Source organism: Macadamia integrifolia, unplaced genomic scaffold (assembly GCF_013358625.1).
Source record: "Macadamia integrifolia cultivar HAES 741 unplaced genomic scaffold, SCU_Mint_v3 scaffold404, whole genome shotgun sequence".
NCBI lineage: Eukaryota > Viridiplantae > Streptophyta > Magnoliopsida > Proteales > Proteaceae > Macadamia > Macadamia integrifolia.
Genome location: NW_024870075.1, coordinates 87,700 through 159,788, shown reverse-complemented (window position 1 = coordinate 159,788; position 72,089 = coordinate 87,700). Strand labels below are relative to the sequence as shown.

The 72,089-nt window shown below is 38.0% G+C and overlaps 2 protein-coding genes and 1 long non-coding RNA gene across 24 annotated transcripts; all 3 read left to right on the top strand.

Annotated features, from left to right (window-relative positions):
* The first annotated feature begins 2,456 nt into the window (after positions 1-2,456).
* On the top strand, positions 2,457-14,263 carry LOC122068511. Of its 2 annotated transcripts, none has more exons than XR_006137134.1 (2): positions 2,457-3,258; positions 13,446-14,263. It is a non-coding gene; the product is annotated as an uncharacterized LOC122068511 (long non-coding RNA). The 2 variants fall into 2 exon arrangements; XR_006137135.1 differs by having other exon boundaries at positions 13,420-14,263.
* A 6,239-nt stretch (positions 14,264-20,502) lies between these two features.
* LOC122068523 (putative disease resistance protein RGA3) lies at positions 20,503-47,272 on the top strand. Of its 18 annotated transcripts, XM_042632400.1 has the most exons (9): positions 20,503-24,535; positions 24,638-24,691; positions 24,790-24,944; positions 25,033-25,081; positions 25,228-25,415; positions 41,161-41,326; positions 43,547-43,622; positions 43,713-43,838; positions 43,950-44,201. In XM_042632400.1, exon 1 carries the CDS (start codon positions 20,759-20,761, stop codon positions 24,383-24,385), a length of 3,627 nt encoding a protein of 1,208 aa, XP_042488334.1. In that variant the 5' UTR covers positions 20,503-20,758; the 3' UTR covers positions 24,386-24,535; positions 24,638-24,691; positions 24,790-24,944; positions 25,033-25,081; positions 25,228-25,415; positions 41,161-41,326; positions 43,547-43,622; positions 43,713-43,838; positions 43,950-44,201. The 18 variants fall into 18 exon arrangements, with proteins under 18 accessions (XP_042488334.1, XP_042488338.1, XP_042488336.1 ...); XM_042632404.1 differs by lacking the exon at positions 41,161-41,326 and having other exon boundaries at positions 43,713-44,201; XM_042632402.1 differs by having other exon boundaries at positions 43,547-44,201.
* A 3,345-nt stretch (positions 47,273-50,617) lies between these two features.
* Positions 50,618-57,639, top strand: LOC122068517 (putative disease resistance protein RGA3). 4 transcript variants are annotated; one of them, XM_042632393.1, is made up of 3 exons: positions 50,618-54,012; positions 54,124-54,287; positions 55,787-57,639. In XM_042632393.1, exon 1 carries the CDS (start codon positions 50,788-50,790, stop codon positions 53,932-53,934), a length of 3,147 nt encoding a protein of 1,048 aa, XP_042488327.1. In that variant the 5' UTR covers positions 50,618-50,787; the 3' UTR covers positions 53,935-54,012; positions 54,124-54,287; positions 55,787-57,639. The 4 variants fall into 4 exon arrangements, with proteins under 4 accessions (XP_042488327.1, XP_042488329.1, XP_042488328.1 ...); XM_042632395.1 differs by lacking the exon at positions 55,787-57,639 and adding an exon at positions 55,168-55,559 and having other exon boundaries at positions 54,132-54,287; XM_042632394.1 differs by lacking the exon at positions 55,787-57,639 and adding an exon at positions 55,168-55,559 and having other exon boundaries at positions 54,129-54,287.
* The last annotated feature ends 14,450 nt before the right edge of the window (positions 57,640-72,089 follow it).

Sequence of the window (72,089 nt, the reverse complement as noted above, 5' to 3'; positions counted from 1 at the left end):
TAATTTCACATACTCCTCTGTCTAGGATCCACACGACTAAGCAATGTTCCTTTTCCCAATTTAAAATCCATATCAGTTATAGGGCAAGCGTTCTTCATCCGGGGATTAATAAGTTAAAAGATCGTTGCATCTACTAATACTTTTGTTTTGTTTTTTTGGTTTTTTTTTTTTTTTTTTTTTTTTTTTTTTTTTTTTTTTTTTTTTTTTTTTTTTTTTTTTTTTTTTTTTTTTTTTTTAAAGAATCTACTAATACATTTTGTTGGTTTATTCATCTTTGATAATTTAGAGATATAATGAAATTTCTACATCCATTCAAATCTAGATCTCTATTCCCTTCGTCTCTCTTTCTACACCCATTCCTTCGTCTCTCAACTCAGTCCATCTCAGATTGGATTGCTATTATTCTTGCTTTAAGATGCTCAAAGAAGGATAAAATCTGGTTTAGTTCGCTGATGACTGGGGTCTAATGGCACATCTGATTAGCCTATTTGGATATCACTTTTAGAAACCATTGAAATACTGCTATGGGAGTTGCCAAAAATGCTATTCATTTTACTAGAAAATATTGCTCAAGCACAGTTCCAATTAATCTCTCAAGAATTCCAGTTTATTGTGCATGGAAGTTCCCACCTTCTGATATCTTGAAATTTAATGTGGATGGGTGTGCCCTTGGATAACCGGGTCCAATTGCTATTGGCGGAGTTTTTAGAGATTCTCAAGGCACATTCTTATGTGGATTCTCTTCATTTATTGGTCAAAATTATGCTTATATTACTGAAGCACTTGCATTGAGGAAAGTTCTCTCATTTTCTATTGAACCTGGTTGGAATCAGGTTATTATAGGAAGTGATAATTTGAACATTATCAATATTTCAAATGGAGCCTTATCTGCTTGGCCCGGGAAGATCTCTAATATTATTGAAAATTACTGGTGTCTAGCCTCCACTTTTCCTTATATTACTTTTCAGCATTGTTCCAAAGAATATAGTAAGGTTGCTAATCATTTTCCTTCCCATGGTATTAACAATCACATGTCTATATTGTGTAGGACATTAATCCGTCCATTTTGTTTCTCAACTGCTATCTGCGGAGTCCATTCTATAAACGTTGCTTATTTTGGTAATATATGTCAAGTTTTTCTTTGATTTAAAAGAAAAAAAAGTCTCCCTACCCATTGCTCCTATTTCTATTTTTAGACATGAAAAAAGGGCAAGGAACTCTCTTACGTGGCCAACGCGTAAAAAGGAGAGATGGACTTTCTATTTCTTTTCCTTCAGACGGCTTTGTTCTCTCTCCCACAAGAAGACTACGACGTACTGGGAAGCTTCCTGCCATGACGTGGGTAAACTCCATGAATCTCATTGACGGCCAATAATATTCCACGTGGAGAGTTTTCTATACTTTGATGATCTAGCGTCGTAGGATGATAGAAAGCGACCCTATTAATACATATACTCACCAAACAAACAAACCTGCGCCATGATACACAAGAGGGCGCGAATAGGATTTGCACATTTGAAATATCTCTCTCTTGCTCTTCCTACCTCTCTCCCTACCGGTCACCAAAAAAGAAAAAACCTCTCTCTTTCTCTCTCTATCCCTTTAGCTCTACCTCTCTCTACCGGTTACCAAAAAATCCTCTACCATTTTTACCCCTCTTTCTCTCTGTCTCCCTTTCTCTCTCTACTCTAGTCTCTATATACTTATTCGCTGCATGAAGCCATGAATTGCAAATCCGAATTGCAGAACTTATTGGCAAACCTTCCCTTTACATTTCTACACAATGGCACGAGCAACCCAGACCGCAAAAATTGTACCAGTGAGAAGGATCAGCACCACCACCGCTGGCGTTGGAGCTGGAGCGGCGCCTCCACGAGTAGCTCGCTTGCCACCAAAGAGGGGTAGAGTTCTAAAGGGGATCCTGAAGAAGGCGATCTCAGCTCTCTGTTTCTCAATACGGAAGTGATCTGTTCGTTCTTCTTCCGTTCTTATCTCTCCTGACTACGATTGATTTCATTAGAGTTGAGTTGCAATGTAACATCCCCACGTCTCTCTCTTTTTCTCTTTCCCTTTGTATTCATTGTTATCTGTGTTCTTGTTTGTTACTAGTCTTGTACTCTGTTTATAAAAGACTCAACGGGCAGATTCCTTTCTAAATGTAATTATTTACGGCAACATTTGATTAAATAAAGACATATTTGATGTGGGTATTGGTTCTTAAACTTGGATATCTTAGTTTATAATCACTAGTACCTTTCCGTCGGTTAATTTGATGCATGATCTGTAACATCTGAGTGACTAATCTATGGCTTTGCAACTCTATGCAGTGCAACACCCATATCCCCAAGACTATTAAGCACAACCCGCACAACCCGCACAACCCACACACCCAACACAGACACTCACACACGACTTTAGCCCAATCAATTGCCGCCAGAAAGAGACGTAGAGTTCTTATGGACATCCTGAACGTGGCGGCGATCCCTTCGATCAAACCCACTGGGTCCTGCCCGTTACCGTTCTACTGCAACGATTTCGTCATCTCGTGGTCGCCGGAGTAGCTACCGATCCATCCATGGTCTCAATGAGCAAGATCACGCTCTTCCTATTAGCCTTGCTCGTCTGCCGGAAGGTTCGCCGGATGAATTGGGTGGCCGAAATCAGGGTATATTTGCTGTATTCGACTCCAATTTCGTTCGAAAAACTGTGTTATTCTGGCTGTTCCGGTGGCTTTGTTGATTACTTGGTATTCCAAGGCATTGACGCTCTGCAGGGCTGGCATTACCTCTGCTACTATTAGAACTCCTCACTACCAGAGGAAGAAGACAGCTCAAGTTTTCATCTTTACGTTGACTTGTCAAAAGTGTTCAAAGGTAGATTCTTTTACAGAGGACACGTGTCGCACCATATTTAGTCTAACATGGTATCTCCCAAACAGGTAACCCTCACCGGTAACGAGTGTATATTTTTCCATTCTTGTGCTTTTTAGTAATAAGTGTTAGGGTTTTCGAGTCTCCGTTCGCTTTCTTTGTTGGGTTTTGGATTTCCTCTAATCAGTTGCCAGGGGAATACAAGGTTTTCACTCTGTTCTGTTGAGAATAATCGAACTATTTAAGAGCTCTGCTTTCCTTGAATCTCTCCTCAGTCGTCACAACTGGCGGATTCTTTTACGGAACTAGGAATTAATCTATTGAAGAAACTGGGGAAGCAATTCAATCGCAAGGTTGAGGAGATTATGTTTATTCTGGTCAATCACAGGTACAGATTTGTTTCTTTGTTTTGTATAATTGTTTTTCTTAAAAGTAATTCTCTGTGAGGACTGGCTCACCTGTTTTTCTGAATTCGAAATTCAGAAATTTGAATAGAATGATACCATCTTTCACTTTGGTAGTAACAATTTGCATAGTATGAATTAGTGCTGTAGAAGTACTTTTTGATATGATTTCACTGTGACGACATTTTCTTATCTTATCTTAATCTTGTCATTCTAATGTTTTATTTTGCATTTGGTGAAGTTGTCTTGTTGGAAGTTGGGTTTTGCATGTTGGAGTGTAACAATCCTAGGAGGACATGACTTGGAATTGTAGATTGATTAGCTTGTTGGGTTTTGCATGTTGGAGTGTTACAATCCTAGGAGGAGATGACATGGAATTGTAGCTTGATTGGCCTGTTTCAAATAGGGACAAAGATAAGCAGAAAAGAAACATGTTAATATGTTTTCTACCATCTGATTTTCTGAAGTGTTCATGTAGAGGAGTATTCTCTTAAAAGGGGTGTCCTTGGTCCAATGGTAAGGTACGAATGTTAAGACTTGGTGGTCAAGTGGTCGAAACAGCCTCTTGACATTCTTAGGGTAAGGCTGCGTAGTTCTCACCCCCCGGACCTCATACATGCGGGAGCCTCGTGGATGGTACGCCCCCTGTCGAATGTATATAACAAATCTCTCTACCAAGTCCCAACCCCTATTGAAGAACTACATGGTTCTATTGGTATATGAAAATTTGACGATTAATTATTGTGTAGTAATAGAAATTGGAAACTTATTTATTTGTGTGAATTGAAAGTTCAACTCTTAAAGTTTTTTCAGTTTCACAAAAATGTGGAATTTGAAGTAATCATTGTAGCACTGAGATGATTTGCGAACAATGGAGGGTGAGTTGAAATGTTTGAACACATATATTGCTTTTGGACCAGGCAATGTCGTTGTATGTGAATGATGGAGAACAAGTTCAAGTTTTAGGTATTTAAATTCACAGTTTTAGATAGGTCTGCCACCTTGTGTTTAATTTGAAATTTGAGTTAGATCTGGCCTGTGTTTGACATCCTGGTAGGCATCTGTTCTTTTAAGCATACTCATTTGCATTAGCCCATAATAGGATAAGATATTGAATACAATTAAGTCAAGATATAAAAAAGAATGGTCAAAATGCTTAAGTTGAGGCCTCTGTGTACGATGGGAGACAAGGATCTTATATGCAAATGGATATTTCTCTTTAAAAGAGATTCTGCATGATTTTGTAGCTGTCCTGCAGATGGCTTCTTTTTCATATATCAGAAAAAAATGACAAAATGAAGGCCTACATCATAGGCTCTTTAAGAACCTTTCTCTCTCTCTCTCTCTCTCTATATATATATATATATATATTGTTTCAAGTTTTGTACAATGTTTAACCTAGTTTGTTTACTTTCTAGCTTAGGTTTATGTTTAAAAACTCTAGTTCAATAGTTTTTTTTCCCAATCAAAATTCCATAGGGTTGCACTTATGACTTATGAGATGTAACAGGATTAGAGTTTCTTCATAAAAAATTAGGTTTCCTCATAAAAAATTAGGTTTCTAATCTTCAGTCTATAAAAAAGTTGTAAGTAGCCCTTTGGATCCAAAAAATTTATTATTGAAGCAGTGAAGCTCCATTTTCTGTTAGCCATGCAGAGTGACTGCAGTTGTACTCATATGTATGCTTGGATTGATTTCTAGCACCTAAGGTGGACTCCCAGTCAATTCTCTCTCTCAGTTTCCGGCCCTTCCTATCTGAGAATTCAGAAACAACTTATGTCTTCAAGGGCAATTTATGTATCAGATCGGAGTTCAGGTTTATCTCTAAATTTGATTCTTTTCAGTTTTATCTCTGTTAGAGACTATCGTGAGAGAGAAGGAGTCTTGCGGGCTGCGTAGACTTCTCCCTTCCTCCTCTGGTTAGTTCCCTAAATTAAGTAGGAAGTTTAGTCCTAGTTAGACTAAGACTGCTGTTAGCAGTAATTAGTTCTCCTATTCTAATTAGGAGTGTTAAGAGTCCAGCTAGGATTAGTTGGACTAATTAGATTTACATTATGTTTTTATATTCCTAGTCATATTAGGATAGCTGTCCTATTCATATTGTAATAGTTTAGTAGTCTATTTAATCAGGAGAAGAGATCAGTCCCTATCATGCGATAGAGACAATCTTCCGCTAAATCTCTCTCTCTCTCTCTCTCTCTCTCGTTCTCTCTCTCCTTTCTTTTGTCTAAACTAACATGGTATCAGAGCTGGTCTGATCTCTAAACAAGTAAACATCAGTCCTATTTTCTAGCCTACAGTTTAGAAACAAATAAAAAAAAAAGGAGAAAAAGGGCCTACGGTTTCTGGTTCTTCTTAAAGAACCTATGGTTCTTTGAAGAGGGGATTTGTCCCCTGTTTTCTGGTTTGTGTATGGACTGATTACTGAAATCAGTCGTATGTGTGAAGGAATTGACTCAAATCATTAAGAGTAATCTCTGGTTTGGGTTTCTTGGATTGAAAAATAGTTTTTTTGGTTGATTTCTCTCTCCTGGAACTGAAATCAAGAACTGAAGAATCTTACGATCCAGCCGTCGGAATCAACTCATCTTTGGAGGTTTTACTGCCCACAATAGGACCTACCTTCGACCAGAAGAAGAGCTCCATCCGAGCAGTTTCCAGCCAGCCGCAGGTCTCTCTCCTTCTCTGTTGGGTCGTTTTTGGTGGATTTTTGCCACGGTTTTAGGTACTGTTTTGAGTATTGTTTGCTGGATATTTCTGTGAGTTTTATTCTTCAATCTACTATTGGTATATTGGGGTTTTCAGATCTGAGTCAATTCCCTTTTGGTTGTCATCTTTATTGAAGATTGTCTACTATTTTATTGATCTTGTGTGGTCTAACAAAGAAGGTTAGATCGATTGTCTGGTTGACTTTTGTTTGAGATCTACTTTTGTGTGCTAATGGTTGACATAGAAGGGAAGAAAATTGTCACTGAGGTGATGTCCTCACCATCACATAAAATTGCAGAAAAGAAACTTGTGGGAGCTACCAATTTTCACCAATAGAAGAAAATTGTGCAGCTTGTTTTGACTGGTCGAGATCAGCAAGATCATCTAACAAAGGAAAGACCTACTAATGATACTACGTCGGATACACTTGATGCACGTATTTTTGGACAGCTACTGAACTCAATGGATAACTCCATCGTTGATGTTGTTACTCACATTGATACTGTGAAGGAACTATGAGACTATCTGAATGTTCTGTATTCTGGACAGAACAACCTTTTTCGTATTTATGAACTGTCTTAGGAATTTTATTGGACTGATAGGAAGGGTCAGCCTCTAACTCAGTACTTTGCTAATTTTAAGAGGATGTATGAAGAACTAAATTATCTATTCCCTATTAGCAGTGATGCAAAGAAATGCAGAACCAGCGAGAGCAATTGGCAGTTATGGGATTTTTGGGAGGTCTTGGAGCAGAGTATGAATCTATTTGCTCTTAGATTCTTAGAGGTGACAAGGTGGCATCTCTTGCAGAGATACCTTTTCCTGAGTCTTACGGTTATCTCGAGAGAATTCTCAGGATTCCACTCCAGTGGAAAATTTGGCACTTGTAGCACAGGATAATAATCGAGGAACTTCACGTGGTACAGGTAATGGTGGTAATGAGGGACAATTTACTGGGAACTCCTCAGATAGTTCAGGAGCAGCATGTACATGTCATCATTGTGGTAAACCAAGACACATCCAACAATTATGTTGGAAACTTCATGGCAAACCTCCTCAAAAGCAATTTGCCAATTCAGCTACAGTTGATGAACCTTCTCAGCCTGGACACTCTGAGGGGAAGATGGTCAGAATGACCAATGAAGAATTTGCACGGTATCATCAGTTTCAGAATCAAGCACCCTCACCTTCCACGGCTACTCTAGTTCAGACAGGTAATGCCATTTCGTGTCTCTCCTCTTCTTCTCGCCCTTGGATAATCGATTCAGGTGCATCAGATCACATGTCTAGCATTTCAGGTATATTTTTTTCTTTTAAGAAGTCCTCTGCTACTATCACATTGGCTAATGGCTCCATTGCCAAAGTCAATGGTTTTGGCACTGTTTATCTTAATTCCTCCTTATCATTATCATCTGTTCTTTGTTTTCCTGAGTTACCATTCAATCTATTGCCTTTAATCAAGTTTACCTAAGCTTACAATTGTTCTATAACCTTTTTCTCTGACTCATGTGTTTTTTAGGATCTGACGATGAAGAAGATGCTTGGTAGAGGTTGTAGGGTTAGGGGACTATACCATTTTGAAGACAATGCACCTTCCGTAGCCTGTTCTAGTACTCTGACTCCTCATCAGGTTCATAGCCGGTTGGGCCATCCATCTTTACAAATTCTACAGTAACTTGATCCCAGTTTGAACTCTCTTTCTAGTTTAGAATGTGAGTCATGTCAATTTGGAAAACTACGTCGTGTCAGTTATTCCCCTCGGGTTAATAAACGGTCTGCGTCTCCTTTTTCTTTAGTTCATTCAGATGCATGGGGCCCTTGCCCTGTTACATCCAAGTTAGGTTTTAAGTATTTTGTTACTTTTGTTGATGACTACTCCAGGACAACCTGATTTTATTTGATGAAAAATCGTTCTGAGTTATTTACCATCTTTTGTGATTTTGTTGCTGAAATACAAAATGAATTTGGCATGACTATCAAAATTCTACGAAGTGATAATGTAAAAGAGTACTTCTGGTCCATTTTCTGAGTTTATGGCTATGTGTGGTATGATACACCAATCTTCTTGTTCAGACACTCCTTAACAAAATGGAGTGGCTGAAAGAAAGAACCGTCATTTGATAGAGGTTGATAGGTCAGTTATGTTTGAAATGAAGGTATCCAAATATTTTTGGGCTGCTGCTGTTCTCACTACGTGTTATCTTATTAATCATATGCCTTCCTCTGTTTTGTGTGGTGGTATTCCTCATTCCTTGTTATTTCCTTCTAACCCACTTTTTGTTCTTCCCCCCTCGTGTTTTTGGTTGTGTTTGCTTTATTCGTGATCTTCGTCTAGGTTTGTCAAAATTGGATCCTCGAGCCATTAAGTCTCTTTTTGGGTTACTCTCATACTCAAAAAAGATACCGCTGTTATTCCCCCGGTTCTTCACAAATATTTTGTCACTGCTGATGTCTCCTTTTTTGAATCCACCCCCATATCCGAATGAGTCATTTGTTGTGTCTGAATTGGATGATGATCTTCCCCTTTATGTTATCCATCACTCTAATCCGCAGGTTGCCACGGAGATAGAGGTACCACCACCACCACCTCCTCCTCCTCTACAGGTGTATACACGTCGTGCTCGGGAAGTAGCAGCCCCCCTCTCCCAGCGGCACCTACCTTGTCATCTTTGTCTACGAATCCTACACCAGGTATTTCTCTTTTTGACCTAAACCTTCCTATTGCAGAACGTAAGGGTGTTCGGAGTTGTACCCAACATCCTATTGTTGGTTTTGTGTCTTATTCTAGTCTTTCGTCTACCTTTCATTCATGTCTTTCCATTATTTCTTGTCATCCTGTTCCTAAGACTCTTGCATAGGCATTATCTAGTCCTGGGTGGAAGACTGCTATGACGAAGGAATTGCTTGCCTTAGAAGAAAACCAGACTTGGGATCTTGTATTGTTGCCTCCTGGCAAGAAGGCTATTGGTTATCGCTGGGTGTACGCAGTTAAAGTGAACCCTGATGGATCTCTTGCTCGTTTGAAAGCTCGGCTGGTAGCAAAAGGGTATGCCCAGGTTTATGGCATTGATTACTTGGATGCCTTCTCCCCTGTTGCCAAAATGGCTTCTGTTCGTGTTTTGATTTCTTTTGCAGCTTCCTCTCATTGGCCATTATTTCAGCTTGATGTGAAGAATGCTTTTCTTCATGGTGACTTGCATGAAGAAATATTTATGGAGCATCCTCCTGGGTTTGTTACTCAGGGGGAGTGTGGAAAGGTGTGCAAGCTCAAAAAGTCCTTGTATGGGCTGAAACAGTCTCCTCAGGCATGGTTTGGTAGGTTCACTGATGTGATTTATGCATTTGGACTGTCAAGATGTGACGGTGATCATTCTGTTTTGATGGAGAACCTCAGGAAAGAAAGGGGAAATCGGAGTAGAGAGGGGGAAGGGGAGAATCACACACTTCACTAGTGCACAAACTCAACATTATAATTCAATAATCAAATCACTCTCCTTTGTCCACCGATTACAGTCAATATATAGGAAAGTAAAGACATGAAATTGGAAACTCTACTAACATAGTATTTAGCCTAAACTAGGAAATAACCATAAAAGGAAAGTAGTGCAATGGAAATAAATCCTAAGTCCTACATTCAAATCTGGAAAATAAAATGCATGAAATAAACTACTAAATAACTACTAATTTTATTTCCAAACCTTCTTGGACCAAAACCCTGGGCTGGACTGGTTCTTCTTGGCTCTTGACTTCTAAAGCCGATCTTGCTGGTCCAACCAGGTAACGGCAGCCATATTTGCATCATGTGTTCTATCGGAAGACTGATGGAAAAAGGATATTTCTGGTTGTATATGTTGATGACATTGTCATTACTGGAGATGATGTTGAAGGGATCCAAAGTTTGAAAGCACATTTGTAGCAGCACTTTCAAATTAAGGACCTAGGACGATTAAAGTACTTCCTAGGAATTGAAGTTGCTCAGTCAAGAAAAGGAATTTCCTTGTCTCAGAGAAAGTACGCTTTGGACTTACTTTCATAAATAGATATGTTAGGATCCAAGCCTGTTGACACTTCAATAGGTCCAAATGTGAAACTTATGCCTGAAGAAGGTCATGTGTTAGATGATCCTGAGAAATACAAGAGGTTGGTAGGAAAGCTGAATTATTTGACTGTGACTCGACCTGACATTGCTTTCCCTGTCAGTGTTGTGAGTCAAGTTCTTTCGTCTCCACGTACTGCACATTGGGATGCCGTTGTTCATATTTTGAGGTACCTTAAGAAAGCTCCAAGACGTGGTCTGGTCTACTCAGATCATGCACATAATCGTATTGAAGGTTTTTGTGATGCTGATTGGCTGGTTCTCCTATTGATAGAAGGTCGACTACAGGATACTGTACTTTTATTGGTGGAAACCTTGTGTCTTGGAAGAGCAAGAAACAAGCGGTTGTGGCAAGGTTTAGTGCTGAATCTAAGTATCGAGCCATGGCTCAAGTTACTTGTGAGTTGATATGGGTAAAGCAACTTCTGACAAAACTTGGTTTTGAATGTACTCACTCTATGCAGTTATGGTGTGACAACTAAGCCGCTATAAATATTGCTTCCAATCCTGTGTTCCATGAGAGGATAAAACATATTGAAGTTGATTGTCATTTTGTTCGTGAAAAGCTACAACAAGGAGTCATTTCTACAAGTCATGTTCGCATAGGAGAACCACTTGCAGATGTTTTTACTAAATCCTTTGGGGGGTAGTAGAGTGGACTATATTTGTAACAAGCTGGGCATGATTAACATCTATGCTCCAGCTTGGGGGGGAGTGTTAGAGACTATCGTGAGAGAGAAGGACGATGGGTTGCGCAGACTCCTCCCTTCCTCCTCTGGTTAGTTCCCTAAATTAACTAGGAAGTTAAGTCCTACTTAGACTAGGACTGCTGTTAGCAGTAATTAGCTCTCCTATTATATTTAGGGGTGTTAGAGTCCAGCTAGGATTAGTTGGACTAATTAGATTTACATTATGTTTTTATATTCCTTGTCATATTAGGACAGCTGTCCTATTCATATTGTAATAGTTTAGTAGTCTATTTAATAAGAAGAAGAGATCAGTCCCTATCATGCGATGGAGACTATCTTCCGCTAAATCTCTCTCTCTCTCTCTCGTTCTCTCTTTCCTTTCGTTTGTCTAAACTAACAATCTCTAAATTCAATTCTTTCAATATATATTATATTTTCTATTATCCTAGCATACAGGGCATTCTGAATCTGCTGTTTCTTTTCCAATTCTTAGTTGTTGCTTCCAAGGCTCAAAATTTTGACAGGATGGTAAATTCACACCCTGTTGAAACCAGAATATTTGATTGAAATGTATGAAATTGGGTTTTAGATGTGGTTAAAAGTCATTGAAAGGGAGGAATTCATTGAAATTTGCTATAAAGCTTCGGGGGATGATTCTTTAAGCATAACTACACATCCAGGAATGATTTTCTGCCGAACAAAACCATCCAAAGTGGTTTTGTGGTTTCAAAAACATATCTAGGCAACCTATCATGTTGGTTCTGAGTCTTTAGACCAGTAGAAACTATAAGAGGCATAGCACACAGCTTGCACCTCGAAAAATAGAATCAATTTGTGATTTTGTTGTCCATATAAATACTTTTAATTCATTATTTAATCACAAAAATAAATAATTACTTGAAATTCTGTGAAAAAGAAAATAAAAATTTTCATGTGAGAACGAGATGTAATATTCAACATCTGATTTTACAACATAATGTATTGTATTTATCATATAAATATGTTTAGTTATCTATTTTTCAATAATATATGTCAAAATACTGTCTTACTAGAGTAAGGGAAAAACCGATATGTTGCATAATTCTTTTCTATACGTTTATAGTTAATTGCATGCATGTTTGTGAGAAAAACACAATTTTCTGTATTCTCTCTATTTTTTTTCTTTTTTAAGCCAGAAGATTAAAAATAATTTTTTGGTAGAAAATTCAAATGACCTAAGTCAACTTGTAGATCTACAAGTTGACCTAAATGTATATGTGACTATTATTGTTATATATAATGACCCGGTCCTGTGTAAGCGGTATCAGAGTGACCCTAGGGACTAGTCGGGTCAAAGATCTGGACACCCTGAGTATCAAAAAAAAGAAAGAAGATATGAGCCCAATTTAATAGTTCCTAAGCCTTTTTTTTGGGGGGGGGGGGAACGGGAATGGATTTCCCAAACACTCCCAAAGTTTCCTATCAATGCAAACAGTCCTTTCCTACCAGAGCTTTTCTTATATTCTGTGAAAATGTTCCAAACTAAGGTTTCCTAGAAATTCCTCACTTTTTTATGCTGTTTTGGAGAAATGGGTTGAAGTGTGCCGAAATGGCTTGAGAAGTTATATTTTACTTGTCAGAATGTACCATTTCGATGAATTTCACACATTTTTTTTGTTTTCCATTTTGATAAAAAAATTTATTTATTTCATTTTAACACTCCAAAATATTTTGCGAATTCTTGCACATTTTGATAAAAATTATGAATATTAATTTCTTCTATTTGGGATTATCAATTCCATCTTACTTCTGTAGGTTTTTCAATTAGAACCCTGAAATCTGGCCAAAATACTTTTAGGTGAAGTAGCACCTAGCAATTGATGAACCCTCTGAACAATCTGATCATTAATGTTTAGTTTTTTCATATCTTGTTCAGAACCTCAAAACCCTAATTCTGATTTCTGAGTTTTTTTTTTTCCCCTGATAATTTTATCAGATTTCCTATTGTAATTTGATTTTCTCTTTTAACACTTCTATTCCAAATCAAAATCTGTTGTCCTATTGCATCTCTGAATGGTTTGTTGCTTTTCTGCATTAATGTGGTAACATATTAATTTGATCAGACCTAAAGCAAAAGATTCTCCATATGTATATATTATAGATCTTATCATAGTTGTCAAGGCATCACCTAGGTGCTCAGGTGTCTTGGTCACGTTGCGTCCAGGTCCCCTCCGACACCTTGAGTCGCTTAAACACCTGGACGACTATGGATCTTATATTATTTGATTTGATATTTTCTACTTTCTTATTTTCAGAGGCATTTTAGCCTTCTCTTTTTCAACCTGTCTTTTTTGCAGCAAAATTTTTTTTTTCCCAAAACCTCTAAGAAATGAAAAAATTCTTGCAAGGCGAAATTCAGTGGATTATTTTGTGAAAAAGTGAGTGCTTTCTTTCTCAATTACTTACATCATCATGGAAATTTTAGATTCCTTTTTCTACATGGCTGTTAAAATCTGAGTGTTTGTTCAATTTGGTTATGTTTAGTCCTTAATTTTCTTGTGATTGCATTCTGCAAAACATCATGTGCTGAAACAATCAAATGAATATATCACTTCATTATGCAAACTCTAGCAACTATGAGTGGGTTGATATCCATTAGGACATGTGACAGCCTATTTGGGAGAGCTTCTGGTGCAGATTTGTGAGACCCAGAAGCCAGAAGCCAGAAGCCAGAAGCCGGAAGCTGCCCGAGAGGGGGGGGGGTCTCTAGCTTCTCCATCTTCTGGCGCTAAAGATTCAAATGCCAATATCTTGTCGGACAGGTCCTTTAACTTGCATTATCTGGAGAAGCTGAATCTGAATAGTGGTGAAGCTCCTGTAAACATGCACTAAAACCTTCTCTGGATTTTGGTCCTGAAGTGGGGAGGGGAAAAGAAAGAAAATATGAATACAGAGACAGAGCTACCACCGAGCTGATTTTTTAATACAACTATCCGTTGAAGGAGTTGCGTGGGCACTGACATAATCTTATATTGTAGAGTGCTGGGTCACTTGGAGCTCTTGCAGGATTTGCTATTGCCATATTTTTTTCTTGGAAGTTGTTGAGAACTAATGGTAGGCTGCAAAGTCAGCAGTAACAAACAGGTTCAGCATCTACAAGTGGTAATGGAGCAAATGAAGATGTTTCCTCCCATGAAGTTCACCGACTAGAACAGAATGTGGAGTACGTAGACTCGATTGATGAGTTCCAGTCTCAAACAATGGTAACATGTTATTTGTTGTTTCAATTTCTGGATTTATGTGCTTTGCATGAATCATATGCTTGAGCCAAATTTCTGTTGTCCCTTTTTTAGCCGACACATGTAAAACAGTGAGGAAGAAACTAAATGGAAGCCGGAAGGTACACCTACTAATACTTGAAAAATGTATATTTCTTTCTAGGAATTGGCCCTTTTACATATTCTCATGTAACCAAACATTTTCCAATATTTCAAAGTAATAGTTTCCTGAGACGAGATTCCTGAGTTTAGTGATGTTCATAAATCACATCACAATTTTGTCTTATTTCTTCAAGCATGCATTTCTATGTTTTCATTTTTTTGTAAGGAAGTTGGGGTTTGTCAGCCTCAACCAATTGTGGAACTGACTTGGCCGAGTAGGTGAGCTGCTTAGGTTAGTGACCACTAGTCCTTATTGGAAGCCAGCCAAAAACTTTTTCTGAGTCAGATTTTGAGTATTTCCATATTTGAGGACTCTTTGAGTGCCGATATGCATTGGCCTTATCTAATCTTTGCCAATCATAATACTCATCTAGACCTTTCTAGAGGCCCTAGAGGACATGATAGAGGTTGCCATGAGTGTCAGAATTGATCACAAATCCTCCCCCAACTTAGAGCCAGAGAGTTCGCTAAGAGTTGGGATAAGGAATGCTTGCCCTGGATGTGCGTAAAACCCTAGGCTATAAGTAATAAGTCCCTATTATGTTTTGAGAGACCCCGCAATAATCTTGACACCTTAGAGAAAGTCTAAGAAGCACAAGAGAACCAGAGAGAGAGAGAGCATGGTGTGCTCCAATCCTCTTTCCTCCTTTGCAAGTGATTCTTCTATCTTATGGCTAGCTGTATTTTCGTATATTTTTATTGTGCACTAATTTCTTAGGATTTATTTGATTCATGTCATGTTTTTTTATTATTTTATTTTATATGGTTAGGCCCCAAGGAGAGTTGAACTCATGACCTCGTAATTTTGAGGCGTTGGTCTTTGCCAACTAAGCAATCCACTTCGGGTGATTCTTGTCATATTATTCATCTGTTTGCATGTTATATATATATATATATATATATTTAGCATGTGTTGAGGATTAATTTTCATGTCTTAGATGCCTATATATCATGTCAATATGCATAGCATTGTTTCTGTAAATTTCAGCATGCTCTAATTTTAGTCTAAGTTTGATTTCTTGCCTAGCTTTTAGGGTTTTGTGTACGTTTGCTTTACTCTTAATATACTAACCATGCAGTGTGCCAGACTTGAGGTGAGTCTCTTCTTTCTTTCCTTTTAGGTTAATTTATTAGGTTAATTTATTCATGATGCATATGGCTTAAGACTTGTTTAGCATACCTATGGTTCGAACTCCGATTTAATCAAGTTGACCGAGGTGCCTAACCCCTTCCTCATATTGCAACTGACACAAATCTGACCATTGGTTGGATTCGTTTGGAGTGGAGTCAATAGTTTTCTTGTATGCTAATATGTGTGGGTTCTAGATTCTGATTTAAGTGGCAATTCGTTGCATTGATTAAGACCCCCAAATGTCCCAGTTCGGCACTGGTCCATCCCACCTGGAAGGGTGAATGTTTCACTGTCCCATGGCCAATCAAACCCCTTGGAACATTATAGAAAATGACCACAATCTGGGGTCTGTCAACCATCTTTCCATCTAGCTCAATTTGGATTGTTTGGGTAACACCGTCCAACTTCAGGCTGTCAACTAGAACACAGTCCGACTTGACTTTTTGGGTATAAATAAGGTCTAAGTGTTCCATTATTGTCATATAACTAATACCCAAACTTAGGCTATTCCATTTAATGAATTTTGGGGACTTAGAAGAGTAAGTCCTAATGGGTCTAAGAGCTTTAGTGAGAAACTGTTACCCTAAAGTTCAATATGTTGAGTTGACATATGTTTACTCGAGTCTTGACGTATTAGAAAGCTTAAATTTACAATTCAGCCTTTTAACTTTATTCCAAAGACCTGGTGAGCGTAGGCTTTTTGCTGAAATGTCTTGATCTTCAAGTTGTGTTGACATTTCATGCCAATGGTGGTGTTGACCAAGCTTGAGTTCTTCTAAGTTGATGAAGCTTGACAAGAATTTTTCCCACTTGATTCAGCAGAATCCCTACATACTTTGGAGCCTAAGAGAGTTACACCTACCCTGTTATATTACCCTAAAATTATAAAAAGAAAAAAGGATTGAGTTTTCTATCACCGTTTTCACTCATGGTGAAGTAGGAATTTCTTCACTAGTGCTCATCATTGCACTTGATGGGTGCTTGGGAATGATAAAAGGATATTTCAGACCTTAAACATATAGGGAGGGTAATGATGATGGTCAAATTTTTGGTGAATTCTTCTCCATTGTTGAAGGGAATTTTCTAAGAAAAGTCATGTTAAAAGACCTTAATCGTTCTCTAAGGCTATGTTTGGTAGTCAAGAAAAGAAAAGAAAAGGAAAAAAAAAAGTACAAAAAATATAATAAAACAAATTTTAATTATGCAATAATTTTTTTTTGTGTCGATCTCTCTTTCTTCAGATTAAATTTTTTTCTTTTCTTGGCTACCTAAGGTATGTTTGGAAGGTGAGAAAAGAAAGAATAAGCAAGAAGACTTCTAAGTCCAAATGATCTCCTTCGCTTATTCTACATTTTCTCCTATTATGCATTGTTGCTGAAGGAGATTAAAGGAGCTTTAGAAGGCATAAGCAAAGAAGACTTCTAAGACCAGATATCACTGAGAAATTACCGAAACATTACCTCAACCCGGACAACTGTATCATTGGACCGGAGTTGCATTAAAAGAAAAAGAAAAAATGTAGTCAGACCGGAGTAGTGCAAATGGCATTTCAGTATGCCATATAAGAAAACCAGTCGACCCAATTCAGCCATGCCAACCAAGTCTGTACCGACCTGGATTATCTAAATATTTTGAAGAAATAAAGAAGAGTCTAACTCAAGATCTCTACTTCCTAAGGCATGATCACTTGCCAACTGATCTATCCATATAAACCATTTGAGGATCTTAAAATAAGATTTGGCATATGAACTTGAATTGGGCATCTTGAATCCTAAGGGTGCAAGTTTGGCCTTGTGAACTTGGACCAGTCTGCCCTGAGCCTGAACATGATGAAGGCAAGAGTTTTCAACCTTGAGAGGGGGGGGGGGGGGTTTGTATTTTTCAGGCTTGAGGTTAGAGTTGAAACCTCAAGCTAAGCAAAACCCAGTTTGGCCCTATTTTAGGTTATACAAAAAATTTACTAAATTGCATTGAAGATGGAATTAGGATGGTAACAGGGTTGGGTTGGATTTTAGGTTATCTCATTTTATTTTATTTTATTTTGGCTTTAAAATAGTGGATGAGTTGACCTGAGATAAGGATAATTTTAGTCAGAAAAGATCTAGGCCAATCAAGATCAGCCCGACCTTGAATGGCAAAATAAGGTCAGGGTTAGTCAGGTCAACTTGGCTTGGCTCGATTCAATCAAGGTAGGGTCTGGGCTGGGTTCAGCTCGACAAGATTTGGCCTCAGTTGAGGCTATTGCAACCATGGTTTTAGTGCATGGTCTCGGAATAGGTATCAGTCATCATCAAAACTGTTATGGTATTAGAAAGGATTGATAACGGATCTGTATCAGATCATTTGTATTGACAGAAATATCCCTCTTCACCACCCCTCAGAATTGACATTTTTACCTCTAGTCTGTACTGTTTAATTGATACAGTATCGGTGAGGTATTGGGATTAAGGATTGCCCGAACCTACACCCCTACTTAGAACCATGCTTGCAACTTACTGAATCCTGATTGTCTTTCTACCCAAAAAAATAAAAATAAAAATAAAAACCTGATTGTGTCCGTACCGTAGTAGAGTTTGTATCGAGAGTCTTTATCGCCGAAAAATAAAAATAGATTGCATTATTGTTTCATTCTTGGCTTTTTCTTTTGGCCCTTTCTTTATTTTTCATAATAGACAGAAAACGATAGGCAAGAAACTATTCCAGATGATAAGTATGTGATATCATTTTCTTTTCGTACGGAAAGGAGATTTATTTGTAGGACCATATGACATTAGAGGGAAAAGAAGTAGGACCCAAGCCCATGGCCCAAAAACTTTTGGAAATAACCCATAAAAATTTTTAACTTCTAATATATTGATAAGGTGGTGAGTAACAATGATTGGAATGTGAATTTCATGAATAATCACCACCAGTATCATTAGTGAAATAATCAGAATCTCAGTATCTACCAATACCTGGTGGTGCACCATCTCGAAAGATGGTTGTTTTTGTGTAGCAAAGTTACTATCCACCACTCCTTTTTCCCTGTAGGTAAGATGTACTAGAAACAATTTTACTGCGGATGGGATTTTTCTCCATAGAGCCCATGGACCATAGAGTGATCTCACAGTTGGGGTGATCTCGAGGCGTGTGCCCAGGTGCTCCCAGCTTGTGGAATCACTGTGGTCCATGGGCTCTATGGAGAGGATCCGGATCCTTTTACTGCTCTCCCTCTTTATTGGTGGAAGTTTTTATGGAAACTTCGTATGCATCCAAAATTTAAAATGTTCTTTGGTGCATGGAATCAGTTAGAGAGATCTTGGGAAAATGACTATATTGATAAAACATGCTAATTCTAAAGAAACTGAATTTATCTTTCACCTTTTCTTTTTCTGTGATTTTGTTGACATAATATGGGTTGCTGGCCCTCTTGGTCTATGACCCTAATGCCTTCACTTGCATTCCTTCATTCATGTGGTCAACCATCTTTTCCTCCATGCTAATTTATCCAAATCTGATTGTATTTGGCGTTATAGCATAATATCAATAACAAATTATTTTCTATGGTTGCATAGAAACAATATTCTTGCAAAAATAAATTGATCCCAACCGTGAATCTATTTTGCACAATATTAATCATTGGATTTATGATCTAAAGGTGTTTCAACATACTAACTCTAATGATGTTGTCTACTCAATTAAAAATGCTCCAGAAGACATCCTAGGAAGATACTTATCTCTTCCTTTTTTCAAACTATCACATCATAGTTTGTTGGGTTTTTGGTATTCTTTTTCAAGGAAAGTTTCGGGTTATTAGGATGGGGACTTCAACAACTGCAACTCTAGAGGAAACAGAAGCTTTTGGCATCCTACAAGGTCTAAGAATGGCAGCTACCAAGGATTGGACTATCGGTGAAGTTTGGTTCTCTTCCAGGAGCTTACTTTAACTTATTCCATAGCCTTCTAACAACACTTCATTTCTTTCTTTTGCCACATTTTAGGAAATATACTCTAATTTTGGATCGATTCCATATATGTATAAATGTAAAGACTCTAATCTTGGTATGACATGCTTATGAGAACTCATTAATAGTGCTAGGTTAGGGAATTCACATTGTCTTGATGACCATGATGTAATGACGAACTATTTTCCTTAATAGTTAAATTTCTCTTTTCTCGTATTAAAAGAAAAAAAAAATCTAATATATTTCATATAAGAGTAATAATATTTTTTATTTTTTAAGAAAGAACGTTACCTGATAGATTGTGTCTACGTCAAGATAGTAGATGCGAAAAGATAGCGCTACCCCGATGCTCTTGTGCGCCTTCCAATTGGCTAGGGGCACTGGTGTGTACGAGCGCTATCAAATAGCGTTCTCTCACCCCTTTACTTTTTGTAATAGGAATAATATTGATGATAGTTTATAGATGTTTCTTTCATAACTGAAAATTCTCTTTTGTTAGAGCAAAATTGTATTAAGGCTATGTTTAGATGTCAAGAAAAGAAAAGATAATAGTACAAAAAGTAATAATAATAATAATAATAATAATAATAAGACAAAACTCATAATTACATAATTGATTTATGTGTCTATCTCTTTCTTTCTTGAAATAATTTTTTTTTTATTGACATCTTTACATTATTGAAAAAAGAAACCTAAAAGGTAGTTTGGCCCCTACGCCCATAGAGTGGATGAGATGACTACCCCACCCTCTATGAAAGGTGAGAATCTTGCACTAATGCAAGGGCCACACTGCCCTTTTAGGAAACCCTCTCCCATTATGTTATATTTCAGTTTTTAGCTTTGAAAATGACTGCGATTGTTCTAGTCTGGATGTCCCTTCTTTACATATCAAGTTTTTATTGCAGAGAGTTGATCAAGTGGCATGTGAGAGCTTTCAAAAATCCATGACTTTGGGTGACCCTTTGTCAATAGCTAATGGCAGGAAAATACAAGGATGCATGACATGCGTTAGGGAAATGTTTAGGCCATGTTAAGGAAGAATAATAATAATAATAATAATAATAATAATAATAATAATAATAATAATAATAATAATAATAGCAAAAGACATGATAAGATAAAAATCATAATTACAAAATGATTTTTTTATGTATCAGTCAATCCCTTTAGATTCAAATATTTTTTTTTAAATTTTCTTTTCTTCGCTTCTGAACATACCCTTTAGTAATTGAAGTCGAGCCAAACAAACGAGAAACAGAGAATGGGAAACACGAGAGCGGCTAAAGCAGAGGTCGAATAGTCCAATACCCATTTCTTGTATATAGTAACAGAGGTCATACACCATGGATTCCATACGTAGCTGACCTTTGTTTTTTTATTTTGGCTGAGGTCTGGAGTGCCCTTTTATACAGAAACCATTTGATTTATTTCTTCCATCATTTGCTCCTTAGTGTCTTCCTCAGTTGTAGAGAGTTGAAAGAATCCCACGAATACATGGCAAGCAGACTCAGTGGAGAAGACATTGTTGTGTCTCCCACTGTGCAGGCGATTCTTAACAAATTAGAGCAACCTTTGTTAATTGATTTTGGATCGATGTGGAGCATTGAGAGAGAGCTATTGGAGCTCCACCGCACCGCAGAGAGAATCAAAGCAGTTCTTGAAGTGGTAGAGAACAAGCAAAGAAATGACGGGCTTTTAAAACTCAGCCTCAAAGAACTTAGAGATGAAGCTTACTACACTGATGATATGCTGGATGAGTTTCTTTATGAAACTCTCAAACTACAAGGTGAGAGAATTCGTGGCAAGAAGAGGAAGCAGGTACCCGCCTTTCTTTCCTTTTCTTTGAATGATAATCAATTGTTACGTCAACGTGATATCGCTCGTATCACAGCTGAAATCAGTGAGAAATTAGGTTTAATTGAAAAGAATCTCGAAAAACACTATTTTCAAGGTCCAGCTGAACGAAGGCACCATGAGATGCTAACTAGATTACAATCTTTTCCCTCAAGAGAAACAAAAGCAGTAGTTGGTTCAATAGTTGATGAGAATCATGTGTTTGGAAGACAAGAAGATGTGCAGATTGTTAAAAAAATGTTGATATCTGATCAAAATTATGGGACACATTGTGTTTCTGTGGTTGCCATTGTTGCTATGGGGGGAATAGGAAAGACTACACTTGCTCAGCTTGTGTACAATGACCTAGAAATAACAAATTTCTTTGAAGTAAGAGCATGGGTTTGTGTGTCTGATCCACTTGAAATTGAAAGGGTTACCAGAGGAATTCTAAATTCAGCTACTAGGAAATGGTCCTCCCATCTTGAAAACCTAGAGCCACTCCAGCGTGAACTTGAAAATACACTAAGAGGAAAGAAAACCCTAATTGTGATGGACGATTTATGGAATGAAAATTTCCGTGATTGGGATAAATTGCGTGTTCCCTTTAAAGTTGCAGGTGAGGGAAGCAAAGTATTAGTGACCACTCGAAGCACTAAAGTTTCGTCTGTCATGAACGCGACTGCAACCCATTTTTTGAGAGGTTTGAGTGATGAAGATTGCTGGTCCTTGTTCAAAGATCGTGCTTTTTCTGATTTAGACACCATTCCATATCCCAACTTAGAAGCAATTGGTAGAAACATTGTGAAAAAGTGTAATGGGTTGCCTTTGGCAATAAATACACTTGGAGGGCTTCTTCAAGGTAAATTAGATGAGAATGAATGGGTATTTATCTTGGAAAGTGAAATGTGGGACATAGAAGAAGATGATGCTTTGCCGGCTCTAAGTTTGAGTTATCATCATCTCCCACCTCATCTGAAGCAATGTTTTGCTTATTGCTCTTTGTTTCCTAAAGATTATATATTTGAAAAGCGTTATCTAGTTCAACTTTGGATGGCCGAGGGGTTTATTCAATCTAAGCAAGTTGAAAGAATGGAAGACATTGGAGAGAAATATTTTGAGGATCTGTTGCATCGGTCTTTTTTCCAGCCTCGCTTCAAGGATACATTTGTAATGCATGATCTGATGCATGATTTAGCTTGCTCAGTCTCAATGGGGATTTGTTTCAAATTTAACTACAAGAGAACACATGATATCCGTGAAAAGGTTCGACACATATCATTGCCTCACTTTCGTAGTGATCTATTAGAAACTAGATCCCATAAATTCAGGAGGTCATCCACATTTCTGTGTGGGGAGACAAAGATGCAAGGAAATGATTTTCCTAATGGGTTTTTCATAGAACTCAGTTGCTTACGTGTGTTGGTTCTTGATGTATCTGGGATCAAGTCTCTGCCCAATTCCATTGGAAATTTGAAGCATTTACGGTTCTTTTTGATTACTAGTGGTACCATAGAAACATTGCCTGACTCAATATGTGTGCTCTACAATTTACAGGTGTTGGACATAGTGGGTTGTAAAAATCTTGTTGAGTTACCTAAAGATTTATCCAGCTTACTCAACCTCCAACATCTACTGATGAAAGAAAAGTGGTGGGGTATTGGAAATAGACCAGAAAAAATAGGAAAATTAACACATCTTAAAACAATGGCTTTTTTTAATGTTGGGCCAAATGCAGCAGATAGCATTAGAGAGCTAAGAGAATTGGTGAGTCTCAAAGGGATCCTTACAATTCGGAATCTAGAGTATGTAAGAGATAATAGAGAAGCTGAGGATGCCAATTTGAAGAATAAGCAGAAAATTGATGGGTTGAGCTTGCATTGGAGTTATTCTAGTGATAATCCATATTATGGATCTTTGGAAGATAGAATTTCGTGGTCTAAGCATTGGGATGATGTACTGGAGACCCTAAAACCTCACAAAGGGTTGAAGATTCTTGAAGTTGTGAAGTTCCCTGGTTTACACTATCCAACTTGGATGACGACATATTTATTTACATACAACAAACTGGTTTCAGTGTTGCTTGATGGGGTTGAGAGCCAATCCCTTCCATGTTTGGGACAGCTGCCATGTTTAGAAATCCTCAAGATCCGGAGGATACATAAAATTAGACAATTGAGTGGTGAGTTCTATGGTGGTATTGATGGTAGTAAGGGATTTCAAAGGTTGAAGAACTTGGAATTTTTTGATATGGATGGTCTGGAGGAGTGGTGTGAATCAGAGGATGGTGAATTCCCTTCTCTCCAATACTTTTGTCTCATCAAGTGTCCCAATGTAAAGAGACTACCTCGACTTCACCCTACTGCTGAAGAAATGATACTTGAAATCCAATCCTGCTGTAGTTTAACATCCTTGCACTATGGACAACATACCTCTCTTACAGAGTTGGATGTCAGCTACTGTGATGGCATTGGATCGTTGCCCAAGGAATTACACGAATTCACCTCATTGCGGACGATGAATATTCTATATTGTTCTCCTTTGGATGTGTTGTTTATGGACGAATTTCTTCCGCCAAAGCTTAAGACTCTTTCTCTATGGGGAATCCAGCAGCTGAAATTCCTTGCAGAGGCTGAAGCGCCACCCATGCTTGAAGATTTAAAAATCTATTTTTGTGATGGTCTTAAATCCTTGCCCAGTGGATGGCAAAAATGTACCTCATTGAAGTCATTGAAGATAGAATATTGTTCTCAACTGGAGTTTCTGTTTTCAGATGGAGTGGAAGACGAGGATTTTCCTCTCCCAGTGCTTGAGGATATTGAACTATCAGGACTCCATCAATTGAGGTCCTTGCCTAAGGGATTGCACAGATGTGCCTCATTAGAGATGCTTTCAATTCATGACTGTCCTAAATTGGAGGTGTTGTTTTCTGATGGAGTGGAAGAAGAAGAAGATGAATGTCTACTCCCAGTGCTTGAGACTATTCGCCTACAAGAACTCAATGGAATGAGATCCTTGCCCAATTTTCTGCATAAATTGTCTTCTCTCAAAGAATTATATATCGGTGACTGTGAAAATCTCACCTCCTTACCAGAGGATGGGCTTCCTGCAAGCCTTGAGCATCTGAAAATTACAAGGTGCAATGCTGATCTGAGCGAGCGATGCCAGCAGGGAGGAGAAGATTGGCCCAAAATCTCACACATACCATCGGTAGAAATTAGTGAAAATATATACAACAGTGAAAGTATGTATATATTTGACAGTGATTGTATGTCCGACAGTGAGTAAAATAACACATTGCCCCCAAGAGTTTGGGTTGTCAGAATTCATATCTTATTTTTATGGGCAAGAATGTACAAGGCGATCCATTCCTCTCTTCCTACAACTTTCTAGGCAACAGAATTTGTCTGCCTAACGACTAATGAAGAAAATTGCCTGGTAAGTCCTCTTGTTCTTCTTTATTGTTTGCTTCTCTTGTTAGTCATTCCTAACTTCTTTCATCTTCCTTGAGCCTGACCCCGCTATTTTCATCATCTTCAGCTGAGGAAACTGGTTGATAGCTATTGGAAAATGCAAATGACAAAAGTTGGTGAGGTTAGTAATTATTTGGGTTTGCTTGGATTTGTATTTCGCCCCTGCTATTTATTCCACTGATCCCAACATACTATCGTCTCTGATTTTAAAATCACCAGAACAACTGAGGATCAGCTGCAAAGGAGCAGCTGTTCAGACTTGGTTCAGCTCTTAAAAAAATAAATACATGCACAACCTTCATAGTTGATGCTTTGGTTTCTTTACACAAGAATTTTCTGAGTCTTGGTTACTCGATTAATAATCATTGTCCAAGGTGGAATTCTTGATTCTAGTATCTTCGTTAAGATCTTGAACTTGCATATCTATATTCTGTTAATTGATGAACTGCTTTCTTTTGGCAGAGCTCAGACAATTAGAATTTCAGTCATACTTCTCATACTCTGTTCCCAGGTAATTTGGACTTAACTACTTTTCTCATGAAGTTGTCTCTTCTCATGTTTGTTTATCCAATAATGTCCCCTATCTTTCCTCTATTTTTTTTTTAATTTTTAATTTTTAATTTTTAATTTTAATTTTTATATTGTTTGACTATTAAGGCGAGGGGGCATAAATCAATCTACGAGAGGACCCTTCTTATGTAGTGGGAAGGATGGAATTTGCTTCACAAATATCCATATTCAAGTTGAGGCGGTCCAAAGTGTCTAATGGTCTTATATCTTTTCTATGACAGTGCCCTTCCTCATATTGACTTTCAGCCAGCATTTCCTGCCATGTGGCCACAAGTGTAATTTCCTTACTTATTAGGTTGAAAAAGTTTAAATTCCATAGTTCTTTTAGTTTCTTCACTCACTGGTCAGAATGTCCAAAGGCCTTTTTCTGCTGAAGAGGCAAAGCCACTCCATCTATCACATAATCCTATTATTTCATGGATGGTTTTATACAAGAACAATTCTAAATTTCTAAATGTTGGATTTCCTTTTACCTGTTGTTTCAACCTAAAAACTGGGATTTGTGCTAATTTTGTTCCCAAGGTAACTGATAGATACAGGCAGCAAAATATATGAATGTTTATGTGAAAGGATTTGTTTTTCTTTCTTCCACCTGTGTACTTTGTGTGGAAAAACAATAATTTTACTAAAAGAATGAAAGTAAAGGAGTGGGAATGTGGAAGAGTAGTAAAGGTAAGTGGTAAAATTTTGGGCTATGGGAGCATTTATATAGTCTTTTACATTAGGGTGCCATGAGTATATAGAACAAAAATAATGATGATGTGATTCTCTAACCTGGAAATCAGATTGAAGAGAACAAACACACAGGACGGAATAGCAGTGTAATAGGAGACCAGAAATTAAGAATCTTAAACCAACTAATATCAAGAACTCAGATATGTCCCCAAAACTGGTCGAAGGTAGCTAGTGTGCTACCCAAAGTATTCCCAAAATCCCAAGCAAAACCAATGGTTGGATTAAGAAAAAAGTGGAGGACAAAAAAAAAAAAAAAAAAAAAAAAACCAAGATGATCATTAAATTTGTAAGAGAAATGGGAATAACTCCAGATCAGAAACACTGATGGACTTAAAATTCAGGTCGATGGTAGGTAAGTTAGAAGAGAATAAGCTCACAAAATTTGATCTGAGGTCAGAACTGACAGAAAACAGAATCACAGGTTGCAGTACCTGGATAGAATCGACAGAAGTTGTTGATCAACTATTGGGGGTCCTTAGCAGTAGTATTGGAAGAACTGAAGGCCACTTTCTATATTCTAACAGCAGTCCAAGTCACAGCAGAAACTTCCTATTCAAGCAATGGGTATGCAGGAAAATAGGAAGAATAAAGGAAGAAAGAAGAAGGAAGAGAAGATATGACCAGGGTATCACCATCACTGGCCTGCGATTGGATTCACCACCAATCGGTCCTTAGCTTCACCACAAAGGGAGCTGCTGTATCACCACAGTAGCAAACCCTCTTCAAAGAAGAATTCACAAGGAAATAGCCAAACTCGTGGGGACTGCCCACTTGTCCTTATTTATAAAAATGAAAATTAGATTACCAAATAAGTAACTCTCCCTACTACTGAGGCTCTGTATTGCAATGTTTCTGTTTTAAAAAACTAATTCTGGGTCCGGCACAGTTTTTTTGTGTTTCTGTGTTTTTGGAGTGATTCTGCACCTTAAATGCTGTATGGTAAAACCAGAAAAAAATTTGTTTTTGTCACTGGAAAAAAAACCGAAACATGTATGGAATGCACCTAATGGAATCATTCCTTTTTTTCATAAAAAAAATTGCATAAAATGCCACCCACAAAATATTTTAATGTCTTGTATGTTTGAAAACATTATTTTTTGCCACATAAGCAAGATCATCTCCTTAACAAATCCATAAATTATCAAAGAGCCATTAGAAACTAGTTAAACTGTTTATCAAGTTCGTCAAAAGTTAAAGCAGAAGTTATTACACAATTGTTCATAATTTAAAGGAAATGAACGATACCCCCTCCCCCTCCCCGTCCCCCTCCCCCTCCCCCTCTACTTAAACCCTAAACCCTAAACCCTAAACCCAACCCAATAAAATAATAAATAAAATCCATCCTCCCATGCATTGACATTGGACAGTCATTGATATCTTCCCAGCTATCTCAAGGAGACAGTGAATATAGTAGAAGCCATTATTCAAAGGAAAGGAAGCAGTGAATAAAGAACCATCTTTTCATGTAAGATGAAAGAGAGCATCCAAGTTAAAAACAGGGAATGCATCCATCGATAATTATGATGATGGTTGGTCTTGGTTACGGGTGTATTCTTCTCCTGGAAAGAGATTTGAATTGAGGCTTTTGGACAAAGTTAGTTGTTTTGTTTTGTCATGGGATTGAGGATCCCAGAATGAAGTTTACAACAAATAGTGTGAGATTCACAAAGTACTACACACTACATCTATATGTATACAACACCACAGCCAGAGAAGTCCTTGGGAGAAGATGACCTCATGTATATGACAAGGGCTAATGTTGATTTCCATGATCATCCCAAAAAAAGTGGGAAGCATTAATGATTCAGCAGCAATCATAGAGAGCACACTAAAAATAGGACCTATTGTCTTCTTTGACAGCAAATAAATATGCACTACAAAAGGATCTTACTCAAATATGCTCTGCAATTTTGTTCAACACTTGATCAACTCTCGTTTGTCTCCACCAAAAAGCTCAATTTGAACAGTTAAAACTGGAAATCAAAGGGAATTGCTACTTGATTTTTTTTTTTGCTAACGATGGGTATCCAGGGCTTCGGCCCAACTAGTCCTGCGGGCCCATACTGACCCCACAACTGCATAGGCCGGGTCATGCCGGGGTTGAATGAGAACCACTCAGCTTTCACTGAAAGCAGTGAAGAGCACTAAACGGCTACTTGATTTACAGATAGGTAAGAGAGTAGAAATCAAACCATCAATAAAAAATTCCTAGTTACATATGAGAAGTTTGGATCAAGGGTTCACATTTTAGTGTGAGGACTCAACTTAGGCACGACTGAGCCAGCTTAAATTTAGATAACATAGTTCTTTACCTTTGAAATCAGCCCTATCTCAACCAGACATACCTTGGTATTGAAAACTAAAACATTCTGTCATCTGTAGAATAGAATATTTACAGATTCAAGAGCACAAAAATGATTTGCCCTAATGTATATGACAAGGGCTAATGCTTATTTCCATGATTATCACAAGAGATAGTGGGATTCATTGACTTCACATTCCCCATATATGTAGTAAAGGTTTGCGAAAGCAAAATTGAAGGCATAGAATATGTGAGTGAAATTTGGGGATTTTAGGGTTTGGGGTTGGAAATGAAGAGGGAAGAAATAAATAAGGAGTTTTTTGTTACGATTCTATTGGATTAGAATCAAACCATATTGTGTATAGTAAATCAAATTAAAATTATATGCATAGATTGAAGATACGGAGTGGATTGTTGCCTTCAATTGAAAGGATAAATAGTGACTTGAAGGAAGCGGCACATTGTGAACAAAAACCCCCTTGTTGTGGCTGAGATCCTATGACCCCAGGGCGTGATAGGAGATTTTATGAGAGTGATTTCACTTCTCGATGGCATGCAATGAGTATTTTAGAGGAGAGAAACCTATGGTTACTAGTGCTTGCCAAGAGGAGAAGAGAACGATGGAGTGAGGAGTTCTTGGCAAGAGGATAGACCCTTAAATGGAGTACTTCAGCAACGGAGGTCTTCAATGATGAGTATGGAGTTCCTACTGTACAGCTCTTCAACGATAGAGTTTTTTTGTTTTGGGAAATTTCTTGTACCACCCCTAAAAATGTTTATAATTTCTTGTAACCCCATGAATTGAAAATAATATCCACCGCAACCCTAATGTGTAACACCGTTAACTTAAAATGTGCAAAGATTTTTTTACCCTTCTACTTAACCTCTAAACGAACAATTTTTCCACTGTAGGAGAAGATTTCTGGATTTAATTGTATTCCCATATATTTGATGGGTTTACTGTGTATGTATTTGTAGGAAGCATGAGGTGGTTACGTGAGATAAGGATGAGTAAGCATGAGGTGTTACATGAGATAAGCACTGAGGTGTTTCTCAGCTGTCTAACAGCTTGGGATGAGTAACTCTAGATAACGTGAGTGACTGGGACTTGACTGTGTCACCCTCATTATCTGGTGTAACAGTAATATGACCCCGCAAGCGAATTGGTTGGCTACGAATGGTGAGCTTGTCTTGAAGACTACGAAACCGTAGTGCAGGGAGGCCCTTTGTCATATATCTGTTATTTGATCAAGAGTTGGAACAAATCGAATGCATAGGCTACCTTTAGCAACTTGTTCAAAGTGGTAGTTTATTTCGATGTGTTTGGTGCGAGCATGGAATAGGGGATTTGCAGAAAGGTATGTCGCTCCTATATTGTCGCAATAGAGAATGGGTGGAGAAGGTGAAATGCCTAGATCAAGAAGCAATTGTCACAGCCATAAGAGCTCGGCTGATGTATTGGCAAGTCCCTTGTTTCTGATTCTGTTGAAGACTGAGCGACTGTGTGTTGCTTTTTGGAACTCCAAGAAATGAGGTTTGGACCAAGGTAGATGCAATACACACTTGTGGAGCGTCGATCATCAAGGCATCCAGCCCAATCAGCATCAGTGTATGCTTGCAATTGGAAGGCGGAGGAGGGGCTGATATGGACACTGAGATCAATTGTGTCCTTAAGATAGCGGAGAACTCTCTTGACAGCCGTCCAATGGTCTGATGTAGGGGTATGCATGAATTGACATACCTTATTTACAGAAAATGCTATATCAGGACGGGTCATGGTGAGGTATTGAAGAGCCCCCACTGTATTGTGATAGAGAGTATGATCATGAAATGACGAGCCCCCATTGCGGGATAGTGAAATGGTAGAACTTGGGGTTGGTAGGGGCTTGGCACCATCCATGCTGACTTTACACAGGAGATCAAGGATGTACTTGGATTGGGAGAGATAAAGCTCGTGTGAAGTGCTAGTTGCTTCAATACCGAGGAAGAAGTGGAGATCCCCAAGGTCCTTGATAGCGAATTCCTTGCCAAGAGAATCGATAAGATGCTGAATGGTAGTTGGAATGTGCCAGTGACAATAATGTCATCAACGTAGACCAAGATGAATAATTTCTCTGGGGAGGACAGTCGCACATACAGAGCAGTATCAGAAGGAGAAGCCTTGAACCCAAAGATGTGAGAAATGTACCAAGCTGATAGGTCCATGCACAGGGGGCCTATTTCAAACCATAGAGAGCTCTTTTTAGATGACATACATGTTGGGGAAAGGCAGGATCAATGAATCCCTGTGGCTGGGCCATATAGACTTCTTTGTCCAAGGTTCCATAAAGGAAGGAGTTTTGTACGTCAAGCTGATGCAAGGACCAGCCTTTAGATATGGAAAGTGAGAATGATCCGGATAGTAGATGGTTTGACAACTGCATTAAAGTGTCAAAGTAGTCAATGCCTTCACGTTGATGGAAGCCCTTGGCGACAAGGTGAGATTTGTAGCGAGAAACAGAGCCATTAGAATGGTGTTTGATGCGCTTATTGCCGACAAGATTCATGGATGGCCGAGGAGGAACTAGATTCCAAGTTCCATTACGCATGAGAGCATCAAATTCTTCACTCATGGATGCATGCCACTTGGCATCCTTATTGGCAATGGTTTATGATGTTGGTTCAACAGACGATGGTGTGAGAGCAGAAATGAGAGCCTGTGTAAAGGATGTTTGGTGGCTAGAAGATTAAGTTTGGTGGTAGGGTAGGTGACACCAGCTTTGAGACAGGTTATCATGGGATGTGTGCTAAGAGGGAGAGTGTGGTTTGATGAGTCCGCTACACGAGAGGGAGGATGGACCTCATTAGGTGATGGGGGTGAGGAGTCTCTGGTGGGGCTGGATGGAGTGACCATCAGAGGTGCAGATGGGGATGAAGGGGTAGATGTGCATGGGAGAATGATGGGGATGTTGGGATTATAGTGGGCATCGGAGTTGTGGGTGGTGCAAGGGGTGGTGGAGTTGTGGGAGGAAAATTGGTTTCATCAAATTGAACATGCCGAGATATGTATGTACGGCTAGTAAGGGGGTTAAAGCATTTATAATCCTTGTGACGACTACTGTAGCCAAGAAAGATGCACTGAGCAGAGCGGAACTGTAGTTTATGTTGATTGTGTTGGTTTATGATTGTCCTTATTGGCAACTCGACCTCGTGGCGGTGATGACGTGGCCAGTTTGGGTGACATGGATGAAAATGATGACATGGTAGTATCCAGTGTCACCGATGAGATAACAGAGCCGCTTGGTATGCATGGAATGGTTTGATACATCTTTAGTATGTGGTGTGGGTTTCTGGGTCAAGGCCTATTTACCCTCGGGGGCATTTTCGACAGTGAAAATGACATTTTTGGAAGATCTTTTCTTCATGAAAAATATAGATTGTAATTTATCTAGTCCAGTGCATCTGATTTTGTTGCATTCCGATACCGTATGAAGTTACGGCATTTGTGGCAGTCGAGGGTAGTTTCGGCATTGAAGATGAATTTTTTAAAGGAAGTGTTCTCCATGTAACAATACGACAAAAATCCAATCTTTCCAATGGTTCTGATTTCATCGCATTCCGATTCCTTATGAGAAAGATGCGTCATTGGAAAGGTCTAGGGGCATTTTGGTCTTTTTACATGGCTGAGTCAGATGATTGAGTCTTCTGGAAAGTCGTAGAGCGTCCAGTTACGGTTCCAACGCACTTCGTTTCATCTCGATCGGATATCATATGAAAAAGTTATAAGTGTTTCCGTAAAGCTAGTTTGAAAATCCAAACCGAAAATTCATCAGTATGCTCTCGGTGTTGGGAGGATTTTTTGGAATTTATTTTTGAAATTTGAAGGACTTTTATGTAAATTTGAGATTCTGAAGGTCTTAGTTGATAAGGGGTGTTTAGCACTGGAAATATGAAGGCAGGGGCTTATGTGTATATAAGAGAATCAGAGGGATCCTTAATACACGGGTCAGATTGAGACACGTCGGTCAGATTCAGATTTGACGGTTCGTGCAAGAGCTTGCGTTGAAGATGCTTATCCGAGGCTTCTCATTGGTGAAGTGTATTAGATATGATGGTGTGGTGCCTCACCATATTGAGTATTGATTGTGTGTATCACATGTGCATAGAATCTATAAAGAGATTCTCCATATCTTGATTTGAGCCAATCATATCAGTTCGGTTCCGATCTAACGGTCAAGATCGATGGAGCTTTATTAAAATTAGCCGACAGCGTACCGTGAAACTCGCTACACCAACCAGTCGGTGATCGACAACGCGTCTGACATTGTCAACGCTTACGTCATGGTGATGTCATCGAGATTCAAAATCTATGGTTTAGATCTATTGTCTGTTGGTTCAATCGGACGGCTCAGATTAAGAGATACCTTTTGATGAGATCTACAGCTAGATTTGTGCCTCTGTTGCGCGCACCGCCGGTGTAGCCTACGCCACCCCTACGAAGATTTTATTTCAGGCTATCTCATTGCTCTAACTTCAAATGGTCATATCTCCCTCATTTTAACTCGGATTTGGGTGATTCAAGTTGGAGATTCTTCATCTCTCCGAGCTCTACACACCAGAGGGAAGAAATCAGGCAGAGGGGTTGCTGAGGTGGTCGGAAAAACTAGTTGAAGCTCGTGGAAGGCTAAGGGTTTGAATGAAAGACTTCCATCCTCTTGCACTTCATCCATAACCCCCATTAGAGCTTAGGAAGCTGTTGGAAACCAAGGCAGCAAGCCCTATTGGTTGTTGCCAAGAGAAAAAAAAAAGAAAATGGAAGAGAAGAGAAGAAGAGGGAAATAGAGAAGAAGTTTTTCCCTCTCTTTGTGTGTGTCTTGAATGCCACTCAAGAGAGATTTTCTCAAATCCAATTAATGAAGTTTGATGGTTCTTGCTGAGAATACTATTTCCCCATTAAAGCTTTATTTACAAGGAAGACTAGAAGAGAGAGAGAGAGAGAGAGAGAGAGAGGAGTGTGTGAATGTGAATGCCATTGTTGCTCCATGAAAGTAAAGATAAGGAGAAAAGAAAGAAGAAGAACAAGAACCTAGAATCTGGTTCTTGTGAGTTGCTTCAAGAAACCCAAGTGCCAACCGGGGTTGAAGCATTGGCGGCACCGAGACAACGTGGTTATGGTCCGCATCAATTGGAGATTGACATTATTGCATCTCTGACAGTTACTCTTTGCCAAGGTAATCTCACTTTTGCCAAATTTCCATTATTATAAATCATTGTAGGCAAGATGTTTGATAAAATGCCTAAGTGATAGTTGTAGTCTATTTGGGGGGAAAATTTGCATGTATGAGTGCTTTACTATAGGGCATTATTATAAGCCCAACTTTATTTTTTCTTTGGTGTTCAATGGGTACTGGACACAAGGGCTATGTGTTCCTTGGTAGTTACAACTACCTAAACCTATTTGCCATGGGTGCGGCCTCTCATATCATTATGAGAAAACTAGGGTGAAGACCTAGCCAGTATGTCATTGGTGGAAACTGGGAATCTGTTCCCTTGGCTGTGGGTGCAGTCATTATTAGTATTGAGTAAATACAGAGCCCGACAGTGGGCATTACTCCGTGCATGTAGGCAACTGGCCGAAGCACGTATTTCTTGTGTTGTGGATGTGTATGCTTGTATTTGTATTGTGGATTGGAGTGCTTGGCTGCAGAATGGGTGTGTACATCTGATAGACCTGACCATTTGGTGGTGCAGTGTGGATGTGCATACGACTGTGTATGTATGTGACAGTGATTACTGTGTGAGGTTTATGAGACAGCTTTGGGCAGCAATACAGGTTATGTAAGTAAGTTCCATGCAACAGTAAGAATGGTCAATAGTATACATAGCAGCTCTGGGCATCATCAGTAGACTGTGTTATTGAAGTGCAAATAGTGATTGCCACATCAGGGGTACAGCTGAAAAATGAAAAAATATTTGGCACACTGATTCACTCCCCCTCTTAGTGTCAATCGAGACCCAGCAGATTGTAGGGGTGTAACCAAGGGTAACAAGCACACCCATAGGTACGGAGCATTAGATAGTCAGGAGCTTTGCCAAAGAGTACCTCAAATGGAGAGTGAGACTTTAGGAGTGGAGTTGGCAGCCTATTGATCAAGTAAGCATCAGTTTCAAAAGCCAAAACCTAAAAAGCCATGGAGTGACGGGCACGGGCAAGTAGGGTGAGCCCCATATCAACGATATGCTGATGTTTGCAGCTCGTCCATTCTGCTCAGAAGTATACGGGCAGGAGTAGCGATGAGTGATGCCATGAGTCTTGAGGTAGGAATCAAACACTTGGTATTCGCGAGCGCCATCAGATTGGAACACACAAATATTACACTTGAAGTAATTTTCAACATGTTTATGAAAAGCAATAAAAGTAGTTAAAACATCTGAACATTTTACAAGGGGAAAAAGCCAAGTAAAGCGACTATAATCATTAATAAAAGACAAATAATAAAGATAGCCCTGGGGTGATGGTGATGATGACAGTGGCGGGCCCCAGATATCAGAGTGGATCAACTGAAATGGACCAGCTGCAACAGTGTTATTTAATTGAAGGGGAGCTTGTGCGACTTTCCCAGTTGGCAAGAAGCACATAGAGATGGTGCGGCTGCAGGTTTGATGGGAAGTCGAGAGTGAGAGAGAACAATGTCGAGGCTACGGGTAGCAAAATGGCCAAGGCGATCATGCCAAATAGACTTGGAGACACGTTCCCCTATGTAGAGACGTGGCGAAGGCGAGGATGGAGCTGCTATAGGTGGAAGATGGTAGAGGCCATTCTTAAGTGTCTCGTGGAGCAGGGTTTTCCCGTGTGAGGGTCCTTCACATAGCAACAGTTTGGATGAAATTCCCAGATAGCATTGTTGTCATTGGTGAACTTACTGACAAAAAGTAGATTTTTGGTAATCTTTGGAACATGCAATACATCCTTTAAATGAAAAGAGTGAGAAGAGGAAGAGAGAGAAGATGTGTATAGCCAAACCTGCCCCATTACGCACACGGACCTGATCGGTACCATTGTAGGGGTATTCAGAGTGATATTGTCCAGGTCAGCAGTGAGATGATGAGTTGCACCGGAGTCCGGGTACCATGTCGGGTCGATCGAAGATGGAGTGGCAAGGAGCGCCTGGCGATTAGAGGATGTAGGGGCCTGATAACTTGGATTGAAGCGGTTGTAGCAGGACATCGCACTATGGTTGTTGCATCCGCTGATCTGACAAGGTGGACATGGAGTGGAAGTGCTTGAATGATGTGAAGAGTAAGAGGAGTGTAGATAACCAGAGGGGTAACTACGGCCACGGCTGCGGCCACCACCATCGCGACGACCACCATTGCTGAACCGACAATGAGAAGTGCCATGAGAATAGTCACAAGAGGACATATGTGCTTCAGAAGAAGGCAAATCCGAAGGATTAGACCTCTGTTCTTTTGAGAATCTCTTAATTGAGAAGAAGTCCAGAGAAGTCATCAAATGAAAGGGGATCGAGGCGAATTGTGACTGTCGTGGCAAAGGAGTCATAGTCATCATTGAGGCCACGAAGAATGCTTAGGATGATGTCGGACTCGGAAACGGGTTGAGCCACAGCAGCTAGATTATCCATGGTACCTTTGACGCGTTGGAGATAATCAGCCATGGGTAGAGTGCCTTTCTTGAGTTGAGACAATTGATATTTTAACTGCATGATTCTTGCTTGGGATTGAGAGGCGTAGAGACGAGCCAGAGTAGTCCAAGCTTCATGAGAAGATGAAAGACCCACAATGTGTGCAAGAGCATGGCCAGATAAGGATGATATTATCCAGCTGAGTATAAGTTGATCTTGGCGACGCCATAAGGTATAAGCAAGGTTCAGTGGGGAAGAGGTAAGTGCTGCAGTAGTGGTGGAAGGTAGTGTTTGGGGTGGGCATGCGAAGCTTCCATCGACGTAGCCGAGAATATCATGAGCATTCAGAAGTGGAATGAATTGAGATTTCCTTAAAATATAGTTGGTGCGATCAAGTTTGATCGGCAAGAGAGTGACGATATTCGTCGGAGTAATGAGAGAAGAGACGGACAGCGGCGTGGAGGTGTTGGCGGTGGATGATTCAGAAGAAGGCATTGTTATGAAGAAGAACTCTAACAGAAGGAGAAGGTTGACGTTAGTCTAGGTCTCTTGATACCATGTAAGAGAAGATTTCTGGATTTAATTGTATTCCCATATATTTGATGGGTTTACTATGTATGTATTTATAGGAAGCATGAGGTGGTTATATGAGGATGAGTAAGCATGAGGTGTTACATGAGATGAGCACTGAGGTTTTTCTCAGCTGTCTAACAGCTTGGGATGAGTAACTCTAGATGACGTGAGTGACTGGGACTTGACTGTGTCACCCACATTATTTGGCGTAACCGTAATATCCACCATTGAAACCCTTGCAAGGGAGAGTTCATACCACTGCACTCAGCTCGGCTGTGACCCTAGCAGCAGTGGGGAGAGAAAACCGTAGTAGTAGCAGTGGGGAGCTCATACCACCACACGCAGCTTAGCCACGACACCAACAGCAACAACTGTTGGGGAGTTCATACCCAAGCACTCAACTCAGCCGCGACCCTAGCAGCAGCAGCAGTGGGGTTTCAAAGGGTTTAGAGAAATCCCTAGCGGCAGCAGTGTGTGAGGAGCTCTTGTTTCTCTACGATCCATCTTTTCTGGTGTTGAATTGGAGTCAGAGGTTTTGAATTATCCGAGGTGTAGCATTTGCTCTGTTATATCTGCACGAAGAATGGGAGCAGGTTGTGGTTCACAGAGATGTCAAGTTCAATGATGCTCTATTAGATGGGGAATTCAATGCAAGATTTGGAGGTTTTGGACTTGCAAGATTGTATGACAATGGAACTCAACCTCAAACAACACTTGTGGTTGGGTCGCTGGGTTATATTGCACCAGAATTTTCAAGAACAGGCAATGCCAACACGAGCACAGATGTGTTTGCATTTGGGGCTTTAATGTTGGAAGTCGCTGGATTATATTGCTTTAATGTTGGAAGTCGCTTGTGGGTTGGGTGTTACAGTGGATCGAAATCTAGGAATCAATTATGTAGAGAAGGAAATGGTGGTGGTGTTGAAGCTTGGAATGCTTTGCTCTAATTTTTTCTTCGCAGGAAATAATAATAATGGAGTAGCCTTCTTCCTTAACTGTTTCTTCTTCCACTTTTCTTCATCTTTTCTTTGCAGGTAATTGGAACAGGAGCAGAGATGGAGGTTTCGATTTTGGTGGTTTTAAGTGAGAGGTATAACAGTAAGTTTACGCACACCCAAGGGTAGTTTGGCCATTTAGATAATAATTAACTGCAGACATCACCACTTAACGATTTTTTTCTAACCGAATGGATTTAGTAGAAATTTTCTTATGAAAGTGAGGGATGTATGAGCTTTTGTTTCAAATTTTGGGGGATACAGGAAATTATGAACATTTTTAGGGGTAGTAAAAAAAAATTTCCCTTTTTTTTTTTGGGTAAGACTTCAAAGATGGAGTTTGGAGAATGATGGAGTTCACAGAATGACGGGGATGTGTATGGTCAACTGTAGTTCTTTAGCGATGAAGTGAGAAGAACGATGGGGCTGTGCAGAGGTCGAAGGTCTCATATGGTTGTGCGATTGCTTTGATTTTTATGTCTAGTTGAGAACCAAAGGTTTGAGAATGATTCGACTTGTTAGTAATAACAAAGATCACCTTTATTTATAAGAATTTTACAACCAAATATAGAAAGAAGGTTGTCATTGACTAAGTGTCCCTATATACAAGAGTTAATACTGTAAATAGTAAAATAACCAAGGTAAATAATAAACTAACTATAGTTATCTCAAGACTCCCCCTTAGTTGGTGCAAATATATTATACATGCTCAATTTAGAGACAAGAAGATGAAACGCCTTATAGAGAACACCCTTGGTAAACAAATCTGCTAACTGATCTTCAGAACTAACAAAGGGTATGAAAAATTGTCCCTTCTTCGAGCTTCTCTTTAATCAAGTTCTTATCGATCTCAATATGCTTCGTTCTGTTATGGTGGACAGGAATACTGATGGCTGCCTTATTATCACAGTATAACCGCATGGGATCTTTAAAAACAATTCCAAGATCACACAAGAGGCTCTTAAGTCACATCAACTCACAAATCCCGTATGCCATTGTATGATACTCAGCTTCGGCACTAGAGCGAGACACAACTGACTGCTTCATGCTTTGCCATGTAAGAAGATTGCCCCCAAGAAAGAAACAATATCCATATGTAGATCTGCAATCATCAACAGATCCAACCCAATCAGCATCAGTGAGAGCTTCTATTTTCAAGTGCCCATTGTTGGAGAAGAGAATACCTTTCCTAGGAGCGGACTTCAACTATCTCAAAATTCGGTACATAACATCAAGATGAGATGTCCGGGGATCATGGAGGAAGCGACTAACAATCCCTAGAACATAGGCAAAGTCTGGCCTAGTGAGATAAATTGATCAATCGGCCAATGAGACTGATACTGTTCTTTATTGACCGATTCACCTACTACACTGCTGAGTTGATGATTGACCTCCGTGGGAGCATCTGTAAGCTTGCATCCAAGCATACTAGTCTCACTAAGAAGATCTAAAACATACTTTTGTTGGGAAATGAAGATTCCTTTACTGGATCCTGCAACTTCAATCCCAAAGAAATACCGAAGAGGCCCTAAGTCTTTAGTTTCAAACTCTGCTGCTAGTAAGGCCTTGAGATTGGAGATTTCCTCATCACTGATGCCACTAATTACAATATCGTCAACGTAGACAATCAGAGCAGTAATCTGGTTACCTTTTCCATTGACATACAGGGTATGATCAAATTGACTCTGTTTGTATCCAAAGCTCTTCATAGATTTTATGAACCGTCCAAATTATGCCCTAGGAGATTGTTTCAGGCCACATAATGACTTTTTCAATTTGCAGACACAATCAATAGTGGATGAAGATGCAAAACTAGGAGGAACATCCATTTAGATTTCCTCTTCAAGGTCCCTATTGAGAAACACATTCTTGACATCCAACTGTTGAAGATTCCACCCAAGATTAGCAGCACATTATAGCAATGCCCTGGTCCCTGACCGAATTCATCTTTGCACTTAGTGTAAAAGTCTCTTTGTAATCAATCCCTTAGGTTTGGATGAAACCTTTGACTACTAAACATGCTTTCTACTGCTCAACAGTTCCATCGGCCCTTTGCTTGCATGTGAAAGCTCATTTGCACCCAATTTTCTTCTTCCCTTAAGAGGAGAGACAAGTTCTCAAGTACCATTTTTGTTTAATGCTTGCATTTTCTCAACCATTGTAGCCTTTCACTTCGGATCATTAATGGCTTCTTTCCAACCCTGTGGAATAGACACAAAAGACAACGAAGAAACAAAGACCCTATAGGAGGCAGATAGAGTTGCATAAGAAACAAAATGGGAAATAAGGAGTTGGGTACAGGAATGAACTCCCTTTTGAACAGCAATGGGAGGATCGTCCTCTAAAGAGGCAACAAACATATTATCAACTATAAGAGAAGTATAACCTGATGCTGCCGAAAGGTGTGGTTGGTCACTAGTGGTTTCTTTTTCTTGGACCTCCAACGAGTGTAAGTGATCACATCCTTTACAGGCTAAGTTAGTGGCTCCCCCTGAACAGGTGTCTGAATTGGTGGCTCCCCCTAAATTAAGCTTGATTGGACTAGGGTGGAGAGAGAGCTGGTTGGCTGGATGGCAACCATCTTGCACCTGGATGGCGACCATCTTGCACCTCGGAGGAGATACCACTGTTGGTATCATCAGTCACAATAGTCATGGTTTAGAAGGAAAGCACATATGAAGGCGGTAGGAGAAAACAGTAGCAGCACAGGTGGTGGCGACACCTGTGGTGAGGCCTGGTTGCCGTGAGGAGGCACGAGGAGCACGAGGAAGTGTGGCAAAGGAGGCAGGAGTGGCTGTAGTGGAGGCACAACGGCGCGCTCAGCCTAAGGTTGGAGCCACGACGATGGTAGGTCACAAGGCGTGGTAATGGAGGAAGGCGCAGTGAGGCGTGGCCGGTTAGAGTCAATCGTGCATGGAACGAGGTTTAGTCTACCATGCTAGACTAGGAGGCGAGAGCTCCCAAGGGCGGAGAAGAAAACAAAAAAAGAAAAGAAAAGAAGAAATTAGGGTTTTCGGCTATGATACCATGTAGAAAACCAGAAGTTTGAGAATGAGTCGACTTGTCAGTAATGACAGATGTCACCTTTATTTATAAGAAGGTTACAAACAAACAAAGAAAGTAGGGTGTCGTTGACGTGTCCCTATCTACAAAAGTTACCATGGTAAAAACTAAAATAACCAAGGTAAAGAATAAACTAACTTTGGTAATCTCAACATGTTTTGATGGCTAATTCCATTAATTCCCTTGATCCACCTAAGTGAGGGTTGTGTTTCTCCGCCTTTTGCTCAGAATCGATTCTCAATTTTAAAAGCTCCAATTTTATGTGCCACAAATGGAGCTCAAAACTGTGCCAAGTGCCCCATTCGTTAAAAAAAATAAAATAAAAGAATAACGAACCGGATATACCATACAGTTTTCACCCATTTCTGTTACAAAAAATGGAAAAACACCAGAAACAGTGTTTTTAGAATGTTACCATACAGAACTTGAGTATCTTAAGAAATAGTAACTCAAAAATAGAAACTCTTCTAGAAATAAGATCTAATTGCTATTACACAAAAGGAAAGAAACAAAAATAGAAACGAATAGGTAACATAAACTTAATAACTAAGAAGCAGTTTTAGAAATTGAAACAAAAGTAAAAGCAACCATTAGGCACTCTATGACAACATTTCTGTGCCGAATACTGTTTTTGAGTTTCTTTTTTTTTTTTTGGATTGATACTGCGGAAAGTCACTACACTCCATAGAGAGTTATAACAGATTCTTGTTTCATTTTCAATTCCTTTCAGGTTGGAAACTCAAGCTACTGGTGGGGCTGTGCCCATTCTCCCTCTTCTTCCGCTAATCAACCGGAGTAAGGAACCTTAGAATTCACCCTAACTGTCGATTAAAAAATGGGATTGGAGAGGACAAAGCTAGGGGTTTCACTGGAAAGAGAACCATTCCCTTATCCATGTATAAAGCCTACTCTATTCCACTCAAAATATTTTGCTTTACAATGTTTTATGTAGGCAATAACAAGACTGTTAATATGTAAATTGACGTTGCCCTTCCCTAACAGTTCGAGCTTTTAGGTGAAACTGTACCGAACATGGTATCAGAGCAGGGAGGTTGGGTGTTAAACTTCTGAGAAGATTTCTCTATGTCTGCTAATACCATTAGATCATCAGCGAGATGTCTGTCAGTCATTATGCTTCAAAACATGGACTTAGAGGAGTGCAGTATCTTGCCTTTCTAATGTAAACAGATCAAATGAAGAAAATAGGTGGCGGTATCATTTGGTGTCTTTATAAATGCTGTTTTGTGTTGAACTCATAAGTATCAAATCCGCTGTTAACTTCAACTGCATGGTTTTCAGGTTCCCAATCTTTCTGTGAATCTCATGGACACATGGCCTAACTCTGGTAACATGTTTTCTGAACCAGTTAGGGGTTTCCGGTGTTTGGTTTAGGGAATGAGGTCACTATGTTTGAACTGAAGTTCAAACTGGGAGTTAAAGGATCTGATATGAAGGGTAAATTGAGCAATATGTAAGAAGGCCTTAATAGTCTTTTGGAGTTTGGGTTCTTTTCATACAGTTTTACTCCTCTTGGACTGGTGAAGTGTAGAGAAGCTGATTCTTTGCGATGCAGATAAATCACAGAAATGAGCTTTACTTTAGTAAATAAAAGCCTTGGGTGGGGTTCTATAAATGTTGGACCTTTGGACCAACATATTTTCATTGTAATGGGCCACTTTAATGGGCCTAAACTAAATCTAAAGCTAGGAATACGAGATTAGTAAAGTAGTAGTCTACCTCCAAACTTTTGTAGGGTTGTTTGAGTCATTTTATATTAAAAGAGAGCAAAGTCCTAGAATTATTAGAAATTTGAGTCCAGACTTCATTTTAACTCATGTTCTGTTTTAGAGTCCTAGTTTGAGTATGAGTGTCAATTATTAGCATGTTGTGACTATTCCAAGTAGTAGTTTGAGTTCCAAGTCAGTTTAGGATTATTACAGAGTTGGTTTGTGAAATCTAATTGGATCTAGTGGCCTATGGCCTCACCCACGAAATTATGATTATTAGTATTGAAGGATTTTTCTTTTTTTTCCTTCAAGATTTGTCTGTGTGGATTTATGGTGTGCTTGGATGGATTTCCAGCAGTGCTGGATAACACTGGCCGTGGCAAATTGTGTTTAGGCGCTTTTCCTTGATCAGATTAAGCTGGTCATATCGTGCTCTCACCCACTCTGCTTCTTCAAGTAGTGGAAGAGTGGATTCTCTTCACAGATTAGGTGGATTCCCGCCTTAATCTATATCTTGTATCTTGTTCTTATTAGCTCAACTTTCAGGTTAATTTTCTCCTCTTTTTCTGAACCCAGCTGCACCCCTGTTTTCCTGCAAGTTTCAGTTTGCTTTCTAGTCTTCTACTTAGAATTGGTTCAAGTTTGAGCTATAACTTTCTGTTCTTATTCATCCTGAGATTCTGATTCTGCTTCTTAACAATACTAGTTTATATTGCTGTTCTTGTTCTGCTATTAGTTTTTCTAGTAGCGGTGGTCTTCATCTTAAGTCTCTCTTCTGTATTCAGAATTTATTCAAATTCTGCATGCTCGACTTGAGTTTTGGGTTATTCTGAATTGTCCGTTGCAAGTTAAAAGATTTCTCCATATTTTGGTTAAATTCCTTTTTCTGTTATCTCTTTAATTATTAGTCTCTTGCTGGACTTTTTCTGGTTTGGGATTAGTCTACGTTACTTTGGTGCTAGCTCACTGGTTCAAGAATAAAATCCATTATCAAGAAGGGAAAATGTGTGGGTTTCTGATTGGCCAATAATCATGAAACCTTTCAATTATGCTCAGACAGTGGAGACTCACTTTTCTCTTACCTTTTTATTTTTTATGCTCATCAACAGAAATGTTATCTCTTGATGATTTTGTTTTCAGTCAATATAGCCTTGTCTAAAATTGCATTGATGAGTAAGTAATGCTTGTTGCGTCCATCTTCTTCATGATTCAAGCTCCCTGGGTTGAAAATCACTAGTCTGTTTTCTTGCGGGAATCAAGATATTTCATTGAAAATTTTAGGAAACCAGAAATAAATATTATAGAACTTTTTGGTGTATATAATTTTCAGCTATTGGTTTCCAACTTCAAACCTTTACAATTAAATGTGCTGTAAATTGTTTTCTGTAGCATTGACAATGGGCAATCATCTTTTGTTTAACATCTAGATCCTGACACAAATTCAGATATTATTTCTCAGCTAGCGGTTAGTATCAAAACCCTTCCCATGCATAATTATTCTGCAGAAACATGGTCTGTTTTGCACCACCATTGACACATTCTGTAACTTGTCCAGATGCACCGAGTGGAAGATTAATCCATAGGACTTTCAATTGGGTAGCATTTCACATCATAGATAAAAAACTGAATCAATATCATCATTAGCCACATGCTTATTTACATGAAGAGATGGGTGCCCAAGGTAGTGTATTGGTAATGTGGTAGTTTAGTGCAGCAAACCAGATTTTCCTCATTTTTATTTGATTTAATTTTTCTCCTGCAATTATTCTGAAACTTGGTACTCTCTCATCAGCGATTCATTGGATACCAACTTTACATCTCACCAATCAGATAAAGCATCGAAGTGTCTAATGTGTTCTGCTCTAGAAGTTCTGATTCCTTCTTTACGGAGCAAAGAGTTGTGTAGACTGGAAAGAGTTGAGTAGATCATTTTATTAAGCCTATAGATTGTAAATTGTAAAATTGTAAAAAGAGGAAACTTGTAGCAGGTCACCTCATTCATGGTTCTCCTTTTGGAAATGATAAGCCTATATAGACGTGAAAAGTTGTACCTCTCAAGGCCTCACATTTATCTTTCACTTTCACTAGTTCTAATTAAATCCACAGCTTTCGTCCATTTCATCTTGTGTAACCAGTTGCTTAAATTAACACTAGGAACCATTCATACATTACAGCTTCCTTTGGAGCCAAACCTTTGACCTTTAAATGATTAAACCTTTGAGCCACTGGGCTGGGTCTCAGTACAGTGGTTTAGTTTCTCTCATTTTCTCTATGGTTAACCCTTGAGGTGATCAAACTGTGGTTATCAAATGTTACTGCTGTTGTGATGAAAAGTGAACTGGCTTTTCATGTTATTTTGACAAACCATTGATCTCACTGGGTCTCATACACTACTTAAGACGATGGTGAGATCTGAACCTTTTGTGCTGTTTATTGCATTGGATTTATAAGCTTGGATTAAGTCGAAATTAATGAGGATTGAAAATGATCTCATTTCATATTGTGGTACTCAATTAGGTCTATCCATGACAAGGGAATTCTCCCCTTTGCTTCAGCTAGAGGGAGGTTGTGGAGGATTGTTACTAGGTTCCGAAGTATTTTGTTTTTTTTTTTGTTTTTTGTTGGACTAAGCCTTGAAGTTAGGGGGTAATCTTAACAACATAGATAGATTACTAAATTTGACATGTGACCTATCTACGTATCTTTTTTTTCAGACTTCAAGATTCTTTTAAGATACTTTAGTAGATTTTACCTATTTGTCCATTGGAGGATGAAAGAATCAGCCTTCCATGTGGTGGAGAGGTACTTGCACATGATCGGAACTCCTTATCACTACCAATGGAACAAACCTTTCTTTTAGAAAGAGTAAACAAAAACGTAACATGGAAATGCAAGCAAGAGTGTGCCTTGGGTGGAGGGAAGAAAATGTCTTCCATCGAGGGATTCGGCTTCTCTGTAGCGCTGGGGTGTGTTACACGATCTGTAGGGCGGGCTGTAGTAATGACACGTGGAATATTCAAAACGGATGGTGCACCTTGCCAATAGTGCATATTAGGTTCTGTACATGCGAAGCAGGGGAATCCTTATGTTACCTCCATCGTTTTGCCCCCTTCTTCGATGGGAAAACCTTTTTATTGCAACAAAAGCTAGGGTTTTGAACACCATTCTCAACGATTTTCCAGGGTGAGGGCTCATTCAGGCAGATCGCTTACTTTTGATTTTGATTTCTCTTCGTTTAAAGACAAGTCTTGCTTCACCGACGGAGGATTCTTAGGTGAGTTTAACTGAGGTGTTAGATTATGGATTCTGTTGTCTTAGCCTCGTTTCTGAGTGCCTCTTGGAGGAATTTTGAATGTTTTTGAGTGGTTGGTTGAGGTGCACTTGAAGCTAGAGGTTTGAAATGTTTGCTTTGTTCCTCTTAGAGGTGAATTCAGGAAGAAATCAAATGGTGTTTTTCTTGTGATTCTTGTGTCTAATGCATGATTTGGAAGGTTTTTCTGGTTGAATTTGGAGTTTATTAGATTGTTTGGTGACAATTAGTGCTCCCCTGCTTTGCTTGGTGTTGGGAGACGTTTGAAGTATCAAGTTGAGTTGTTTTGAATGAGAAACGTTGAATATGACTTCTATGGTTGAGTAAATCCTTAGATTTTAGTTGATCTCGAAGTTTCCTTAACGGTTCTAGTACCTTGTCTCTGCAAACCGGATGATTCCTTGGATGACCAAGTTGAACCGAGGGACGTTAGGGTATTAGAAGAACACCCACCGAGTGGTTGCCGGAGAAAAACGGTGGAATTGCTCCAAGTGAAAATAGGCCGGAGAATCATAGAGAGAAAATCGTAGGTGCAAGGGAAATTCATGAAGCTTTCTTTTCAGTTGTGATGTTGCTTCCCTAAATCCACTCCCCGCATGTACAAAAGCCCCTCTTCTCTCCTGGATATTGTCACTGTTGATTTCAAATAATCCACGTGTCGCAGTACAGCCCGTGCTACAGAAGAGCTGGATCAATCGGTGATTGTAAATTTTTTTTTTTTTTAATTCGAAAAGAAAAACTTTTAGTATAAATTAGTGAGTTCATCCCAATTACAAATAGAGGATTTGCAGATTACAGCTTGCCTAGCTGCATTCCTGACTCCTGAGGACATACATAGGGTAGTCAGTTGGTGCTTAATTACAAAAATAGGAGAGAACACGAGTTCTTCCAATTCCAACCTTCAGGTTATAGAGGCCCACGGCCACATCAGAAAATTGTTAGGGTTCATAAGCTCCTCAAAATGAGGCACATCACACCACAGTTCCTGAATAGTCCATCCTGCCCGTTTCGCTTCGCCAACCCGTTTAAGATCCCCTCTGCAGCCGCTTCAAAAGCCTCTCTGTCAACAAATAATTAGCATAAAAGAATAAACATTGGTCATTAAAAAATATTGCCACTGCCCACCCCGATAGATGATTAATAGACACTGCTGTGGTGACACGGATGATTTTGTTGGAATTTAACATATCCCCAGAGGGGGGATAGTGATTCAGTGATTGTGTGAGGTCATCATTAGTGGTGGTCGATATGGCTTTAACTGATTTGCATTGGAATACAAATCTACTTAATAGTCTTCTCCCTTTACATCTATCTTCTCTCATCTCCAGAATCCCTGTTTCCAATTGCGAAGATAGATGGTGTTGCCACCTTTCAAACAAAGGGATTCTCACCACCAAGAGAACAGCCTGTTTTATTCAAAAAAATTTACTAACTCAATCCAATGAATGCCATAACAGGTGTGCTTGCTTATCACCTTGCTCTCAATGGTGGTGTTTTCTCTGGAAAATCAATATTCATCCCAAATTTAAGTTGTTGTGAATACTTGGATGGACTTAGATCCAACCTGTGATCTGTCTCTGGACAGGAGAACATTATGCATGTGTTTCTCACATGCGAGTTTTCAAGAAGAGTGTGGGCTGCTGGTCGCTTGGGCTTAGAAGCAAATGTTTGAATTTTAATTCTTTTTCTTCCCTGCTTTTGTATTCTTTTCAATCTTTTAAGTTGAACTCTAGTGACTTGAAACAGTTCTTTTAAAGTCTTTATCATTACATGCTATTTCATCTGGAAACACAGAAATTCTGTCATTTTTGGTTCGTCTAAACCAAACCCAGAAAATATTCTCAAACAGGTTCAATACTAGCGGAGTACAAGCCGCTTGGACTGGCCTCTCACCCAATCTTCTGAGATTGAGAAGATAGAAACAGAAAAAGAATAAAAAGAAAAGCAGAAGAACCAGTAAAGAAGCTTAAGAAGGTATACAGAAAAAGACTATTTAAATGTAATATGTCATACTGGAATCACTGAAACACCCCAACCTGGATGAGTACTGTCAAACACAAAATTATATGGTTGGAATTTCCTAACAAAACCAGACCGAAGTGGGCCAAATTGCCCTTCAATTGGCCCTATTAGGAACACGTCCACTTGACCCAATTAACCCTTGCCAACCGGTTTTATCGACTTGGATCCTCCAAATATTTGAAGCATTCGACCTGGGACTGAAAAAAAAAAAACCAGGTCAGGATTCAGCTGGTTCCAACACGAGTGACCAAATTCTTGCACTATTTTTGAATTACCGAAATGTTTCCCATACTTATGTCAAACACTACTGGTGTCTTGATGGTTATAAGCTGAAAATCCTATGTCATTATGATCCTCCCTAGACCGCAAAGTTTTAGGAGCCTCATGCATTAAGTATGTTCATTTTTTTTATTAGATTCAATGGGTTGCAACCCATCAAGAGCATTGATGGATGGCCACACTTTGCTTTTCCTTGTGGAAGAGTGACGTGGTAAATCTAATTGTTGATACCTAGAGAATAGTGTAAATCAGTCATAGTATCAAACTCAATCATTTTACCCTCCAATGTGTATCATTGTACCCCTTCAATAACCCATTTCACTATCTTGGTAGTCTTGGATTTTTCAATAGTTTGTCTAGCCACTTGATCAAACTTTAATTGGGCTTAAACTTAACATGCAAGCAAGAAACATTGGAGGGTAAAATGATTGAATTTGATATCAAAGTGTCTGGGCATCCCGTCGAGATGTGAGTAAGCTGGACCGAACAATTTGGTTAAAAAAAAAAAAAAATCAGCCTCATCTAATGTTGGAACTTTGAACTGCTATTCATTTAAACCCCCTCCCTAAAATAAAGAAGTGTCCGGCCTTGAAGAGTTGAGTTCCTATGCCTATACGTTTACCTGCACGTATGGGTTAGGTACCAACATTTGTCCTTTTTACTTTCATAAATACATCCTCTTCGCCCTGAGTCATTGCTTCCTTTTTACTCATCAATTATTTTTTGGGTAAAAAATAGTGATTTTGTCAGTGGATCTCCTCTTTTACTGGTAATTCATATTATAGATCTTTGGATGATGTACTCTATCTTTATAGTCTTATACTTGAGGCCCTAGAACCCCATGCACATAGGGTTGAAGTTTCTCAAAATTGTGTGCTTCCCTAGCCCTATGCTTTCCAAATTGGATGACAACAGATATATCGAAGTACAACAAAGTTAGTGAAACTTTGGATGTTAATATCTGTGATTCCTTTCCCACCTTTGGGATAACTTCCTTGTTTGGAAACCTTGATCAAGAATTCACATAAATTAGAACGTGATATAAATAAAAATGATTCACGAGTAGGGAAGGGAGTGTCAGGATGCCTGAAAAAGATGAATGTTCCGATAATAATCATTACCATCTCAACTTTACATATCACATAGGCTTAGTACTAAATAAAAACAATATTAGAAAAAAAAAATACAAGGGTCGGGTTAGGTCGGGCTTAAATGGGTTGGTTCAAGTCGAGTTTGTAAATGTGTTGGACAGGTCGGGGCCCCGTGGGGTTAGTTGGCTGCATCGTGTACTACCTGAGCCCGACATATTTATTAATCGGGTCAATCTAAGTCGGATTATAAACATATCGGGTTCATTCGGGCCTACCATTGGGATCTGGAATTGACACCCCCATGTGCCAGTGAAAGAGAAATCTATCATGGTGCGGAAACTTATCCGAAGAAGAACCATTATCACGAAGCCGCCAGAGAAGCCTATAACCAATTGGACACCAAGGGCCCGTTTGATAACGTTTCTGCCGTTTCTGTTCCAAGAAACGGCAGAAACAGAAATTGTTGTTTCTGGAAACAGAAACAGGTAAGAGAGGTGTTTGATAATTCTTGTTTCTAGAACCATGAGGTTCTGGACCCATAAGCCTCATAAGCAGTCTGCATCTCCTCCCTCTCTCGCTCTCACCCCCGACCCAGCGTTCACCTCAACTCTCCCGTCCGCCGTAAATCTGCGGCGACCCCCACCTCACCATATCCTCCCTCTCTCTCTCTCTCTCTCTCTCTCTCTCTCTCTCTCTCTCTCTCTCTCTCTCTCTCTGTGCTATTTCCTGATGCAAATCTTACCCTCTTATACTCCTGAAATTGCCAGATTCCGTCGCTTCCTTTGCCGGATAACTCTAGATTGTACTGGTACAGATTCTCCAATTGTGGTTCCTTTGCTTTTCGAGTTTCGATTTGCAGAGACGCGTGTGAACTTTGTATATGAAATAAACCCTAGAGAGAGAGAGAGTAGAGAGAGAAAGTGAAACGGGTAAGGGGGTTGCTGGCTATGAGGGCCTGCAACGGGTTGTGCTAAAGCTTGGCCAGAGGGGCTACGGAAGGCTCGGATGCCATGGCGGAGTCAGCCGTAAGGCCATCAGATGTAAAGATCGAGAACCTATTTTGTGAACTGAGTTTGAGATCCCCATCGGCGCCGGAGACGAAGAATCCATCCTCTGAACTAGGTTTAGTTTCATAAGCAAAGGGCTCCCCAACTCCTCCCCCTTGCTCCCACCTCCGCCCTCCCTGCAATTCCCTAGTCCATCCCAATCTGTTACGATGCAGATCGATGGCGACAATGGGAAGGGCCCCGATCGGAAATGGCCCAAATTCCATCCGTTCCATGAGGTTGAAGTAAGGCCAAAGAGAGAGAGACGAACGTTTCTTGTCTGAGCGGTACAGTCTTCGAGAGCTCTTTGTAGACGCACCGAGCAGCGACAGTGATGAAGAGGGTGACGATGAAAGGTGTTCCACCAACGAGATGAAGAAGGGTCCGTAGTCGATCGATTGTTTGTACCCCAATTTTGTTTCGAGAAACGAGCGAAACAAGTAAAACTTGTTTCGTCATTCATGTTTCTTGGAGCATAAATTGTTATAAATTTCAATTTATGTTTCAAGAAACAAGTGGAACAGAACACTTTTACCAAACGGTATTTATGTCATTTCTTTATTTCTGAGAATAAAAAAACACAGAAACACGTTTCTGATTACATTATCAAACGGCCCCAAATCCAGTCACTGAGGTCCAGTTCGGCTGGTTGGAGCGTCACATACGTTAATTGGCCTAGGTAGTTTTAGAAAACCCCAAAGCTATTGCCTAGGCAAACGACGAGCCGGCTGCAACCCGAATCAACTGCGTTGTTGACCTGTAGTTAGGGGCTTGAGCTGAGGATAGGAATCCTTTCTTCTATCTCCGTTCTTCACAACATATGCTCTTGTTAACTTGTGCATCATTTGCTCTTACGTTTGTTTGTGCTCCAGATTGAAAGGAATGGTTAGTAGACTCAAAAGGGCAGACATCGTTGTCTCCCCAACTGTGCAGGCGATTATCAATAAATTAGATCATCCTCTACTGCAACGTAAATTTGGATCAACATGGGGCGTTGAGAGAGAGTTGCAGGTTCTTTATCGCACCATGGAGAGAATCAAAGCAATTCTTCAGGTGGTAGAGAACAAGCAAATGAAGGATGAGCTTCTGAAACTCTGCCTTGAAGATCTTAGGAGTGAGGCTTACTACTTGGACGACGTGCTTGATGAGTTTCTCATAGAAACTCGCAAACTAGGAGACATCAATCAGGTACCTTTTTCTCTCTCCTTTGCTTTGAATAAGGATGATAAGTTATATCGAAAACAGATTGGTCCTTTCATAACTGAAATTAATGAGAAACTATCTATCATTGAGAAGAGGCTTGAAAAACACTACTTCCAAGGACCCTGTGAAGAAGAGCAGTACAAATTACTAACTAGAATACAATCTTTTCCATTGAGAGAGGGGAGAAGAATGGTGGGTTCAATAGTTGATGAAAGGCATGTGTTTGGAAGGGAAGAAGATGAGAAGAATGTAAAAGAAATGTTGTTGTCTGATCAATATGATGATGGAAGGGATGGTGGTGTTTCTGTGGTTGCCATTGTTGCTATGGGGGGGATGGGCAAGACAACTCTTGCTCAGCTTCTCTACAATGATCCAGACATAACAAATCACTTTGAAGAAAAAGCATGGGTTTGTGTGTCTGTTCCGTTTGACATTGAAAGGATAACTAAGGAAATTCTAAATTATGGGGCTGATCAGAAATCCTTCCCTCAACTTCAACTTGCAGTTCAAAAGAAGCTGAAGGGGAAGAGGATTTTGATTGTTCTAGACGATGTATGGACTGAAAGGTCTGGTGATTGGGATAAGTTATGCGTTGCATTCAAAGGAGCAAGTAGAGGGAGTAGAGTTTTAGTGACCAGTCGCAGTAAGAAAGTTTCATCCATCATGAATGCAGCTAACACTTATAATTTGAAAGCTTTATCCAAGGCAGTTGGGTGGTCCTTGTTCAAAGATTGCGCTTTTATTGATCCAAATACAAATGCTTATCCCAACTTAGAAGCCATTGGAAATGGAATTGTAAACAAGTGTGATGGGTTACCTTTGGCAATAAAAACACTTGGTGGGCTTCTTAATGGTGCAGTAGATGAGGAAGCATGGCTATCTATTTTGGAAAGTGAGATGTGGGATATAGAAGAAGATGATATTCTGCCGGCTCTAAGTTTGAGTTATTATCATCTACCACCACATTTGAAACAGTGTTTTGCGTATTGTTCTTTATTTCCAAAGGGTTATACATTTAGAAAGAGAACTTTAGTTCAACTTTGGGTTGCTGAAGGATTTGTTCAAACTAAACAAGTGGAAAGGAAGGAAGACATTGGACTGCAATATTTTGATGATTTGTTGCATAGGTCTTTCTTCCAGCCTATATTTGATAACTTTGCAATGCATGATCTCATGCATGATTTAGCATGCTCTGTTTCAACGGGAATGTGTTTTAGATTGGAGCAAAATAGATCATATGACATCAGTGAAAAGGGTCATGAGCATATTTCGTTAATGGCTAACGATGACTTCGATCTAGGGGGAATGAAGACCTACAAATTGAAGAGTTTATCTCCCACTTTCCAATTTGTAGGAGAAGAAGATGTGCAAGGAAGTCATCATCTCCTTGATAGGAAAGGATTTGTTCAAACTAAACAAGTACTGGAAAGAAGGGAAAACATTGGACTGCAATATTATAATTATAATTATTCGTTGGATCGGTCTTTATTCAAGCCTTGTCGTAGAACGTGTGATAGATCATATGACATTGGTGAAAAGGTTCGGCATATTTCATTGGTTAATGTTGACTTTGATATGGTAGTAAGGGAGTCCTACAAATTCAAGAGTTTGTCCACATTCCAATATGTAGGAGCAGATGTACAAGGAAGTCATCTCTTTGATGGCCTATTTTTCGAATTCAAATGCTTACGTGTTTTGGTTCTTGTTGGTCACTGGATGCAGTCATTGCCGTATTCCATTGGCTATCTGAAGCATCTATCATACTTGAGCATCTGTAGCATTACATTGAAAACATTACCTGAATCAATGTGTATGCTTTACAATTTGCAGGTATTGGATATAGTGGGTTGTAAAGATCTTGTTGAGTTACCTAAACACATCACCAACTTATCCAACCTTCAATATCTAAAGATGCAGCACAAGTGGTGGGAAGCTAAAAGAAGACCCAAGAGACTAGGGAAATTAACTTGCCTCAAAAGAATACCCTTTTTTGATGTGGGAAAAGAGGCAGATGAGAACATAGGAGAGTTAAAAGAATTGATGAATCTTGAAAGATGTCTTACCATTAGGAGTCTACAGAATGCAAAAGATGTTAAAGAAGGTGATGCCTATTTGATGAACATGGAGAAAATTGACCAGTTGCAATTAAAATGGGACTCCTTGCTCATACATGATAGAATTGTAGCCCTACAACCTCCCAAAGCTTTGAACTCTCTTGATATGATGCACTTGCCCGGTTTCAGTTATCCAACTTGGATGACCACAGATTTATCGGCATATGACAAGCTAGGTAGAAGGGTACTCAAGGCCTTACAACCTCCCAAAGGTTTGAAGTCGCTTGAAATCATGGGCTTCCCCTGTTTCAGCTATCCAACTTGGATGACCACAGATTTATCAGGGTACAACAAGCTAGTCTCTGTGACACTTAAAGGACAGAGCTATACCCTCCCATCTTTAGGACAGCTTCCTTCATTAGAGTACCTGGAAATCATATCAGGGAGAATGAGGAAATTGAGCTATCAATTCTTCAGGGGTACCGGTGGTATGAAGGGATTTCAAAAGTTAACTTCATTGAAATTGTATTTTATGCAAGTTCTGGAAGATTTTTGTGATGCAGAGGATGGTGAATTTCCTTCCCTCGAACACCTTACAGTTGAAAATTGCCCCATTCTAAGGAGACTTCCCAGACTTTTCCCTAGTAAGGAACAGTTGGAACTCAAACTCCACTACTGTAACAGTTTGACATCCTTGTACTGTGGACCAAATACCTCTTTTAAACAGGTGGAGGTCACCCACTGTAATGGTATTCCATCATTGCCTAGTTGATTCCACAGATTCACTTCATTGCCAGCAGTGGAAGTATATCTGACAGTGCCGGAATCCCTGCTTTGTAGAAATACCCTTGTGAGTGATTTTTTCTTTCTTATTTCTTTTTAATTTTTAAAATTTTGGATTATTTCATTTTCTTTGAAACTTAAACCCTGATATGCTTGTCTTATCATCTTTAATTGATGGGCTAGTAGAAAATGGGGATAGCGAATAGCAAGTGGAATCCATGGGAAGATTTAGTTTCAGTTGCAAAGGGGTCTCTGAAGTTTGGATTTGCTTTGGTTCTCTTCTTAGAAACATTTCGTTGACTTTGTAATTGCTTCGGACATCTCTTTGAAAGCACTCCTTAGGTAAAATTCTTCAATCATTCTTTCAACTTCTTAAGTTCATTTTCCTCTTCATTTGTTGTGGCTTATCAATTGGAAGCATGTTTGCTTATTTTGTGGCTTATTCAAGTTTTGATTTGCTATGATTTTTGTAGAATTGTAGAAACCCAGTTGGTCATTACGCATTTGCTCAGATGTTGGCCTGTTCTTTTTCAAGTTAAAACTATTTGAAATATAGAATAGGTTCTAGCTAAACCAGCTCGGATAGGGTAAGATCTTGAGGCTTCCATTTATTTTAGCCTGATCACTAATGATAAGAAAGTGAATAAGTTTGATGCTCTGAAAGATTGGGGCTTGTGCATCGCTCATGCTTGATGAGAAACATACTGGTATGGAATTATTTTTAAAACTTGGTGTTAATGATTCAAGCTTAGTTTAAAGCTTTTGATTATTATTTAAGCTACGATAGATGTGCTACTAATAATGGTTATTATATTACTAGTCTATATGATTTGAATTAGTAAGAAGTTGTCAAGTTTACCCCAAGGAATAACTTAGTTGGAAAGGATCAACACCTCACAATTTAGAGGTTTGAGTCCAACTCTCCTCAATGTCTATATATATCAAATATATATAGACATTTATATATATGAGAGCTTCTTTAGACTGGCCTACGTTTAAATTAAGGGTATAGAGCTGAGCTGAATCAATGAATCATGTAGCATGCAGAGGAACAAACTCAATATCATTTCCTTATTGGGGATTTCTTTCCAATAGAAACAAAGATGAAATCCCACAGAATCATCATTCCTTGGTAGTTGGTAGTCACTTTAACTTTGAGAATTTATCTTTGCACTTGCTGCATGATAACTTTTTTTCTTATTTATTCGTATTTCTCTAACAGAAAACTGAGGAGAATGTGAAAGAGCAGTTTGTGAATGCAATTGTTGTCAAGAGAATGTAAAAAGGTCAAGTCATGGTTCTAATACTCTGGTCAGGAATTTTTTGTTCAATTTTCTGGAGATGACCAGATGAGGCATCAAGTTATCTAAAAAGGTGCTTCCTTGTTATGGTAGTCTGGAGGATTATTGTCCTTCCAAAATATCCATTTGATATGCAGAAGTGGCAGTCTTAGTCAATGTCTTTTCCATGGCATTGCTCTTCAACATTAGCAACTCAAAAATCTTCAATATTTTTGTTATTCTTATATAGAAATAGTGGGTTTTGGACTTAAGCCACAAGAAACATATTATTTTTAATTTGAAATTTCCAAATTTCTTGGGAAGGGATCCAAGAAGAAAACTGGTTTGGTTATCTCGTCCAATCACGATTTAGGTCCTATCCAATTCCCTATCTAGCCAATATGATCAGATAACACAGGTCCAGGGCAGTGGTTATCCTGTGTCATTCCATTATTTATTCTTATTTACTCAGCAATTGCTTTGGTGTCCATGGAGGGTGCCTTGGCTTAAGATTACAACATTGAAATGACTTTTGGCATGAATTCTTTTCTTTATCTGCAGAAAAGAAGTGAAACATAATAAAATTTAGTAACATGGTCTATCAAATGAGTAAGCTCAGTATGTTAGCATCCTCAAAACTCAATGCATGTAGGTCAATTGTCGAGCTCAGAGATCTTGTTTTCCATCCCTAGGTAAGTTTTTGTTTTTGTTTTTTTCTGACCATTATTTTTAGCAACTGATATCTTCCTCAAATCTTCCATTCCCTATTTTCCTGTGATGTCAGAGATCATTGTGCATAATTTATCTGTTCACATGCTTGCATATGAATATTTTGTATTTTGTCAAGGTTTCGTCTAAAATGAAAACATTTGTAATCATTACGTAACATGATTTTTTAACTAACTTCAAAATATTCTAAATCCAGTTATTAAATTTCACTTTACCTTGCCACCAATTCTTTTGATTTGAAAAGGAATATAAAGATTACATCTAAAAGTATGTAATAATTACCAAATACGATAAGAGTTTAAGGAGATTACATTAGTCATGATTACAAAACTTTGCTTTTTCTTGTTAGATCAATTTCACTTTCTTTCCCTTCCCTTCCTTTTACTTGCAACCGGATGGAGCCTACTGGTGGGATCTTCCGGGTTCAGTGATGAGAACAGTTAGTAGGAGAATCTGAAAGATCAGTTTGGAAGTGCTCTTATCCTTTATAACTCACAATGTAAATAGAAGGTCAAGGTCACACTTATCATCCTCTGTTTCAGGCCTTGTTCCATTTTTTGACCTCTGGTCTTTGAGCAAGATCTGTCGACATTCATCCTAGTCCTCTTAAGGGAGAGAATATTTCTTCAAAAATATTCAATGTCAAGTTGAGGTGGCAATTTAAAATGGTGTCTAAAAGTCTATCTTTCCCATGACACTTCTCCTTCAATATTGATAAGTTTCATCCCACCAGTTCTCTTGTATGTAGGAAGTAGTGTAATTTCCTTTTTTTTTTTTTGCTAACGATAGGTATCCAGGCCTTCGGCCTGACTAGTTCCGCGGGCCCATATTGACCCCACAACCACATGGACCGGGTCATACCGGGGTTGAATGAAAACCATAAGAAGTATAATTTCCTCAATTTACTTATGTTATACTTGAGTCTTTTCATTCTTTCGTCCATGGAAATAGTGGGCTTTGCACTCAAGCAAGTATTTTAAATTTTCTATGTAAGAATTTTTCAATTGGGTCATTCAGCTCTCCAATATGTTCAATCTCTATTCATGTCCATGCATTGCCCAATCAACCCACAGATGCAGTAGGAAATCATTACTAGACCCGCTAATACAGGTCATGGCTTCCACTGGGTGTCCATTTTAATGTCAGAAATTGCTTTGGTGCAAGGATCTCTAGGCTTAAGCTTATAATTATAGGCTAGTGTTTTGACATTGTAAAGATAGACTAGGATTAAGACTAGCACATTCCTAGTATTTGGAAAGACGCTTTGTTGCCTAGGTTGCCCAGGAAATGGAACCCTCTTGTCTAAGAAGTGATGGGGTATCACAAACTCAATAAGCTTTTCAATAATGAAAAAAACATTTTAAACTTTCATGGCTTCCAAGTTGATTCACATTTGATTCTTATATTTTGTGCAATGAATGATCAACTCTAAACACCAATTCTTCCTTTGTTGGATCAGGCAGCTATACATACTCTTTTTAGTAGAATTTTCTATGTTGAATCTCTTCCTTGGAACTTACAATCATTGGCTCTCTTTGTCTTGAAGTGAAGTCACCTTTATGATCCACATTAAACTGGAGTGGTGATCTAAATTCTCCTTTGTGGGCTCATCCAGAGTAATATGCTCATTGATGTAGATAAGTCACTTGAGTTTATTTTATTGTAAATAAGCCTTGGGTTGTGTTATATATGTGTTAGGCCTTTGATCCCATGGGTTTTCTTTGAAATTGACCACTTTAATGGGCCTAAAATATGGGTAGAAGATAAAAAAATGAGATTTAATTCACTAGTTTAATTAGTTGTTATTTAATTCAATAAATGCTCATTAGGCCATTGGTCAGTTGTAAAGTCATATATGGACTATTAGTTAGTTAGTCCTACTTCATATTGGAGTCATAAAGTCAAGTCTTTATCTTATTTTGAATTCCTAGTTGTAGTAAGAGTGTCTAGTTCTTTTTGGAAACTAGCTCCTAGTCTTAGTATGATTATAAACCTTCCCTCTATAAATAGAGAGGCATATATACCATTATTTCGCATATTTGAATAAAGAAGATTTGCAATCAATTGTTTAGAGGAGCCGAGATAGCTGTGGGTGAAAAGCCAGAGCCGAAATAACCACCTCCTCTCCCACTTCCCTTGTTTCTTCTTTATTTTAATCACTTTATTTTTTTGCTATTTTCTAGTTATTGTTATTAGAAGTTCAGATCTGTTAAAGCATTCAAAATCAGAATCGGTCAGCCAAAGAGTTCTTGTTTTTGAAGCCAATCGACCCTCATTGCTGCCTAAGTTTGAGATCTGATCTACAGAGCCTTTGGAGGATTGGTTCTATACTCTAAAAAGATCAATCGATCATCTCTTGAGGGTTACTTGAAGAAGACAAGTTGTTGTTCTAGTAGAATTCTTCACATTCTCTCTTCTAGGTCTGAAAATCAAGAAAGCACATAGCTCCATAACCAGCCATCAGAAGCTCTTCATATTTGGGGGTTTTTGTACCCTTGGTGGGCCCTACAATCAACCATATTTGCAGCTCAATTGGAGCCCTACAGGCCTGGCCACACCTCTCTCTCTAGCTCTATAGCGAGTCTTTCTCTCTCCTATCGGGTTGGGTTTTTGGCTGGTTTTGTTTCTGTATTAGTATTGTGTCCTTGGGGGTTTATTTAATGGTCTTATTTATTTGTTTCCTGCTCCTATTTGTATTGTTTGGGGTTATGAACTGTTGGAGTAGTTTCTTGTAATCTACTCCAGCATTACTCCTCCTCATTAGCTCTTTCCTTCTTTTCTATCTTGGATGGTGCCTTAAGAATGAGTTTAGTTGGCTTTTGATATTTACCACTAGATATTTTAAAAAAAAATTAATTATTTATTTATTTATTTTTAAATAGGTAGGCCCCGAAGAGTTGAATTCATGACCACTTAATTGTAAGGTGTTGGTCATTGCCAATCGAACAAGCCCCTTATGGTTATTTATCTTTGAGATTTTTCTTTGTGTGGCAAACAAGTATGCATTTGCTCTTTAATTCTCTACCATTCTTTAGCATGATTGATAAGCTTGGCCTTTGCAAATTTCAGTTCTCTCCTTGGATCAGATAATATCAACCAAAGTACCAAAGTAATTGTCGAGAGAAAGGTTCAAAAACTTGGAATTGGAACCAGATCGGTGGCTTGAATCAATGCATAAAAAATGTATGAAAAAAATTCAATAAATACAACAAAAAAATACGGAAAAAAAATGTACATTTGAATACAAAAATGTAAAAACCATTATATAATTTTTTGTATGGCAAATTAAAATTTATAAATAGGGTTATATAATTTTGATAAGTGGCAAGATATGACCTCGAGGTATTCATCAACCATTCATCCAATATAAAATTTCTATACAATCACAATTAAGTGTTCCATACTCCCACAACTGAAATTTTCCAGGTCAGAAATATAGTCCTCAAACATCAAACAAATACTAAAATAAACATACCCGCAATAAGCCTAATTATAAGTTTGGCCACAATTTGTAAATGTGATTCGTGTCAGCATTAGTTAGCACAGCAAGGTGGTTGATATCCAAACTAGTACCGATCAGGAGTGGCTCCTCATGCATTGAAGAAGAATGGGTCATTGCTCTAATTGCTCCCACTACTATGACCATAAGGTTAACTGAAGCTCTACTGCCTGACTTGCTCTCTCCATAGGAGGGAGAGAGAGGCTGAGGTGGATATATGGGAACTAGGTGGGTAAATTGATGGTGGATACTCAAATAGCAAGTGATGATGAGACTGTGTAGGCCCAGGTTGTTGTTATGCCTGTGTAGAGTCAGGTGTTTGAGTCTCCAAACTGGACTATCCAACAGGGTTCTGTTGCCCCCTTTGTTCCTCTGGGCAGCGTCAGGATCAAATGGTTCAGGATTCAAAGCTGACTATCGATGCTCATGCCTACGACCACCAGTTGGTTCGCTACAGTTTCACCTAAAAGCTCAAACTGTTAGGAAAAGAAAGTGTAAATACATACATTAACACTGGCTAAATCATGAGCTGATATTGCATGAGAGCCTTCTCCATGTTGACTCCGTTGACGAAGATCAATCACTTCTTCATTTTAGTCAATGGATGCCTTTACGTCAAACACCTTGGTCGGCTTGTCATGGTAGAGTCAGTGATAGATCTCTGTATATAACTCATCGACTTCCGCTGGTGCAGGCTCATATGCTCCATTCTCACCTCTATGCTCCTATCCAGTCATGAGGTATCATCCTCTATAACTCATCTGGACTCTGTCCACTGGCTTTAGCTGCCATGAAAGGTCATCTATAAATCCGTAGGATTTGCAACATGTTGATCACATGTTAAAAACAATCTCTTTTGCTAAGCATGGGGGTAAGGCTGTGTACATTTGCCCCTCTCAGACCCTAAAGTAGCATGAACCTCGTGCACTGGGTTGCTTTTATTGAACATCCAGCTTTCAGTCCAGTCTGAAGACTTTTTGAGTTTTGGTCCAACTTGAATAATTGAGAGTATTGAGGCTAAGTTTGGATGCTTGATCCTGTGCAATTGAAGGTCTGTAATATGTATATTTTAGGTAAATGTTGGGCTAGGGAAGGGAGGGGAGTTTACTAAATTAATTCCTTTGTTTTTTAGGTGAATTTCTCTACAATAGTTCTTATCATTAGCTTTTAAAATCCTCGTATTATTCATCTCTTTGCTGGTCCGGCCGTAGCCTTGAATACCCGTCGTTAGTTAAAAAAAAAGAAAAAGAAAAAGAAAAAAAATTATATTATTGATGCATTGTTTCTCATTATGAATTTACTCATTGTGTGAAGTCAGTATCCATGGTTAAATTCACTTCCCAATAGATTGAAGCACTTTAAAAGGATGTTAATTGGGTAAAGGGACTGGTTTTTTGTTCTCTGATTCTCTTTGTTGGCATTGGATTGCCTATTTTGTTGCAAGTATGTTGGTGGATAGACATCTGAAAAGCCACCTCCCAATGACATGTAAGTTGGGGTGTCAAATTTTAGGCCCGGCTAAGTAGGCCTGATTGAGCATGTCCTGGTTAGCCTAATTAATCTTGGCCCGATTAATAAATGTGTTGGTCTCAAGCCCGATCCGTTTATAATCAGTCATTTTCGGAGAATGAGCTAAGCCCACCGGTTGCATGACTAACCTGACCACTTACAAGCTGGACTCAGCTTGACTTACTAGCCCGATCATTTATAAGCTATATATTGATATTTTTATCAATAAAATTATTGTATATAATTAAGTGGAAATTCTTTTCTAAATTACTTATAGTCCGGACTAATATGAAGATAGTTTTACAAATGAGCGTTCTGTTAGAGATATGCCCACACTTCTATAGTTGGTTTTGATGATAACAAACATATGAAGGTATTTCACAATTTGCCTTCAAGTACTGTTTTGTAAAAACTTCATATCAAAGATTGAATTTGATGAATGAAAGAAAGAAATAAAGATTGAAGTCATCAAATAAGGTGTATTAACAAGTTGGTATCAATGCTTGAAGAATGTATCAGAAGAATTCAAGCTTCAAGATGTCATGACATGAAGCTTAAAGACATGGAATTGCAAACAAGAAGAATGGAAGAAGAAGTGCCAAGAGTGAAAATGAAGATAAAGACTTCAAGGTTCGAGTGGAGAAGAAGACCTCTAGGATAGAATGGTTATTTATATGTAATATGTAAACTTTCATATATATATATATGTGTGTGTGTGTGTGTGTGTGTGTGTGTGCACGCGTGCATGCACACCATGCATTGCATAACATCATACTAGAATGACCTTATGACATACCTTGAGCAAGTATGAAAGTCCTTAGGTGGTATGGAACATACTAGGAAAAATGTGTTCTAGTAATATTCTGTGAAAACCATAATACCTGACTCAAGGGCATTTTGGGTAACCTCAGAGTTGGTATCAGGATATGGACCCTTCATAAAAGTTGTAGAAAATCGAGTCATGATTCCAAGTTAATGGTTTTGGGTCAATCTGAGATCCACCAAAAAGATGTCAAAACATTGATGAATGGTCAGTATGACAGTATTTTGTCAAAACATAGTCTGTCATGTTGGTGATAGAAAGTATTCATGGAAGCGATTCGGATCATCCTACCGGTAGGGTCGACCATCCAATAAATAATCAATATGAGGGTTTTGATCATTACCTGAAACTCCACAAGTGCAGAACCTCTACGCGATCTTAGCCATTTTGCAGTGAATCCTTCCCACACGTACAACTTTGCGTTCCCTTGGATCCAAGCTCCTCCACAATAGTCAGGGTTTTCATAAAACCATGATTATCATACTCGATTACTCAAAGAGGAAGAGAGAGAGGGAGATGGGAGAGGCAATTCTAGATGAGGGAGGGAATCGTGAGAGATATATCCTCCTCTTCCACATTATTGAGTCCTTTTTATAATAAAAAACTTATAACTCAAATCTTATCCTAAGGATAGGATCAAATCTTATCTTAAGGATAAAAAAATATTATTAGGAAAATAAATATTAAAGATTCTTTTTCCTAACAATCTCCTCCATCCTAATGTGAGATTTTATCTCACATGAGGATCCAAAATCTTAGGTCAAGAAAAAGAATTCATGACCTTTAAGACGCTGTGCATATGGATTGAATTTATAGGAAAATGGTAGGATCCCATTGAGATTCCACCTAGCATGCTATGCATCTTAACAATACTGTATTCATAATACAAGGTTAATCAACACATGTAATGCCAAGTAGATGTAACAATCATTACCCAATTTAAGTAGATTATTACACATCAGTCCCTCCACAATACAATATCGCATTATAGACTATAGAGCATGTGTATACTGTCATATCCCCGGTCTATAAAATTTTTTTTAGAGATTCTGTAATTCTGATTGGACCAAAGAAAAAAATTTCCAAAATTATTTATGAAAATAAATATTAATTTTAAAAATTTTGTAAACTATTTATAAAAATGCCACTGGTACTGAATTTATGTCCAATCAAGTAAAGTCACTCTCCATCTCTCATTGATATTCTCCCAATAAGAGTAGTGGATTCCTTGTTAGGAATTTCTTTCGAATACTATCAAACAATTTGAATCTATTACACCGATATATAATCAGGGAGACATCAACCGTTGGTGCACTAAAACTCATAATGTGTGATCGCATCAACAAGAACCCCTTAGGTCAAAGGTCCGATTATACACTATTCATGAGAATTTTATTTCAAATCAACAGACAGTAACACACACTTGAATTTTTCTCATATGATCGGTTCAATGTACACATTGTATGTACACTCACACTTGTGCCCTAGAATCTCCATTTCTTGATACACACAATATGATGACCATTTACACAAGATATCCAGTCTCGTCCCTAGTAGTGAATAATTTTAGGTTAAAGCCTAAGGACTTACTAAGGCCCGTTATTTAAATCATGCAAATTAATTTATATAATTTTCATATAAATATGGATTGATGATGAAAATTTTTCAACAAACTTCCACTTGTACATCAAAGCCATTAAGTTGTCTTACATGTTCTCAACATATTCACATCCTACATCAATCCCTTAGTAAGAGATTTGAAAAAAGTATTCATCTGAGTTAATCTCATCAGCAACCTGGATTAATCTTTCTATAGGATGCAACTTGAATTCCCCATTCAAGTGTAAAACATTTTCATTATCACATATCAGGACAATAAGTAGTTTTATAAGCTTATAAATAGTCTCTTGTTTAATCAAGAGCTTTTATCAACCAAACAACTTGACTAATTGCCAAACATTCTACTATAATAGTAAAATCAAAGATAAATTACTCTTTGGAACTATTCCAAAATATAATACCATCACTTAAATGCAAATCTTAAAAATTATGGATTACCTGTCACAATTGTTAAATTTTCAAATAATTGAATATTACTTAGATTGACAAGTAGTAACATTACGAACTTATGTCCACTTCTCAGTAATTCTCAATTACTAGAGCTTGACAGCAATCTAACTATTTTATCCTGAAAAATATTTGTATTATCACTGATCTTTTGGTCCATTCAAAAATTTATCAAAACAAACGATTTGTTATTTGATCAAAGGTGAATGTTTCAGATGACAAAAATACTCAAGAGATCGATTAGATCTCAATGGCATGCACTCTTCTCCTATTAACAATTGAATCTATGACTATCACAGTGTGCATCTGTTAACAATGAAACCATGAGGGTATACCATTCGTCAACAATCATACTTTGAAGTTTTTCTTTCTTTCAACATTTTCTTTCATCTTTATACAGATTCACTTACATTCAATAGGCATATGCCTTATAGTAGATCTTTAAAAATTTAGACTTGGTAAAAATTAAAAAAGACTATTCTAAAGCTCAATTTTCTATTATCTTCTGTGTCTACATCCTTTACAGTCTCAGTAAAAGTCTATTTGATTATGAAAAACCATATTTGTAGAACTTTTTTACATAGTTATCCTCCTTTATAAGAAAGTTATCCTCCTTTATAAGAAAGTTATCCTCCTTTATAAGAAAGGTATAATTAATAAGAAGTTTAATTATCCTCCTACGACATTGTGACCTTAAAGGATGTTCCACAAAACATGTGAATTACAAATATCGATTTAGTTAGTACACATAGAACTATTCTATATCCTCAGAAATATATTACAATGTAATATAATTCTCTTAAAAAAAAGTCAACCAAATAGGATTATCAAACCATATGCTATTTATTGTTGTATTTCATCTCATTTGTCAACTGCCTTTGAATTTAAGCTAAACGGTCCATAGACCTTAAGAAATTATAGAATAAACTTTCGCATATTCTATTATTCAAAAGGCTCCCTAGGTACAAATTTAGATGGATACTTATTCAAAATGAATACTACTATTTTAAAAGTACAATACTAATAAAACAGCTGTCAAACATTATCTTACAATGTCTAATTCAATCTTTTTATTATATCATACAATATGATGTATCTGGATATCTCAATTAGAGATCTTATACTGTTTTAGATAATCTAAAAAATATATGATAAATATTCTCACTTGATCTAAGCAAGAGTTAACACTCATACCTTTATCAGGTAGAGTATTTATTGGATAATCTACATTGGTATAAATTAACTTCAAAACACAAATAGCTCTATAACCATTTTGAAAAACACTTGGTCATATGTCTTCATAAATAGGACTTATAAGTTGACATAGGATTTTTCTTCAGACATTCTGGAGGCTTATCCCTTCCAACTTATAAATTCTATCAACTCTAGACAACTTTACAATAAGCGTCAAAAGTGTGAAATTAATTAGAGTACACATAATTTTTTTTTTCATTACCATAACATGGTAACTGTTCTAGTCCCAGTTAAAAGATGATTTTTAGTTTTCATAAAATACTTTTGTCATATTTAAACTATACAATTAGTTTATAAACATGCATGAGGAACCGAAGTCCTTACATATCATGCAATTGTTGGTCATATCAACACAGTATATTCAAACAGGACAAGTGTTTTATGAAAAATTCCATCTAACTACTTTCATAAGGTGGCTAGGTAAAGTTGATAATTCTTTATATCATTCTTCCCCATAGTACTTGACATATGAGTCACACTCATACATTCATTCTTTTTATTTTGACCATTGGGCATTGAACATGAAGAGAAAACTACAAATGTCATTACACACTGACTTTTCATAAGCAAAAATTTCCACCAATTATAGTTAGTGACATGGTTAAGATATTGAAATAAACATCCATTATTAACTTAAAGAATTCCAATCTCATTGAGTGACCTATCATTATTATGACATAGTCAAGAATTTGAGAATATTAAGTCATCTTGGGTAATATGATAGACCTTAGTTGACGATCAATGAACATCTTTAGTTTATTCATCAAACATCTCCTTAGCATCCTTATCATGTCTATAACCCTTGACAATTTATAAAAAGTATCATAAAATCAACTAGAGAAAGATTATTCTCTCAGGATAAACTAATTTACTCAAATACAAGTATGAGTAAATAGTCTTGTCTATTCCAAATAATTAGATTAGACAATAGGTCAACATTATAATAATTAGTGGGTTAGTGATGGTAAAATGGAGAATGATGTATAATTAATTTACAGATACATACCATTGAATACAAGCGGACGAAGCTCAATCAATGGTTTCTTACACCTTAAGTTTCCCTCAAAGCTTTGGGGTGTGAATTGGAATAATTCAACCCTTACATGCATAACTTAGCCTATTAGAGTTCATTGTACACGTGTTGATTTATTGGACTGATTCTGTCCATTACAAAGACTTTCAATAATTTTGACCACCTGAATACTATGTCCATTCCTATCGGTTGACACATACTCAGGTCAAGTGCATACCCATCGTCTTAGAGTGAATCATGCATTGGGAGCTAGTGTCTACTATCGCAGTATACCTCTCACTGACTACGTCCTCTGCTTATCACGTAGGAGATGAGTGTAGACTGTTCATTGATCAATCACAAGCATTATCCTATTGACATTTGTCAGAATTGACCTATGAAATCTCTAGCCTCACCGACCACGGGAAGCCATGAGAATTTCACTGGTTAAAGTTTCCCATATCATACTTGCTTTATAATGAGGGGAACATGAACGCATATACATAGATAATTATATCGACATACATTTAATGCATTATCATACATTACATTATATGTATTTAAACTAATTTCACATCACATGTAATAGAGCAAGCATTTATGTTAAACAATTAAATTAAGCATCACATGTAAATTATTTACTATAGTGGTTATGAGATGGCATCTGGAGTCAATTGACTTTACATCTCATGTAAGTCAGTTTGATTCTAAGATGGGTAGGAGTAACATAGCCTCATTAGCTACTTCCACTCAACTTTGCAGATTCATCAATGCAAGTTACATAAAAATAACTATTGTATTGTAAACTACATTTCATCTTGATCTTGGCCGCTTCGTCCAAGCGATCAACACCTCCGATCAACCCTTGATCAACATCTCCGATCGTCTTACAATCATCGTCATCAATTTTCTCTCGATCATCACATGATAAAATAAAATCTTAATTCTATTTTACATTTTGTTTATCAAAGAAACCTTAAGAAATCAACCCACCAATTGGACTGTTCAAGGGGAATACATCAGTTTATAAAAAATATAGGAGGAGAGACTGAGAGAGAGTAAATAGTTAATAAATGATAAATTTCACAATCACATAAATGCAAATTATCCGTATAAAATCCATCCATATGGTTCATTTTAAATCCCATAACCACTAATGAATGCATGCATTTGATCATTTCATCTCATTTATGTGGAAATAAAGATTTACAAAATCACATTTTAAATTACCAACTTTTGACAATTCTATCATATATGTAAATCTCATGTACATCAAATTATTTCACCTCCAAAATAAAAAATTAAATCATATTTAATTATATAGGTTCAGGGACCCATGGATCCACTAAGGTTTTAAGAAACTCAAAGAATATATAAATATACAAATTAGCTTAATAGGCACTATCTTATGAAAATAGTACTTAACACTTTAAGTTACAAGCCTATTTTGGCTCTATGTACAATATAATATTCTTGATCCATGATACAACCCACCTCACATATGCACATTTTATTTCATTAACATTTAATAAATAGACTATTACATCTTATGTAATAAAACATGCAAGTCCATTAAAATGCATAAATATTAATTTTCACACAATACCATATTATGTGTGTCCCACCTAGTCAAACTAAGGTTTTAAATAAACAAAATAAAAAAATTAATAATTTTCATAGGCTTGGTACCAGTATTGGACTCTCCATTGAGCTCATCAATTTCGTACACATTAATATCCCTTATATCAATAATTCCATAAATTATTAACTATTAGAGATATTGATCCTATGGAAAATATTAATTATTCAAAGCCAATGTTTATAAATAATTGGGTCACCTAGTAAGCGGTTAGGCTTAAAATTGAGTTTATAGAACAAACCCCATAAAACAATCTGGTTTATATGGGTTTTAATTAAAACGTTTTTAACTAAAGCCCTATAGCCAAGCAAGGTTCTATATTATAGTTGTTTTTACTTCGAAAAAACCAAATCCATATTTGAAAATATAAACATCCTATATGGTAACTTGAATGGGACCCATTCGGACTTAACATGAAATTAAACCCATTTAGGCCCCTGCATGCTTTCTAACATGGCTGTAATATCAAATCGTACACATATTATATAGTCCATGTATATAAGACGAATCAGGTTTCTAAAACCCAATCAAAGCATGAACATTCAAATTTCCAAATAGGCCATTGTTTCACAAATAAATTCAAAAGCCCAAAAGAGTTTATCATAGCTAAAGCCCAATATGGGCAGCTCGTTTTTAAAAGCCCATAAAGTGTTTTGTTTTAATTTAAAAACTTAAGACCATTTACAACTATAAGGTCCCATAAAAACAAAAAAATCCATCATTTTAAAAACTAAGAGTGAAATGGTCCTTACACCAAAAGATTCTTAAAACCTAAAAAATCGATCACACCATCTCCATCTTCATCGACAAACTCTAGCGGTCAAACCTGTGACTCTTACGGATTTAGCCATTGGACCTTCTTCCTTGTTTTTTTATTTTTTTTTTAATTCACTGTTCACAATGAACAGTGTGACGTCATTGTTACGGTGAACAGTGCCATACTATTCATGATTTTTTTTGTCAAAGCATTGCATGATGATTTGAAAATTAAAAAAGAAAAAAAGAAAAAAAAATTATATGCATAACAAAAACTTATTCAACCTAATAGCCTTGTGTAAGAACATGGATCGACAAAAAACCATGGTAAGGGATTTTTTTTTTTTTGAAATAAAATTCAAGGATCATATAATGCATGAATACTATTAAAAATATTTAAGGTCTGCCTTTGACAGGGAGGCCCTGATATCATTGAAGGATGTATTCGTGGAAGCGATTCGGATCATCCCATTGGTAGGGTCAACCATTCAATAAATAATCAACACGAGGGTTTTGATCATTACCTGAAAACTCCACAAGTGCAAAATCACCACGCGATCTTAGCCCTTTCGCAGTGAATCATTTCCTCATGTACAACTTTACGTTCCCTTGGATCTAAGCTCCTCCACAATAGTCAGAGTTTTCATAAAACCCTGATGATCATACTCGATTACTCAAAGAGGAAGAGAGAGAAAGGGAGATGGGAGAGGCGATTCTGGATGAGTGAGGGAATCGTGAGAGATATATCCTCCTCTTCCACGTTATTGAGTCCTTTTTTATAATAATAGACTTATAACTTAAATCTTATCTTAAGGATAAAATCATTAGGAAAATAAATATTAAAGATTCTTTTTCCTAATAGTTGGCGGTCGATCGGCATTGTTTAAGACCATATCCGGTCAATCTAAAAAATCCTTCGATCGACCGATGACTACTTGGAAGTGCCCCAATGACTATATTTTGCCTCAATGGCTCTTGGCGGTCGATAGGCTACTGATGGCGGTCGACCAGTGAACTCAAAATATGATCGTTTGAGTGAGATTTACTACCTAAAATGACCACCTAAGCTCACTTATAAATACCCTAATGCTGCTCATTAATTAACAATTAATCTCAACTTTGGAGGAACATTATTTATGCATAGAAGTGAGAATTGGTTTAACACCATCTCTTGAGTTCAAGTTCTTCATTTTTTATTTAGGAGAAGCTCAAGGCTATCTACAAGTGTTCATCTACATCTTGGCATTTGTATTGCAAGCATTAAGAAGACTTCAAAGATGCATTCTATCGTCATTGCATATTTCATTTGCACCACACCGGAGGTAATCCTCTATTATTTCACTTCTCTTATTTTTCTGTTTTTACAATAAGTCTAGATTGTACTTAGGCTTTTATAAATGATTCTCTTATCCTTAAAAGAGTGTAAGGTATCTCTCTACCTTGAAAGAGATTGTAAGGTGCCTCTCTATCTTAAAGGAGATTGTAAGGTGTCTCTCTACCTATAAAGGGGATTGTACGGATAATTTTATCCTTAAAACATTGTAAAGATTTTTCTCTCTACCTACTATATTGAAAGAGAAAAGCAAGTGGAATATCTTATAAAAGGATCTTGTAGGGAGTGGACTAAACTCGGATTGAGTCAAATGACTATAAATCTTGGTGTTGTGTGATTATGTTTATTTTACTTATTCCGTAACATTTTAATTTGTAATCGCATTTGAGGACATTATTTCTAAAAGATTAAATTTCTACTAGCATAACCTATTCACCCATCTTTAGGTTATTTCAATTGGTATCAAAGCGAGAGTTCAGATTTTTAGGACTATTTTTGTCTTAAAGAGAGTCAAAGACCATGGCCACATCTCAAGGACCATCAGAAGGCATGACTACCTCTAGACCCCCATATTTCAATGGAGAAAACTTTTCCTTTTGGAAATGCAAATTCAAAAACTTTGTTTGTAAATATAATATTCTTGTATGAAGAGCCATAGAAAATGGACTTTATGTCATCATCAAAGAAGTTGAAGAAAATAAGGTACCAAAGGACGAATCAAAATGGACTACGCAAGATCTAGTCTTCGTCCAGTATATTTTCAGAGCCATTACCTTTCTTCAATGTGCCTTGAGCGAGAATGAATTCAACGGGGTAATAGCATATGACACAACCAAAGAGATTTGGGACATACTCCTGATTGCACATGAAGGTACAGAAGAGGTAAAGGAGAGAAAATTAGACCAACTAGTTTTAGATTATGAATCTTTTACTATGAAAAAAAATGAAACTATTTCCGAAATGTTTACACGATTGACTGATATTGTGAATAGTCTCAAAAGTTTAGGTAAAACCTATACTAATGCTAAAAAGGTTAGAAAAATCTTGAGATACTTACCCACAGCTTGGAGACTAAAGAAAACTGCTATAGAAGAAGCTAAAGACCTAATAAAGATCCCTCTCGACTATCTATTCGGATCTCTACAGACCCACAAGGTGGAATTGACATTAAAAAGCTAGCTCATGAAAGCAAGAGAAGAATTATAGCACTAAAGTCGTCCCAAATGGTTGAAGAGGTAAGTGATGACGATGATGATGAAGATTTTGACATAGAATAAGAACTCTCATGTGTCACTAAAAAATTCCACAAGTTCTTGAAGAATAAGGGGAGCAATCAATACAAGAGTCAACCCCACAAGGAACACAGAGATAAATATTTATCAAAGGATCAAGATTTATATAAAAAGAATGTTGTTTGTTGAGAATGTAGGGAGCCTGGCCACTTAAAACTCGAATGTCTAAAATTAAAAAATAAGACTAAGGTTTATGTGTCCAAATCAACTTGGGATACAAGTGATGATGAAGGCAACAAGAATGACTCAGATGAGGAAGTCACAAACTTGGCGCACATAGCACATGGGGATGAAGACAATGAGGTAAACTCTCCAATTTGTAAATCTATTGATAATGATGATTTAGATGAAGATGACCTCCAAGGAGCCTTTAAAGCTCTTTATGAGGATAGCCTTCAATTGGAGACTTCCAACCTTTAGAGAAGAAGGTAAGAGACTTGAATGATAGAATAAGAATCTTGGCCTCCCAAGTGGATGAATTAGAAAAAGAAAATAATACATTGAAATCCACTCTACACTCCTTCACAAAAGGACAAAAGACCTTGGATACCCTACTAGGATCCCAAGGCAAGAGTCCTCAAGACAAAGAAGGACTTGGCTATGATGGTGGGGCATCACATCAAAGTAAAGGAAAAGAAATGACTACTCCAAAAGATAGATCACCAAATGTTACCCACCATACTAACCATGTCTCCTCTTTTTACATTGTTTGTAGATATTACAAAAAGGAAGGTCATACCATTGAGCATTGCCATGCTAAGTCAAAGAAATCCCAACAAAATGAAAGAAAAGTTCCAAAAAGGAACGATGACCACTATACATATTATAACACTCCCTCCAAGAGGCATGATAGATCTCATATGAATTTCCAATCTCAAGGAAATTTAGACCACATACTCCTGTTTGACTTTTAAAAATAACAGCAAGCGTACGAATCAGTGTAACTAACAG

Coding starts and splice junctions, on each gene's coding strand:
- LOC122068517 (XM_042632393.1), top strand. CDS start 50,788: ATGGTTAGTAGACTCAAAAGGGCAGACATCGTTGTCTCCCCAACTGTG.
- LOC122068523 (XM_042632401.1), top strand. CDS start 20,759: ATGGCAAGCAGACTCAGTGGAGAAGACATTGTTGTGTCTCCCACTGTG.